Raw genomic sequence first — 72,089 nt, 5'->3', positions numbered from 1 at the left:
CATCAGTTAACTAAATCAAAAGAAATATTATTTTAGGTATGCCTGACCTAATCAGGCAAAGAACTCAATGCAGCATATTCCCTCTCTCTCTCTCTCACTCTTTCTCTCTCCCTCCCTCCCTCTCCTTCTGTCCTTCCTCCTCTCTCCATGCCACCTACCTCTAACCTTTGGACAAGCAGAGAAATTCATTTAACAGCACCAAATAAATTACTTCTGACTCCAACCTAAGGAAACATACCAGATCCTTCTAGTTCAGCCCTTGATGAAAATATCGACCTGGTCAAAACCTGATTTTAGTCTTGTGAGAGATACTGATCAGAGTACTGAATTAAATTGTTTCCTAACTTCTGACCTGTGAGATAATAAATGTATATTGATGTTTAGCAGATACATTTGGGGTAACTCGTTGCACAGCAACAGATAACAGATACACATGCAAAACCCTGAGAGTTACAAAGCTGAAGATATGTAATTAGTCTTCATATTACCAGATATTTTTAGAAGCTCCCTTTTTATCCTGCATTATCAATAACCACCAATCCCTCTCTTTCTCTTGACCTCAAAGTTGCCATAAAAGGTATGTTCTACTCATTTTTGTCTCCTGTTTTCTCACCTATTCACTCCAGCTAAGCAAACTATTCATTGCCACTATTCTACATAAGTAGTCAATATTCTAAGATTATCATATTTGACTTAATTGTCAAAACTAAGTGATGGCTTTAAATAATTAATGTAGTATTTTATGAAGAAGCAGAAATTTAAAAGTTCAGGTCACTAAAATATAAGTTCTTACTTCCAATGGCCTTACTGCACCTTACTTAAAAGTACTTTATATAATGATTTATTATTTTAAAATGCAAAGCAATCTGATATCATGATATTTTGATATTTAGAAACTAGAGTATAAACAAATACAGTCCTTATGTCACATCCTATTTGGTCGCATAAGGTTATTTATGTTTCTTTGCAAATAGGTACAATGCCTAGCTTCAAATTCTGTGACTATCAACTGATTTTGATGACTCTTGATGATTAACTCTTACAAAGTAACAATACCTAAGCTAAAAGTTACATTTAATACTTACAACACTGTTATGAGATAGATGCTATTATTTCTTATCTCTTATTTTTAAAAACACAGTTTCATAATGAAAGCAAATTTCCCAAGATGAGTAATCAAGGAACAGAGAGCAGGCTAGATCTTCAAAATCAGAAATTTTCCTACTAGATTCTGGTAGCTCAATCGTTATATGACAAACAAGTTTAGGCTTAGAAATGTCCATTTGTAAGAAACTAAGATAATTATTCTCATAAAAGGAGATTTTAATGGTGATCCATGTTTTCTCATGGAGAATACAAAGAGATTTCCATGAATCAAAGTATCACAAATACCACATTATTATGAGTGTTGTTCCTCTGTTATATCCTCCATGATCTCCATAGAATCTTATCTAATCCACATCAAAATGTATTTAATTTACGTAATTCTTTCATGAATCTTACTAAATAAGAATAAAAGTTTTTCAAATTCCCTTCCTTGAGTGTCACTTCTTAGAAATAACTACAGTTAAAACATTGGTGTGATTAATTCTAGACCTCTCAGAAAAGGACTAGAGAGAATTCTTCAGCAAGAAATAAATGGTTCTAACTCCTCTGTAGACTGTTTTATTTTGGGTAGAATGAAATAAGGTTCCACAAGCATAACCAGGATGCTGGCCATAAGGAGAACTAAATTACTCTGCATATTAAAATAGGGAAAGAAATTTGGAGATTGGAGATGATACAGTGATGGTAGTTAAGGAAGATGGTGGAATATTTGATAGGCCTTTCACTGCAAGACTGTGTGCGTGCAGAAATGTACCACCCTGAAGCATTCTGCTCAACCATGTTCAGAGTGTTAGTGTGATTAACCACCATCCAGGTCAAGAATTAAAACCTGGTGTTCCCGGATATTCTTCCCCTCCCTCCTCCTAGTTGTCTTTCCAAAAGAGAAACACCAAGAGTGGAGTCAAGGTCATGACTTTTAACACCACAACTTAGTTTTCCCTGTTTTTAATCTCTAAATAAATGGGGTCATGCCCATATAGCACTTTGTGTCTAACTTCTTTTGTTCACTGTATTTGTTCAATTCATTCCCATTTTGCATATATACAGTTAATGTGTCCTTTTTATTTTTTCATAGAGTAGAACTTTATGGAAGTATTACAATTTAGCTATGCATTTAACTGTTGATGAACATTTGAACTCTTTTAGATTTTGATCATTAAAAATAATGTTACTGGGAATATGTTTGTACATATTTTGGTAACCATATATATGCAGTTCTTTTAAGAGTAATCTAAGAGAAGACATTCAACACTTGACTTTCTGAGTCTGGCTATTTCACTTACTATGATGTTCTCCAGTTCCATCCATTTACCAGCAAATGCCCTAGTCTCATTGTTTTTTATGGTTGAGCAAAACTCCATTGTGTTCATGTACCACAATTTCTTTATCCATTCACCTGTTGAGAGGTATGTGGGCTGGTTCCATAACTTGACCATTGTGAATTTTGCTGCTGTAAACATTGATGAGACTGTATTCCTATGGTATGTTGATTTTACTAGTATCATATGTGGTATGCATACACTGATTTTAAAAGATACTGCCAAGCAAGCAGTTTCCAAAATTGCTCTACCAGTATAAATTTCCTCTGGCAGTAGGTTCCATTCATCCACATCTTTAATAGCCCCTCTGATTGTCTGTCTTTTACACTTTTGTCATTCCATGAATGTGATAGATCACATGATAGCTCCCATTTGCTGGTGGTTAGTGGAGATAAAGGACTTTATGAATGTTTATGTGCTGTTTGAATATCCTCTTTGTTGATCTGTCTAGTCAAGTCTTTTGTTCACTTTTCTACTAGGTCTTTTTATTCCTCGTGAATTTATAATCTTGATTAAATGAAAGCTCTCAGTTCTAATATGGTCTGGTGTGTTAATTTCTCTTTGATGTTTTGTATTCATTGTGTCTGTGATCTTTGCCTATCCTGATATCCTGAAGATATTCTCCTATTTTTGTTAAAACCTCTATTTGTTCATTTTTACCCTTCATGTTTAGGTCTATTATTAATTTAACAGAATTTTGTGTCTGGTGTAAAATACGAGCAAATTTCCTTTTAGAAAATATAGATATTCAATGACCATCATCATTTATTAAAACAAAATATCTTTAAAGCATTGCATACTGAATCATTTTTTGGCACAAAACAGAAAGCCACATATGTATGTGCAAGCTTGTTGCTGAATTCTTTTTTCTATCATTTGTCTATTTTTTATGAACAAGCCAATTTCTCACAGTCTTAATTTCTGTCATTTTTTAGGTCTTGATATCGCCAATGGTATAAATCCTCCAGGTTTTCTTGTTCCAAATTGCTTTTGTACTGAATATCATTTCCATGTCTTCTTCCAAAACTGCTATATATTCCATAGTATCCTTGAAGATAAAAGAAATTTGCTGTTCCAAGTTTAGGTAATATTTCTACGCTATTCCAAAAATTTCATGTTTCTTCTTCTTTATATCCATTCTACTCAGTCATTGACAAATTAAATTTCCCTGCTTGTGTACAAACATACTAATATGGCATTTAAAAATCCCCATGCATTTCTGAAGATGAGTGTACCCTGATGAATATTTAGATTGAGCTCACTGAAAACTTAAGATCTACCTATTATTTTTGTTGCAAGAAGCTCATGAAGTCCCAAAAAATATTCAAAAAATATAAATCAACTGAATATACAAAGAAACATATTATTTAGAAAAGGGGGTGATTTTCTTGAAGCAGAGAGAGTTCATAATACAGAAACAGAAAATACAAAGAGACTACATTTCCTTTTGAAAAATAATCTAAGTTTCATATTCAGTCTTCAGTTTTTGTAGGACTACTGACCACTCAGACGCCACTGGGACAAGTCTAAAGTGTGTTCAAGCCGGTGGTGACCTGGTTGTAAGTTGGTCATAGTCCTGTGAAGTGAGGGTCCCAAAGTAGATTTGATCTTGGAAGTAACACTTCAGGGGCAATGGTTGAACTTTTGGAGCAGCAATAGGAATATTTTTTGGAGCAAAATGGACCAGAGTCATAGTTGTTACTGTACATACATCTCTGCTTGGATCCAAATTCAGACCCATAGCCACAGCCATCTCTGGAACCACATCCATAGTTCAGCCCTCTGTGATTTTTTACAGCCATTACTGAGCTCATATCCACAGCCCAAGGTATCAGAATTAACAGGCTGCAGAGGGAAGTTTCTGAAGTCAATGTCACCCACTACCGATTAGAACTGATTTTTCTTCTAATCTACAAAGTAATTTGCAAAACTGAGTGCTTTATTTTGTTAACTCCACATTTGTGGTACAGCTTCTGTTTAATTTGCTGCTACTGAGGAAGTATATCAAGCCAATTACCAACCTTCAAGAAAATCAGCATCGCTCAAGTACATGCTATTAAGACATATATTCAACAATTGGTTTTAACCCCCCTTTTCCCTCTATTAACCTTTTTCCATAATCCTTTCAGATATATTGAAAGTGACATTCAACATTTCCCATATGATATTTCAAAAGCCTAACACATACCCCTACCAGAGTCCTGTCTGGCAAAACCCAACAATTAATCATTGGAGATTCAACAGAGGCATCCCCTCCTCCCAAGATCCCCCCAAGTCCACAATTTCCCCTTTCAGGAGCTGTGATCATAAACTCTATCATGATCCTTGCCATAGTGCACTGTGATTTTCTGTTTCCCCATCTTCCTCACTGAATTTCATTTTCTTGCTAATAATACCTTTATATTTTATTAATCACTAAGACCTAGTCCAATGTCTGATTCAAATGATGTTTTAATAAATGAAAGAATGAATGTGTAAGCAAACAAATTCATTGATTAATGAATGACTAATTCTAACACTCCATTTTTATCACCTTAATATAGAGAAAAATTAATTTTAACAAAAATAGTTTAAACAAATTAAATTAAAAGTTGTGCTTGGTTATAAAGGTCTCTTGCACTTGTCAGAAGTGTCTGATGAGAAATGTCATGTCATTTATTCTTCTCATTTTATAAATGAACAATTGAAACATTAAGGTTGTTATTTACTAGGTCACTCATCTCTTTAGCATCAGAATTAGAGTCAGTTTTTATTAATACTATGTCCATAGTTTTTGTTTCTTCAAACAAACAAACAAAAGAAATGATTGGTGAGATTTTCTTTCCCTGTAACTTATATTCACTGTATCCTCTAAAACTTTAGGACTCTTTCCTTTAATAAATTTCAGTATTATTGATTGAAACCTGTGGCACTATCCATTGGGCTACATCCCAAATTCTTTTTATATATTTTTTTTTTAATTTTGAGACAGGGTCTCACTAAGTTGTTGCTGGGCTCACTAAGTTGCTGAGACTGGCCTCAAACTTGAGATGTCCTGCCTCCAGGAGTCTCTGGGATTACAGGTGTGTGCCACCAGATCAGGCTCTGCTTTTCTTCCTTTTCCTTTAGTTTCCTCTTTGACATCTATGACTGTGGTTGAACCAGTAATTCTCCCTAACTAGACCACAAAAATTAGTCCTTACATTCATTGCAAATCTCACTTCAAGCTCAAGGCGCTGTTTTCTTGTAGTAACATTTTTATTCTCTGGTATGGGAGGGAGGGGTACAGAATTTCTCACTATTTACATGACAAGAAGCTATATAAAATTAGAATTAGATGCAGAGAGAAGTTACAATAATTTTCCAGTAGTTCAAATTTTGAATTTTATGTAATAAATGCCATAAATTACAACCTGCATATTAAAGATGTGTCTCTTATTCAAACCTTCCTCAGTCATGTTTAATTTCCTTCTCAAAATAATCTTCTTAAGTGTAAATCTTTCCAGACTCCAGGATTTATTGTAAGTGTATTTTCCACTATCATTACCACAAAGTACTTTTTTAATGATAATCTTTATTTGCATTATTTTTTGCTTGCTTCTCTGTCATCATTAGACAACCAGTAAGCATTTATTAATTAAAGCACATGCAGTGATTTAGATAATAAGTTTTTTTTTTAACTTTCCTAGGTTTAAATTTGTATTTCAGGGCCTCCACCATGACCCTGCACACAAACTGTTTGTGATCCAATGGCACATCTTTTTCCAGGTTCTCAGGTGGCATTTCTCCGTGACTGAACTCCAACCGTAACATTCGTTGCAACTGCTCATAAATAGAACACCAAAAATAACCCTTGTCCCAAGTGTCAGCCCTCTTTTATTTTCCAGTTTTCTAGCAGAGTGAACTGTGCTTTTTTTTTTTATTATTCCTTGATGATATCTTCAGCACTTCTTACTCATTTGCTACATCTACTACTGAGTTACCTCTCCTCTCCTCTTTGCTTTAACTGCTTATAATTTCAAACACATTGATCCCGCCTGCAACAGAAAATTTCTCAGAGATATTGCTCAAATACTACAAAACCCATGTCCTTTATTTTACCCTTGTTCTCCCTAGGACCTTAAGTTATGTCTTGTATTTTTGTCAGGTTCAATAAGAATTTCTTATACAGATGAATGAGTAAATCATAAAACATATAATAATCTCATTCATCCTTACATATCCTCTTCTTCCTATGTTCCAATTCTCAGCAATCGCCACCATTTCAATCAAGCCACAAACTGGGGGGTTGTGTTTCACACGACCGCCCACCCACACCATGATCAGCCCTGATTCTACCTCTTACATGTATGTCTGGAATCTGTACCATCCCTCAGCCTATCCTCTATTTATATATCATCGTCATCATCATCATCATCATCATCATCATCATCATCATCATGATTTTCTTCTTCATTCTTTCATTACTGTCATAACTTATTTGACCTTTCTAATACCAAATTATTCCTACAAACAACTACTATATTTTTCAAAACTACAAACATTACTGTATGTCTTTGCAAATTCAGTTTAATGCAGTAAAATACACATCCTCATCTCCAACATGACATACATACATTTGGCTCGGCAAAACTCACAATACGATAAATGAATCCTAGATTGCAGAAGGTTCCTAAAGAACATCTGTTGAATATAGTAAACAAAGAGGTGCCTGGGTTTTTCACACTCCTCTGCCTTCTCACACGCTACTTTATTCCTGCATGGAATTAATCTACCAGCTTGCTACCTGGCAAACCCAGATCATTTCTTTAGAACCTTCTCTTATACCAAGCAGTGTCCTGCATAGTACTCTATTTGTGACTCTGCAGACAAGTAAATTAAACACATGAATTCAGAAGAGTAATTACTTTTATCTCTTGTTTTATTATAACATTCATTTTGAAGCTTATATACAAAGTAAAGATTCACCAACAAATCTTAATTAAAAACAAAGAAGATCCTAGGTATAACTTTATTATATTCTTCACCTTGTGGTGTTTATGTTTGTTTTCTTATAATGATCAAGTACAACTTTAGGGCAACAATTTTTCCTTATACTCCCATTCTCTGTACATATGCATCCATTGGTACATAAAGGCTCTCATTAATTACCTGCTGAATTGATTCAGATCAAATCAAACAAAATCAGGTTGGAGACAAGAAGTTAATTCTTGCAGTAATGTTGAGTGCAGATTACACAAAACAAAAACCAACTCAGAGAATCTTTATGAGGTTATTGTACCAGATAAAAGACAAAGGATTTCTCACATAGAGCAATTGAAACGTCACTCCAAAGAAGGGGAAGCCATAAGAAACACAAACAATTTGGCAAGAGATTGAGTCTGTAGTGAAGGAAAAGGAGAAAGAATTTCAGATCTTTGCAACTGGGTAAATGTTTATAGTTAACATAACTTCTATTCTATCCATATGAGCTCGTGGGGACCAAGGAAAGATTCCCACAAAGAGTGGTGAGAAAATGACAGTTTACATTACTTGGCAAGATAGTGATTAAAATGAGTAATGAGAGCTCTGATTTTCCTCTCCGCTGGGTATTCCACACCCAGGAGATGCTCATAAAAGCAATGATCTAGTTATTAACTTTACACCTTTGGCTAATATTACAACCACCACAATGCTTTATTATAAACACAGTTTGCAGTTGCTACATCATTTATTTTGTCATCCTAATATAACAGCAAGTGGGGCAACAATAACAATTTTTATATGTGGTCTGCCTGACTCAGTGTTCCTTCTACCAGTTATACAGAAGACCATTTCTTTCTCAGTAGCTCTAGATCACCAACAAAGTGTAATTGGCTAAACGTCTGGGAGAACATAGATTTCAGTGGTAACTGGTCATTATTTCTTTAATTACAGGAGAATTCACAGGAAGCCAGTGTTGGTCTGTGCTTCTAATTCATGCTGAGCAGAAGCCTGAGAAAAGGCATGTCTATTGGCTTGAGTCCTGTTGGTGCTGATGTTAGAAAATCAAGTGATGCTTCTTTCATAAGTACTAAGCCTTTGTTTGCAACCATGGACACTCAAAACATTAGAATGAAATGACAAACCACGTGTAAGATTTTGTTGGGATATACTTGGCACTAATTACAAACTTGCTGGTCATTTCAAGAGAATGACAACATGATTTCTAAAAGGAAAAGAACTGTGCATAGGCCTGAATGTGAGATCCATGAAAAATTCTACAATAACTACACTTTAGAACAGGCACAAAGAAGATCCATGATGGTTCTGTCTGAACTATTTATGACACATAGTGAACTAGTCCAATCTTTTACTTAAGATAAAGTTATTAGAGGTTCACACTTGGTATGACCATCTCCAGTTTCAACAATGATATTCAAAATCAGGAGACTACTAATTCCCATTTAGATTAATTAGAGTGACCAGGGGTTTTCAGATCAAAATAGGGATGGTTCAAAAGATGAGTATGGAACAAAAAAATAAACAGACCATAGTCTACAAAACACAACAACTTTTGATATTTTCAACAGGCAAGTAAAATAATTCATTTGAAACCTACTTTTCTTTCTGCAAGATCCAGAAGTAAGAAAACACACAAAGAAATCACAGTGCTCCAACTTGATACATTTTGCAGGGTACAACTTCATTCATCTGGAATTTTCTTCTTACAGAGAACTGAAGACGCTCACAGGCAAGAATGCTTGGCTCAACAATAAAGACCCTGTGCATTTGTAGGATGCTTCTCCTTTATTTATTCATCTTCTGCATGATTCTTCTTTAGTATTTCTGTCTCAATAGATTACCCTTTATCTAGTATGGACTGAATACCAAATGTAGTTTTCTCCCCTGCAAAAGAAAAAAAAAAAAGATATAAGAGATTTAATGCTTTTAGATTCCCTCCTCAGCATTAAGTTGGAGTTCTTAAATTGCCAATAAAATCAGGGAGTACTTTATCAGATGTAATGGTCTGGCACTCAATTGATTGCATTAATCAATGGCCTGAGGGGTTCATTAGCAACAAGGAGTGCCCGGCTACTCCATCGCAGCACGTCTTCCCACTGGTTTTCTCTCTTTCTTTCTTTCTTTCTTTCTTTCTTTCTTTCTTTCTTTCTTTCTTTCTTTCTTTCTTTCTTTCTTTCTTTCTTTCTTCTTTCTTTCACCCTGACAAATACATTGAAATGGGAAATTTTAGCAAATGTAAAAACTTATGGGAGAACTAAGCACTTAACTCTTTTAAATAGCTGAATTACTGTCTAAACTTATTATTTTAGATCTCAGGGAATACCTATTATCTTGTGAAGATAAAATCTAGGTAATTTCCTAGCTAAATTGATGAAAAACACAATTCTGTGGGTCAGATTATATGAGGTGCCAAAGAGATGTGGTTTGGGATTTATTTCAAAGTATCTTAGATTTAATTAAGAACCTATATGGTTGATATTTATTACCTGAAGTAATAATTCAGAATTTTAAAAATATAGGGAGAGAGAGATTAAAGTCTTGTTCATGTCATAAAATGAAAAATAAAAACACTGCTGTTAAAATTAATTCATCTGCCAAACTAAATCCATTCATTTATAGGTACAGACATTTCATACGGAGATGACAAAATGAGCCAAGAGTTGGCAGGCACTTTCACTGGCTTATGACTTATTGTGTAAGTAGAAGAGTATAGAACTCCACAGAAATGAAAAAAAAAAAAAAACACATGATATTATAGTATCCTAATACAATTATTCATTATATTTCCTGTAATATGGAAAGTAATTTATGAGATATATATTTTTCTAATATTTGAGTCTGCCATTTTTCATTATTTCCTTTTTAAAGAAATCTGACCATCCTAAAACTATTTTGTTTTCATTTTCACAGCTTATTCTATTTTTCCTTCAAAGTAAGTGTTTTTTAAAAATAAGTAATAATCCCAACCTCTCTGCACCTCTTTTACTTTGTATCATCCAAACAATCTCTTTTTGAACTTTATAATTTCTTTCTAAAACTCTTCTTGGCAGGTTGGTACTTTCTTAATAATAATAGAGGAAAAACTTTGCACACATAATTTTCTCTGCTTTCCCTCATGAAACTTTTAAATATAAAGCCATCAGCTTGGTTCTCTTTAAGAATGAAAATTTAGAAAGAACCAAATCATTTCCTGCAAAATTTAGCAGGTTGCAACTTTGCAATTTCTTTGTGTGTTTTCTGAATTATGGATTTTGGGGATATAAAAGTCACTGGTAGCTACTGTAATGAATTCTCTACTCCTTGCAAATCTAGGAAAGCCATATTCTTTAATAATCTTTGTTGATTTCCTCTGTATCTCCTGTGGACATCCCCTACAAACTTTGCAGGAAACGTGAACTTCTGTGGGACACTGCCCGAGACCCAAGAAATACCCAACTATAGACAAAGAAAAAGAAGGATGCACCAAGAACTGAGGAGGGTGTGAAGCATTCCAGCCTTGAAATATGAAAAATTCAGCCCATAAAATGGAGATAAACGAAGATACTTTTTATCACAGATAAAAAAGTGTAGACGGGTTCACCGTGTGTCACAGATAGTAGAGAGGCCATCTCGAATTCTCTTGGTGCCTGTTTTTTTTTTTTTAAATTAAAAATCATAAATTTACATAGGGCAATGTTGTTTGATTCATTCTGTTATTTTTTCCCCTTCCCCCTCACCCCTCCCACCTCTCTTTTCCCTCTATACAGTCCTTCCTTCCTCCATTCTTACCACCCTCCTTATCCCTAACCCTAAACCTAACCCTAACCCTAACACTAACCCCTCCTACACCCCCTTATATGTACTCATCTGCTTATCAGTGAGATCATTCGTCCTTTAGTTTATTGAGATTGGCTTATCTCACTTAGCATGATATCCTCCAATTTCATCCATTTGCTGCAAATGCCATAATTTTATCATTCTTCATGGCGGAGTAATATTCCATTGTATATATATATATATATATATACCACAGTTTCTTTATCCATTCATCAACTGAAGGGCATCTAGGTTGGTTCCACAATCTGGCTATAGTGAATTGAGCAGCTATGAACATGGATGTGGCTGTATCTCTGTAGTATGCTGATTTTAAGTCCTTTGGGTATAGGCCAAGGAGTGGGATAGCTGGGTCAAATGGTGGTTCCATTCCAAGCTTTCTGAGGAATCTCCATATTGCTTTCCAGAGTGGCTGCACTAATTTGCAACCCCACCAGCAATGCATGAGTGTACCTTTTTCCCCACATCCTCACCAACACCTATTGTTGCTTGTGTTCTTGATAATCGCCATTCTAATTGGGGTGAGATGAAATCTTAGGGTAGTTTTGATTTGCATTTCTCTTATTACTAGAGATGTTGAACATTTTTTCATATATCTGTTGATTGCTTGTAGATGATCTTCTGTGAAGTGTCTGTTCATTTCCTTAGCCCATTTGTTGATTGGATTATTTGTATTCTTGGTGTAGAGTTTTTTGAGTTCTTTATAGATTCTGGAAATTAACGCTCTATCTAAAGTATGAGTGGCAAAGATATTCTCCCACTCTGTAGGCTCTCTCTTCGCATTACTGATAGATTCCTTTGCTGAGAGGAAGCTTTTTAGTTTGAATCTATCCCAGTGGTTGATTTTAGCTTTTATTTCTTGTGCTATGGGAGTCCTGTTAAGGAAGTCTGATCCTAAGCCAACAAGTTGAAGGTTTGGACCTACTTTTTCTTCTATAAGATGCAGGGTCTCTGGTCTGATTCCGAGGTCCTTGATCCATTTTGAGTTGAGTTTTGTGCAGGGTGAGAGATAGGGGTTTAATTTCATTCTGTTGCACATGGTTTTCCAGTTTTCCCAGCACCATTTGTTGAAGAGGTTATCTTTTCTCCATTGCATATTTTTGTCACCTTTGTCTAGTATGAGAAAATTGTATTTATTTGGGTTTGTGTCCATGTCCTCTATTCTGTACCATTGATCTACCTGTCTATTTTGGTACCAATACCATGCCGTTTTTGTTACTATTGCTTTGTAATAGTGTTGAAGATCTGGTATTGCGATACCCCCTGCTTTGCTCTTTCTACTGAGGATTGCTTTAGCTATTCTGGGTTTCTTATTCTTCCAGATGAATTTCATAATTGCTTGCTCTATTTCTGTAAGGTACACCATTGGGATTTTAATTGGAATTGCATTGAATCTGTATAGCATTTTTGGTAGTATGGCCATTTTGACAATATTAATTCTGCCTATCAAGAACATGGGAGATCTTTCCATCTTCTAAGGTTTTCTTTAATTTCTTTGGTGCCTGTTTTAATGTCTACTTTATCATGAATCTTTTTCATGACTTTCAATACTGTCACATGCCCAATGCTTCTTATGATCTATAGGGGCACAGTTAGACCTTCTTATATCAAAACTTCACTCCTTTTTGTTGCTAAGTCATATTCCACTGGGTAAATGTACAATGTTATTTAACTCATCCCTTAGCTGGTAGACTTTTGATTTGCTCCTGTCTGTTGGCTAATATGAATAATACTGCTCTGTGTGTTCATGTACATGATTTGGGACACGCAGATGTTTTCATCTTCTTGAATGCTTATCTAGGAGCCAGTATGTATCCTATTGGTCACAGGGTGACTTGGTGCTTACTCTTTTGGGAAGTGGCCAGATTGTATTCCAAAGCACCTGCACCGTTTTCACAGTCCATCAGAAGCACCATTCCTCCCATCTCCCCTACATTCCTTGTATCTGGAATTTTGACTGTAGTCATCCTTGGGGTTTGAAGTGAAATCTCATTGGAATTTTTATTTGCATTTCTCCAATGACCAAAAGACGTTGAGCATCTTTTCTTGTATCTATTGGTCATTTTTATGTCTTTGGAGAAATATCTACTTGGTTCCTAGTTCCACATTGGAATTAGGTTATTTATCTTTTGTTATTGGGATGGAAAGATTCTTTATATATTCTAGATAACGTCCTTCATAAGATTTGTGATGTGAATATTCTCCAATTCAATGAGTTTTCTTGATCCTGTTCATTAGAAACCAAAGGCTTTTAATATGATGAAGTCTAATTTACCTGTTTTTTTTTTTTCTTTTGTTACTCCTGTCTTTTCAATCATAACCAAGAAGTATTTGCCTAAAGGTCATAAGGACTTTCTGCTATATTTTTCTAGAGCTTTACAGATTTAGCTCTTAATAGATCAAATAGATCTATGATCTATTTGGAGCTAATATTTGTGTATGGTGAAAAGACAAGGTCTAACTTCATTCTTCTGTACATAAATATTCAGTCTTCCTCATACCACTTGCTGAATTGAATATTCTTCTCTAACTATGGAAAGTATTTGTTAGCATTCAACAAGTATTCAGTTTATACATATGTAAATATGTTTTATGAAGATTCAGTAATGTCTTATGATATTTTACAATTTTAATTTATTTGATTCTTCTCTTTTATTTCTTTAATGAATTTTTAATTTTAACCAGAGGACTAAAGATAAAATACACAATTCTTTAAAATTAAAATGGGGATGGAAATCACCACAAAGAATTACTATCATCCTATTTTAAAAATGCATTAAAGCAATGTCCTAGAATCCCATGGTAATTAAAAAATATAGTGAAATAAGCATGGAATTGGAAATCAGAAAGCTCTGTTGAAACTCCAGTCATCCTTATAGGATATAAACTCACTGATATGCCATTTCTTCATTTTTAAAATGAGATGCTAAAGTCTATCTTGCACAAAACATTAGGTTATGAAGATAGAATAAAACAGTTTTCGCAAAAGTGCTCTGTAGTAAAATAGCAGAGAAAATATAGTTTGCATCATTACATTAAAAACTATTCACACATGAATGTATTTCACAAAAGAAGATATTGTGTTTGTACATGCTGGACAGTGTCCTGGGAGCAGCAATACCATGGTGAACAGGAGATAAGATCACAATCTTTGCTGCTGAAGAGTTTTTAGTTAGGAAAGGGATTTTTTAGGCTCTATATGAGCACAAATTTAGACTTTGTATCTTTTTAATTTTCAAATTTACGTATGTAATAATTATTCCAGAATTTGTAACAAAGATGTGCCTAAAGAGATAATAAGACAGTGAACAATGATTTTTTTTTAAAGCCCTAGTGTTTGACATCACATGATCATGGGTACAAACTGTTGGCTACTGAGGAAACTTCTGCTGTGATATATTTTGCTTATTGAAACCTGATGGTTTTTAAAACCTTAAATTTTACTTTTAATTAGTTAACTTCTTCTTCCATATGCAAAAGCTCCATTTCATTGTTTTCCAGTATCTGGGCTAATTTGTCCAAAGAGTTTCCTGTCTAGGCTTCATGAAGTATAAGCTGTATTGTAAAAGTGAACATTGAACATGATCTACAAAAGAAGTAAAAATAGACTTTGTAATAAGAAAGGACACTGCGATTTATTTTATAAATTCTTCACTAAGATATATACCCATAGCTTAACAGATTGGTCAGTAGAAAGTGATGGGTCGGAAGAGAGAGAGTTATAAAAACCAAGAACCAAGCTGTACTTGTCTTATGCTCACGTCTGTAGATCTTTCAGGTCTCCATTTCCTCCCACCACCCCCACCCCCTGCCCCTGATAATCAGTGTTTTGTTCTCTATCTCTGTATATTTGGCGTAATTTTTTTAGATTTTACATATAAGCAAGATCATGCATTAATTTTCTTTCTGCATCTGACCTACCTCACTTAGCATAACATCATTCAGATTCATCCATGTTGTGACAAATGGCAAGATCTCACTACTGAGAGGCACAACAATCACAGTGTGGTCACAGATGGAACATACTGCCACCCTTTACTCTTGAGTGTATCAATCCGGATAACAAATTATATCAGCATCCTATGATCATTGTCTCAAGGTCTGACCTGCCTCGGTTGAAATCCCAACTTTGTCATTTACCATTTGTGGAACATGGAAAAGTTTAAGAGCTCTGTCCCTCGATTTCCTCAGTCATTGGATTTTGAGAGTACTAATAGCAAGTAAATGTCAAGCATTAAATGAGTTAAGATATGGAAAGTACTGAGAGCATTGCATGGAAATGAAAATTATTGCTTTATTATTAGATGCAGGCTTTGGCTACTCTTGCATATATTAAAACCAATAACACATTCAGAATACAAAAGAAAAAGAAAAGAGCAATACACCCTTCTGGCCTATGGTGCTGCAGAAGAAAAACAAACATGAGCTAAAAAAACCAACTTAAAAGAATATCAATTGGATATGCATAGCATTGACACAGAATGTTAATAGGGACCTGTGGGATTGTGAAATTTTTAGAAGGAAATAGTTATTAACTTTGCTACACATTACCTGAGGCAAAATGTATGCTAATATTTCATTGATATTTAACAGTTGGATTTGAATATTAGTTTTAGCTTATTAATCATGGAATAGAAATAGGATCATTTAGAAAAGTTTGTGGATTAAACAGATATAAATAAAAAGAACTGTTATGAGAATAAGGTAATTTTAATTAAACACTTTATGTATTATTTTAGTTTTGAAAGAAAAAAGTAGAACACCAAAAACTACTTTTCTCCAGGTTTCTGAAAACCTTATGGACAGTGAGAAATAAATGAATTCACTTTGCCTCACAGAACGGTAACTATGGGTCCTGCTAATGTTTCTAGAATCTGAAATACAGAAATTAAAAAGATATAATTTAGGAATTCCATAGTAAGTTTTAAAAGGGTTTATTTAAATCAATTAGCATATACATGATTTTCCTTTCTATAAGAAATACAGAAGTAAACAATTAGTAAAACACGTATTTTTAGCAATTATTTCTAAAAGTAATGGAGGATTTGAAATGATTCATTGACTTTTTTTTCCCCCACAGAAATGCTACAGGCAGATAAAAGGTCATTAACCTGTATTAGAAGTCAAGCCATGGTTATAAAATATATTGTACTCAAATACCCCAAAGAAGAATCATGCTCATGATTATTGAAAGAGTCACAGACAAGAACCTCAGAATGGATAGAAGCTTTTTATTTCTCATGTTTTTCCAAATTCTTAGTTCTCTCCATCAGACATCTCAGCAACACCAGGAAATAAAGCAAAGAAAAAATGCTCATTCAATCAGAAGTTTCAGAAAACTACGTCATCTACAACCAGAAGAATGAGAAATTATACTCCATCTATGTACGATGTGTCACTGTGCATTCTACTTATATAACTTATTAGAGCAAATAAAAATAAATTTTAAAAAATTGAAAAACAATTTTTTCAGGAAATTCCAAAAACCTCCTAAGTTCATTTGCATAAAAAGTGTGAATAAAGTATCAACTTTCTGCTTCCAATTAGCATTAAAAAATCAACAGAGATCTTTCCTCTTATCACCTCCACAAATGTTTGAACAAAAGAAAATCAAACTTCTCTATGGAACTAACAAGGAGCAATACATTGAAAGGATCTGCGCTGAGTTGATCTGAGAGATAAATGAGCCATAAAAGAGCTGGAATCCATGAGAGCTTTCATTGCTGAAAACAGATGTCCACTTTGAGTGTAGGCAGCCCAGACAAAAAGGCTAATCCTTATGGATTGCCAATATGAAAGAGAAACCAGGCCCCTGATTTCACCCCAATTCTATAAAGCACTTGTGTTCTGATTTCCAACAGAGGACCCACAGATGTGTACTGGTAAATCACATGGGAGAAAAATACGTTCCAATGTAAGCATCCAACTCATGAACATAACAATCTCTTTAATTGAAAGCCAGCACCACTTTCTTTTAATCTACATCTGACATCACTGTGGTACTTTGCTCTGAAGGCTGTAACTGACAACACATAAAATGTAATAGCAGCCAGGTAGAGCATTACAGTTCCCGAAATGAAAGGATATTTGCCATAATTGAAACACAATTGCCATATGTGCATCAGCTATAAGTGGCATGTTGGAACAGGGCATGCTCTGATCTTAAACACACCTTATCTTAACACTCAGCACCTGGAGCAAAGGCAGATTCACAGTGTGCCTTTCCAGATAGACAAATAATAACAGTATTTTAAGTTTTATAGTGTTCTGCAGTTTACAAAGTGCTTTCGTATATATAATCTAGCAGCAATAAAAATTATGAATTCTGTTTTACAGAAAAGAAAAGCAAGGCTTGGAGATATTAAACTACTTGCAGAGGGTTAATCAACCAGTAAATAGGTGGGGAAACGGCAGCTAAAGTTCCCATTTTCTACATATAGGTCTCTTTACACAGTCACACTAGACAATGTTCTTTTACAAAGTTATCACAGAAACAACTAACTGGGTTACAGAATCAAATCTGTTCCAGTTCTCATTACAACTGCTTGATAAGCAGATGCATTGAATGAACTAATGTCTACACCCACTTATGCAACAAATATTAATTGAATGTCTTTCGTGTATTAAGTCCTGGGAATGCAAAATAGTCCCTGTCCCCAAGAATAATGATACATAAGTAATGAATTCTGTGTTTGTCCGCTTTCCATTGCTGTGACAACATATTTGAGATAATCAACTTAAAAGAAGGGAAGATTCATGTTGGCTCATGGGTTCAGAAGTTTCAATCCAGAGTGGCTAGACAGGTTGCTTTGGGCCTTTTCCAAGACAGAACATTATGGTAGGGATCACATTGTAGGGCAAGTTTGCTAACTTTATAGCAACTGCAAAGAATGGGGATAAGAAACAGAAACAGATGGGGGGTCCTCATATCTCCTTCAAGTACACATCTCCAGCGACCTTACTTTCTCCAGTGTGGCCCCACCTCCCAGGGTCCACCACCTCAACCCATAACAAACTCCAAGATAATATGACAAAGCAACCATAGAGATGGGTGCTAAGTCAAGCTAGAAGGTTCCAGAAAGCTCCAAAATGAGTAAAACTTCACGACACAAAGAATCAAGGAAAATATTCCCAAGAGAAAGAAAAAGTATAAAAAGGTAAATAAAAGGGAGAGTCATGATGTAGTTAGGATGCTGCGGACATTTTGACATCAAGAGCCCATGATTCTTTGGATCTCTTTCCCTTTTCTACCTCACTCCCTTAGTGATCTCATCTAGTCTTGTAGTTTTAAATGCTCGTCTATATGCTGACAGCTGCCACATTTATAACTCTGACCTAGATCACTTCCTTGACTCATGTCCACTTGCTAAATAACCTCTCAACTTGGATATCTGATGAGCATTTCAAACAGAAAAAGGCCAAAATTGACCTCCTGGTCCTACCTGACAGACACATACCTCTTACAGTCCCTTTTATCTCAGTTTCAGACCGTTCTATTCTCTGTCCCATTCAACATAATCCTTGGAATCACACTTATTATTTACCCCTCACATTCAATTACAAAGCAAAAACAATAAATTATACCTTTGAAATAAGTTGCCATTGCTAAAATTTAAGTCAGGTTGTGTCACTACTCTACTCTAAACCCTGCAATGAGTCCCATCTTAGAATAAAAACTAAGACCTTCCACTTAGGTCCTTTGGCCTAATTCCCTTCTACCCACCCACCAACTTCACTGCTAGCCTCACTGGAAGCTTTTCAATGCATATAGTCCAGCCTCTGCACTCACTGTTGACTCTGCCTCAGATGTTTTCTCCAGATAAACACCAGTCATTTCAACCCCCTTCAAGATTTTCTTGAATGATATCGTCTCAAGGAAAACTTCACAGACCACCTTATTTAAAATTTCAACTTCTCCCTGGTACTCTCAGTAACAATCCCTATTTTTCTCCAAAGACTTTTTCTACCACCTGAGATTCTATCTTTTACTTAATTATTGTAAATCCCCCAATGCTAAAAGGTAAATTCTACAGGTACGGTGAGTTTTGAATGGAATAATAATTACAAAAGAATAGGTTTCCAAAATTCATTTATTAAGCAAATGACTAGTGGGAACACAGGATGTATGACAGAATTTCATAAGGGATGAAGCTTGAAAGCTAAGCTATTTTTACAAAATGATGTTAATTATATGTAGGAGGCCCAAGAATGTAATAATCAGTTTTCTAGAGACAGTCTCTGTGGTTTTTGAGTCACTGTCCAAAACATTCCATTTTGAATGAAACACCATTAACCTATTTCTGTGATATGATAGGAAATTGGAACTTCCTCAGTTAGATACTGGACGCTGCCAGAAAACTCATAACAAATGTGTGGCAAATGCAGATATGTGTCTTAAAATGTTAATTGAATAGCAACAAAAAGACCAAAATTGAAAAAAAAAAAAAAAAAAGAGGAACTGGAGATTGGGAAAAGAGGAAGCCAATACAAACTTTCTAAAATGGAGATTATCCTAAACTATGGGAGGAGATGTGATGCTTAGGATGAAGAGGATATTTGATGAGGTGGAGATGGGAAACTGTCAGCAATATTTGGGAATTAATTACATTAAGGAAAGAGCAGAAGTCAAAGTCAGTTGCAAAATTTTTAGCCTGGTCAAGGGTGCAGGGTAAGAGGGTGTGGTGGACACCAGAGAATGATCAAGATTGAGAGGTGAAGTATTAAACTGAGATCAGGCACAACTTGATGACATATCTGCGTACATCTAGAAAACATTTCATTCAAATATAGGAAAAAATGTTCAACATCTCTAGCAATTAGAGAAATGCAAATCAAAACTACTCTAAGACTTCATCTCACTCCTGTCAGAATGGCAATTATCAAGAATACCAGCAACAATAAGTGAAGGAGCACTCATACACTTCTGATGGGAATGCAAATTTGTGCAATCATTATGGAAACCAGTGTGGAGATTCCTCAGAAAACTTGGAATGGAACCACGATTTGACCCACCTATCCCACTCCTTTGTTTATAACGAAGGATTTTAAATCAGCATACTACCATGATGCAGCCACATCAGAGGGTATAACAGCTCAACTCAACTCACAATAGCCAAGCTATGGAATCAACCTAGATGCTCTTCAACAGACAAATGGATAAAGAAAGTATGATATATGTACACAATGGAATATTACTCATCCTTAAGGAATGAAATTATGGCATTTGCCAGTTAATGGATGGAGCTGGAGAATATCAAGCAAGATAAGTCAATCCCAAAGAACCAAAGGCCAAATGTTTTCTCTGATATACAGATACTAATCCATAATAAGGCGGTGGGGGTTAAGGAAGAATAGAGGTACTTCAGATTAGACCAAGGGGAGAGGAGGGAAGGGAGGTGGTATTAGGGTATGAAGGATAGTAAAATGAATCGAACAATATTACTTTATGTGCATATATGATTACATAACCATTGTGATTCTACACCATGTACAACCAGAAGAATGAGAAGTTATACTCCATTTACATATTATGTGTCAAAATGCATTATATTATCATGTATAACTAATTAGAAGCAAAAACAACAATAATCTAAAAAGTTTTATTTAAAATAAAGACTTCCTATCTGCCAAGGGGAAAAAAATGAAAGCCAAAAAAAAAGGAAAACATCTCATCCAATTGGGAAGAAAAACAACTGGATACACATGAGAAATTTAAGATCAGAGAAGAGATTTAGGATATATCCATGTATATTTTGGGAGTTTAAAACATCTTGGGCTATGGCTCATTGCATATTTTGAGTGATACTAAAGAGGAGGAAAAATCTCTTTCTCGTTTATTTCCAGTAAATAACTATTATATCTTCAAGTAAAAGGATCATATACTAAAGGATGATAGTGTTATACATTTTCTTGAATATGTATCCAGACTTGTATGAGAAATATCTTCAATAATTTTTTCCAGACTCATTCTTTTTAAATTCTGTTGCTTTTTTATTGTAAATATTTAAGTTTTGCAACTTCATGATTTGATATCCATGTACATTTTGAAATAATCATGATTTTTCAAATTAATCAACTATCCATCATCTCATTTAGTTAACTCTCTGGGAAATGGGGGGCATGAGAAGAAATACTGTCGCCCCCTTAGCAAATGTTAAATATACAGCACAGCATTGTAATTGTGCTAAAAGTCACCATACTGAAAGTCTCTGGAACCAAATGGTCTTGCATGACTGATACTCTGTACCCTTGATCGACACCTCCCGATCCCCTCTCTCCTACCCTTGGTAACCACCTTTCTGCTCTCTGCTTCTATGTGTTTTACAATTTTAATTTTCCATTTGTAGGTGAAGTCATAGTGTATTTTTCTAGTCATTTCACTCTTATTTTGCTTAGTATAATGTTGTCCAGGTTCATCCCTGTTGCCATTGACAGCAGGATTTGTTCCATTTTATTTAAGCAATATTCTATTGTATGCACATACCACATTTTCTTTTTCCATTCACCTGCCACTGAATGCAGAGACATTTCTGTGTCTTGTCTATTGTGAATTACACTGCAATGAACATAGCAATACAGGCATCCCTCCAAGATCCTGATTTCAGTTCCTTAGGGTAAATACCCAGACGTGGTATATCTAGGGTGGCAACTCCGTTTTTAATGCATCTAGGACCCTCCACCCTGTTTCCATAACGTCTGTTCCAAGTCACATTTCCACCTACAGCATGAAAGAGTTCTCATTTCTCAGCCTCCTCAATTACATTTGTTATCATTTGATGTTTTAATACTATCATCCCAACAGGTGGAAGGTGAGGTCCCACTGGGGTTTTAATATGTATTTCCCTAACAATTAGTAATGTTGAGCATTTTTCATTCACCCATTAGCCACTTGTTCATCTTCTTTGGAGAAATACATATTCAGGTCATTTACCATTTTTAACTGGATTATTGGGTTTCTCCTTGAGAGGTATTTAAGTTCCTTACATGTTTTGATTATTAATCCTTATTAGAGATGTGCTTTACAATTATTTTCTCTCATTCTGCATGTTGCTTTTTATTTTGTTGATTGTTTTCTCTACTGTGTAAAAGTTTTTGATTGGTTTGGTTTGGTTTGGTGTGTTTGGTTTGTTTGGTTTGGTTTGGTTTAGTTTGGTGTGTTTTGTTTGGTTTGGTTTGGTTTTGGTTTGGTTACTGGGGATTTAACCCAGGGTCAATTTACCACTAAACTACATCTCCAATCCTTTTTTATTTTTTATTTTGAGACTGGGTCTCACTAAGTTGCTTAGGGCCTCGCTAAGTTGTTGAGGCTGGCTTTGAACTTGTGATCCTGTGCCTCAGCCTTGTGAGTTACTGGGATTACAGGCGTGCACTACCTCATCCAGCAAGACTTTTGATTTGATGTAGTTGTTTATTTTTGTTTTTGATGCCTGTGCTTTTGATGCTATGTTCAAAATATCATTGCTAAACCCAATATCAGGGAAATTTGTCCCCATGTTTACTTTTCGGAATGTAATTGGCTTCAGGTTTTACATTTCAGTTTTCAATTCATTTGGAGGTGACCTGAGTTGATTTCATATACGATAAGATACTGATCCAATTTTATTTTTTGCTTGTAGATACTCAGTTTTCCCAACATCATTGTTGACTATCTTTTTCCCATTGTGTATCTGTGGCATCCTTGTTGGAGACTGGTTGGCCATATAGGTGTAAGCTTATTTCTGAACTTTTTCATTAATCTACGTGTCTATGAGTAAATTGAAGTTGTTCTTCTTAACCTCTTCATTGTATCTCTTCTTGGGTTTCCCTGAAACTGCTTGTCTGCATTCCCAGGTATTTCTGTCCATGAATGTGTCAAAACTGATTTTTTTTTTTTTTTTTTTTTTTTGGTGAGGGGACATACACGAAGGCTAGAATGTTCTATTATGCCATCATACTGAAGTTCTGAAAACTTAATTTTTATTTGGGCACACATTTCTTCCTGGTGACACTTGCATAGCCCTTTTTAGCTCCCTTATCATCCTAAACATGATTGAGTTCGATTTGAATTCATCTAATGGCACACAGTAAGATCTACTCTAAAACATGTAAGAAAGATTGCTGATACAGTCACCAATTGTAAAATTAAGAACATGTTCTCTCCCAATCCATTTTTGTGAGAAGCAAGGTATTGTCTTGCTGGCTCTGATGCAGTGATGTGCTGGGGATTATGTTCTACCACCAAGTTATTAAGGGACTATCCCTCTCCATAAGATGCTAGGAGGAGGTATTTCCTCTTCAAGTCAGGAGCTGAAGATACAGTCTTGGGTCTACATGTATTTTCACTGAACTGATCTTATACATAAGCTTAAGTTGACACTTTCTGGTTGGATGTTGTAGCACACGCCTGTAATAATGGCTTGAGAGGCTGAGACAGGAGGATCGTGACTTCAAAGTCAGTCTCAAAATTAGTGAGTCCCTGAGCAACTTTGTAAGACCCTGTCTCAAAATTAAAAAATAAATAAAATACAAAATGGCTACGGGGTGTGGCTTAGTGATTAAGTGCTCCTGGGTTCAATCCCTGATACAAAAAAGAGAAAGAGAGATGCTTTCTGAAAATTTTCATAAGTGGAATTAACATCTCCTGTCCTCATGCTCATATTAAAACAATTCCTAACATCTTTGCTATATTAAAATATAGGCTTTATTATTATTTAGATATGATGAAGCCAACAGGTCAGGAGCTAACTGCCGTTGAAAAGGTAGTTTGTCACATAGGTCCCAAGAGGAAAAGGCACATCGCACCACAGGGAGCCATGCATAAAAGCAGTGGGCTGATTCACAAGGCTGGGAGATAGGGGACATGGAGGAAAGAGCCTTCACTGTGGTTCCTGTGGGGAAAAGCAGGCAAGGCAGGGTAAACAGGTTTAAATTTGGCTAATTTGAATAATGTTGGTGGTCTTTGGGGTGCAGAAGGGGTCCCTAGTTGTCTGGTGCTTGGTTCTGGGATTATTTGGACAGGTAGGTAGTGGCCCAGAATGGGAGTAGATGGAAGTACAGGCTCTGGATTGGCTGGTTTATATTTGCAAGACACACTCATGAGTCACTTATCTACTCTCTCTAGGAACTGGTTAGCCCTGGAGGGGATCTGAGGTGGGGACCATCCCTCTAAGGTCAACAGGGCTCCAAAAGTCAAAGCATCAAAATACAGAATTACAAGATATGGTTAGTGATTTTGCCTGTACTTAATACTTCATTCAGTAACTTGAGAACATTTGTCTCTAGACACAGTGTGGTAGTGGAGCAACTTTATTTACTCTCAAGATGAACTGAACTATGCATACACAATCTACACCTCAAATCCCAGTGCATGCGCCGCAAGCTCAATATCTCCTCTAGAATAGGACAACAGGAAGTGAATAGAATGGAAGAATGCGTTTACGACCTTGGTTGCTTCAGTGGTTGCAGCAAGTGGATTAAATATCTGCAAGTGATCAGCTATCCTAATTTATTGGTGTTATCTGTCAAGAACACTATTAATGTTTTTAAGCACCATTTAGTATGTGATAAATGCTATTCCATCTCATTTGAAACACCATACACAAGCATGGCAAAGAAGTTCCAAAATTCTCTGTATGTCATGTAGTTTGTCCTTGGCTAAAGAATGATGATTTAATTAGCTTGCTCTCTCACTCTGATCATGGACAATAATCCTGTTATTCTACCATGTGTTGTAATTATACCCTGAACAAAAAACTGAAGGGTGAGAACAGAAATCACAATGCACATAATTATCAAATCACTCAGCCTTTGTCATGTCTGCTACAATGTCACTTTTTGTGATTGCTTCCCATTACTGTTCCCTCTCTACAAATATATTTTTTCCAACAAATTCACAATGTCGTTTATTATGTGAGTTCCAGAAATCTCTCAGCAGAAGAGTAAAGTAGAATCACAGTAGGTTTCATCAACAACTCAACATTTTCTCCACCTTAAAATTTTTTTCATCACTTCTACATGTCCAAATGTCTTATGTCCACAACTCAGGAATAACATTTAATTTTATATCACAAATTCTTTGGCAATCAAAAGAATATAATTTAGGGGAAAATCTTTTCATGAAGTTAAAATTTAAATATCTTCCAGAAAAAAATCTATACCTCAGGGTCTACATTAAAGCATAACAGGGCCACTTAGGATTGATTATATCTTGGGAAACTTACTGAGTACCTATTAGGAATGAGGAGTGTCTGACCCCAATCCAGACCAGTTGAACCCAAGGTGCTACAGTTTGGATCTGGAATGTCCCCCAAAAGCTCATGTGTTGAAGACTTAGTCCCCAGTGCAGCAATGTCCATAGGTGGGGCTCTTGGGACGTGACGATATCATGAGGGCTGTAAGCTCATTGGTGAAGTAATCCATTTGATGGATTAATAATTTTAATGGATGACTGGAAAAAGATGGAACCTAGAACGAGGAGGAGCAAGGTGGAGTAAGTAGGTCATTCGGTGTGTGCCCTGGGGGACTCTATTTTTGTTCCTGATCTTTACAGTCAATCAATCAATATGTCCCCCTCCTCTCTCTTTCTCCTTCTCCCCCTCCAGTACCCCTGCTTCCTGGTTCCACCACACCCTTCTGCCATGTTTTTCTTCCTTACCCCAGGCCAAGAGCAATGGAGTTGAACAACCGTGTACCAAACCTCTGAAAATGTGAGCCAAAATGTGTCTTTCCTCCTCTAAGATGTTTTTCTCCAGTATTTGACAGAGCAATGGAAAGCTGACTAGCGTGCAATTTGGTTTGTCATAAAAAGTTAACATGATATGAATTTACCACCATTAAATTTTAGAAACATTGATCTAGATAGCAGATACTCTCAGAATATTTGGATGAAGTATCCATGCTCATCAGTTCTTAATAGTTTTGATCTAAAAATCAAAACTTTCTCATTAAAGTCATTAGTAATGACTGGCATATTTCTGTTATGATCATGAATACTTCAATTAGCAGACACCATTTCGATATACAAAAAAAATAAGCCGCTTAATTTACTTCTAGACTACCTGCCTATATTTGAAAGTTAATGCTCAGTTAATAGCTGTAATTCTATATAGCTGACATTGTCACACTACTGGAAACATCACAAGCTCAGGAATGATGAAAAGTTCAAGATAGAAAGAATAACATTGGAGTGGGCGTTAGACTGAATATGAAGCCAAAATAAACTTATTCTATATATACCTGACCAATTCTCTTTTCCTTTTTATGCTAATTTTGTCTTAAAACAGCATATCAGTGCAGAATAGCATGTTTCTAAAGTGCAATCTAGAACATCCTGCCTCTTTCAGCCAGAATAAATTAAGCCCATCAGATAATGATACTCTTTCATTTCTGTGAAATTAATAAGTGTGTAAACTTAACAATGATCCACGATTAAATAAAATTACCAACATATCATCATTCTCAAATATACATCTTTCTTCCTGTCATGCCATTTGGGGGCATTATCAAGTGTGCCCTAGAGAACTAAGATGTTGTCCAAATGTGTCCTTTTACATAACTGTTGGTAAAAACTCTCTTAAAATGCACAGTTTCAAATTTTATGTAAAGAGAGGGAATTTCATGTTTTGTCTAATTTTGTCTCCTTCATCAGGGTATAAGATAAAGGTTAGCAGGGCTATTTAAGGTCATTTGTGAATCTTGAGAAAGTCAGTTTGGTGTCATCTTAGTCTGTTGGGACGACTGAAACAGTGTCCTAGCCTGGCTGGCTAGTGAGCTACAGAAGGTTATTTCTCACCTTCTGGAGCTAGAAGGACTGGCACAGGGCAGTTGTTGAAAGAGGGCAGGGAGCTTGCTGACCCCTCGCATAGGAGAACAAATCCTATTCATGAGGGGTCCTTTCTCAGGCCCCCACCTTCTCATGTCATCACACTGGGGTGTCAGAATTTCAACACGTGAATTTTGGGGAGACACAACACTTGGAAAACATTTAGATTTTCTGGCATGATTCTTTGAAATAGAGATAGTGACTGAATAACTAGGTGATGGATTCTTTTGTCAAATCTGTACTTTCAATTAAAAAAAAACTTGAATGATAATTTAATCGAGGTATCAATTGGAGGTTCATCTAAAATGATTTTGTTGTTGGACAATTATTTACTTTTGGCTGATAACTCAGAAGTCAATCAAATAATCCAGTGGAATTGCTATAACAAAACTTCCTACATTTCTGTGTATGTAAACAAGGCACTCAGTGTTTTGTTTTGTTTTGTTTTTAATCTAAAGGACTAAAACTAGGAATAGAAGATGCTGAAATTTATCTCATCCTATCAGAGAAGATAGTTATCCAAGAATCTGTGAAGCAAATAATTTTGAAGAAGAAGGGTTTTCATCATTATGAATTGAAGTTCTCCAAAAAGGCCACATCTGCATTACAGAGCTGGTACCACTGTTGGATCTTGGCTACCAAAACATTCCAATTGAGATGAGATGGGCTGTCTTTAGATTCTGGGCTTGGGGAGAGCCAGCACATGATGGTGGTTACACAAGACCAGGGTCCCACCCTGCTCTTCAAGAGCATGTCCTCCATGACCTAAATTCTCACATGACAGTCCGCCTCCAAAAGGCTCCACCACCTAGGCAGCGTCTTTAACCCTTTAGGAGATATTCAAAATCCAAACTGCAACACTCTTTAAATATTGATATAATATTTTAGATGTTATCTAAAGAAGCACAAGGAGGCCAACAATTTTTGTAAGGTTATAAGACACAATCTATTGACAAATTTCTGAATATGATCTTCATCTACATTAGCATGTGCTTCTTTGCTCTTTCACCCAGTCCTGTCTATTGTGAAGTCAGTGAAAAAATATTTATTGCTGCTGGTTTCCCTTGACAGGTATTTAACCCATATATCATGTTACTCTGAGTGGTGGCCTCACTCTTTTACTGAATGTCAAAACAGTATTGAAGTCAGCCAGCCAGTCAACTTAGGGGAAAAAAGATCACTCCACTTGTTACCTCCTCTTCTAAGTTCGTTGGCAATGGTACCATCTGTTTTCCTTCAGTTGAGCTCATAAAGGCCATGAGGAATGGCAAGAGTCTTCTAAGAGAAACAATGTTTTATATAAATTTATTATCAGAATGTGCAATACTTAAGAGTACACAAATATATTCATAAATGTGATTTCTAGAAGAAAGATCACAAAAATCTACTCTCAGTGCTCTACCAAATGTTAAAATTTTTTCTTAAAAAGTATTCCCCAACAAAGACCTATTTGAAAAGAATCTTAAAAGTTTCCACTGGTATGGGGTGCCGACTGCTATGGACATACAGGTCTAGGGTTAGGATGATATTAATTATCTCAAAAGTAAACATGAGAGTCAGAAGAAAATAAAGCAAGATATTCCATAAAGAGAAAGAAAATTATTTCTAATCAAGAAAAGCATACATAAATTATTTGTTGGAGTAAAATAAAACTACTTCAGATGTGTAGGATTTCAGAAAATTCACCTAAAGACGTACCAGCTCAGAAATCTTCAGGATAGGCTCCAGAAAAACCAGAAATGCAAATACAAACTCAGGCTATGGATGATGTCATGTAGAGAGAGCTGAAGGCAGTTGAGCCACAAACTAGCCTAGACAGAAGGAGTTCAGACTGTTCAGGAAACAGAACAGAGCTCCAAGAATTTGTACAAGGGGAAAACTTAATTGATGGGTTTTTTGATATCTGCAACCCTGAACTAAGGAGTTTCACCATTCTGTCAATAAGTTTGAAGAGAGCCACATTGTGGAAAGTTTAGGCAGTTGCTAATTCCTGGAAAGGAAATGTAATTCTAACATATCATGAACTTACAGTAAATATTAGGCATACTAATGGTAATTACCTCCATGATATAAGACTGTGGGAAGGGTGAAAGAGGGTGACCACAAGTCTTTTGGGTGAAGGATATATGGAAGAAATACATCCTCATCTCACATAACAGAAAATTCATAGATTATATATAAAATTGAGAAAACAACATGAAGAGCAAAATTATTATGGAGAAGTGATTAAGTATGAAAAAGTACCCTAAGTACTTGAAGGTGGTTATCAGTGTATAGAAGAAATTAATGGCAGTAACACTCTATATTTTCATCTGTTATTTCATACTATTTACTTTTGAATCACCCATTTAATGGTTCTATCATTTTTAAAGTTAACTAATAATTATGGAGAATAATTCTAATTAGCAATAAATATTACAAACTAGAGTAAGTGAGGTGGGGTATTATGAAAGGTATCTCCTGGGTCTTAAATGATATAGCAAGGAATAAGCAGTTTAATTTTATTTAATGGCCTGACCTTGGAGCATAACATGTATTCTAAACCTGACAAATATTTCTGACATCTAATGTAATATTTTGGCTCCATTTGCAATCTAAAACAGAAATAATCAAATATGAGAACAGTAGCTATTCAGTTCAAGTCCTTGAATCACTATTTTAAATAGTGAGTGATTGAAAATCGCTAAATAAGTCCTAAATAAGTAAAAACTGAGAATAAACAAGTAAAAATGACTATATTTAATTAGAATAATATGATGCAGTTATTTAGAAATTATGTTTTTAAATAATGAATAATTTAATAGGACAGTAATAAAAACAATCACAGTGCAATAAATATAAAAACTTCTTTTATATTTTTAAGATTATCTCACTAATAGAATAATACTAGTTATTCCTCAGGAGGGAATAATTTTTTATTCTTCCCAAATTTCTTTATTTTCCAGACTGTTTACAACAAGCAAATATGGATAGGAAAAGTAGAATATTTTTGTAGAAAAGTAAATCACAATCCAAATTCCTGTGATCTTTTCCAGGAATTAAATTCCTTTTCTTTCATAACTTTTAATGTTTTTTCCTAGACTGTTCCTCAATTTCCTACAGTCTGAGTAAAATTCAGATGATAAAATGGAACTAGTATTCTATATAAGTTTTGGACTGCAGTACCATGTCACAGAAGGATTAATACATACCTACCCTATATTCTACTTCCACCGATACATATTTGTATCAGAGTTCTGTTTACATACGCATTGGGTTGCTGATTCATTCCTTTGTGTAACTAGCTTAGTTTCTGCAATATTCTTCCAAGTCAGTGTTTCTCCATCCTTTTCCTGGCATTTCCTGGTCTTCTCCCTCTACTTCAAAGTTTCATGTTTTCTGGTTACTTTAAGTTGCATTTAAAACCCTGCCTTAAAAAACATTCAAGATGTGACAATGCCATTAAATTTTCACTGAACAAATATGATTAGCTTCTCCAATTTTTTATCAAGATCTGTGTTTCTCAAAAGATGACTTGGATACCATCCCTTGGAAATCATTTCATGCTGGTGAAAGATGCAGCTGAATAGGTACATCCCCAACTACTGAATTGAATCTACAAAGGCAGAACTCTGAAATATGCGTTCTTTAAAAACTGAGCTAGAAACCGTAAGCATACTCAGACTTATGGAATCCAGGTTTTATAAAATAAATTCAAATATTTTAAATATCTGTCACAGTTAATAATGTATTTTTAGAAACTTCCAGATTCCCTATCCTTGCATTTCTTCTCTTTCAACGACTGGACCAATCAACCTGGAAATTCATACCTACCCAGATTATGGAAGGAATTCTGTGCTTAGCCTGATTTTACACAAAGGTTGATTCAAGAAGTTTAGCAAACTCTGTATAGAACAAATCCAGAGAAATCTGTTTCCCACAGTGCATGCTGTCATTCCATTTATGTTCATTTTCATTTACGTCTCTTTGTCAAAGAGACAAAGCAGCATTGCTGGAGAATATATCAGCAGTTGCCAGAACTTAGTGTAAAGAATATGAGTAAAAAGGACTATCTCAAGAGAACTTTTTGGTGAGAGTCCTGTTCTGTATCCTGATTGTTGCAAAGGTTACACAGACATAAGCCTGTTTTGGAAAATGTTAAACAACACAATTTTACTGTGTAAAGCTGATTTTTTTGAATAAAAAAATGTTTTTACTCAACTTGATAGTAGCTTTCCTTATAAATATAAAACTCCCCATTCATTTAGATGCTCCAGATTATACCCTCGGGTAAAGTTACATTTTTCAAACAGCTTTAGATCCAAATTGCATTGCTTTACTATGTACACAAGTGCTTTATACTGCATCGTGTTTCAGTACTGCCCCATAGGCTGGCATTGAAAGTGGTTATTAGAAATAAACCTTGGAGAGTCATTGTTAGGTTAACTGCAATAGTGTCCTTAAAGTGATATTAAGCAATAACAATGATGATGGTCTTTAAAAAGAAAGTTTCTTTGTTTGAGCAGCTAGTCTGAACAAAGTCCAGGAGAGGACAAAGTTAGGGACTCAGCGGAGTGTTACTATTCTGGGGATGAGTTTCAACTGTGGTTTGACCCTCTAACGAAGTGAGTTCCTTTGTCATTTGTCTTCCAAGTCTGTTTTTAAGATTTTATATTTGGTGATTTGGGAATAAACCAGAGCGTGCGGTACAACTCCCTATAACAAAATTCGCCTTTCTAGATTCTGTAGTTAAAGGACATTAAAATGCAGTTGTCATTTTCCTTTACATAGTTGAAAACACTCAAGAAAGTAACTTTTTCTTAGCTTGTTGTGTGAGGCAAATACCAGCCTAACATCATTGGGATTTATTTTAACTCATGACTTTCTTCCTTTATTGATAATGGTTGATCATTAAATTCACATAGAAAACTCAAGAAATCAGCAACATTAAAAAAAAAAGCATACTAAAAACAGAATGTGGTGGTCATAGAGGATTATCTTTTTAAATTTATGTTTATTTTATTGTATACATTTAAAGCATACAGCATATTACTTTGCTATGTATTTGCATAGCAATATGAATACCACAGTCAAGCCACTGAACATACCCACCATTGTATATAGTTACCTTTTACACACCTTTGTGGTAAGGGCACTTAAATTCTACTCAGCAAAGTTTTCAGTATACAATATAATATTATGAATATAGTCCTCATGCTATACATTAGATCTCTAGAATTATTCACTCTATATAACTGCAACTTTGTGCTTTGTGTCCTTCCACTTCCAATTCCCCATTTCCACCCTCTGCCTTCCATGCATCTCTCTATTCCTTGTAGTTCAACTTTGTTTAGAGCCGTAAATAAGTGCAAGCATGCAACATTTGTCTTTTTGTCTCTGGCTTATTTCACTTAGCATGATGTCTTCCATGTTCATCCATGTTGTTACAAATGGCAGCATGAAAAGTGTTATAAATCTTAACATGGCTTCTATACACTGGTTCTAGTTGGCTCTGTAAAAATCAAGCCAGGATACAGACAATGAGAATCTGAAAAGTGTTCTCCAAAAGCTGAATTTCTTTATTGATGCACATAATACACATAATTAGAGAAGTTGGGATTTTTCATCCCAAGATTTCTTACTGAAGGGTATATGATGTGAATAAAAAAGAGTGAAAGAATGAATATCCCATGAGTAGAAATAATACTGAGAGTAGAAAACCATTACCTCACTGAAAACTGTAGTAGGAAAATACCTCAACAAAGAGAAAAGAACAAAAAGCAAAAGGTCACATTTATAAGCATATATATTGGAATGTGAAAGCCAATGAGAAACACCCTGAGTTTTGGGAAAAACATGAAAATTAAATGTACTGGGAGAATTTAAAGCAGGCACAGGATTCTCATAAGAGAAACAGACTTCCATTAAAGTTCAACCCACAAAGGTCACGAGTCCTCTACTTTGCAGAGTTCAATATATAGAGAATATGAAATTCTACGTGAAAGATGTGGAAAAATGTTACTTCAAGTTTGATTCCAAGATAGATTATGTTATAGTTCACTTGGTTAAAAATTAATAGATTTTGGATATCCAATATTGCCTGTAGACAAATAACCAGAAGCCACCATATCCATTCAAAGCCAAAACCCACTGGGAAGTAGGTGCTGCCATATCCAGAGTCAACACTGTATTCAGGGTATCACCACAACTACCCTGGTAACACCTAGGGTAGATGCTCTGACTGAGGAAAACAAAGGACGGTTTGTTTGGAGTAGAACATTTAGTAGCAAAGACCACATCTCCTGAGAATGATTTGCACCATCAGTCCAAAGTCTTTTATATACTCCCACTTGAGGGGATGGTGACAAATAGCCCCCTTGTTCCTTGGCATCTTCATTACTCTTTAAAATTGTTTTCAGTTGGCTGACTGTCCAATGTCCCTTTAATGAGTTACTCCCTGCAATGAAAAGCTACTGGAAATGTTATCAAAGTCTTTGTTAAGCCGGATCCCAAGTTTTAACATCAAACGTCATGCTTCTAAATAAGCAGAAACATTCTTACTATATTACCTACCAATGCTTGTGAGACATTTTCTGGACACATGGAAGGGATTACTGATACTATCTAAAACATGAGGCTAAATATATGTAAAGTTTCTCAGAAATTTTTGGTAGATGATTTAGCTCACCACAGATGTTTTCAAAAATAATTAAAATCTTCTATTTAATTATATCCCATGAAATTCAGAAGTGTTTATTACTCATTAAGAATGTACTCCATAAATTAGTTGTGGTTATTTACTGTTTAGGGATCATTTGATATTTATCAATAATGAGGAACTCTATTTTATAATTGAGTATATCATCAGTTTTTGAGGATGGCCAATACTTTCACAAACCTTTTAATTGTTCTTCAATTTTCCTGCTTTGAATGGAATTATAAACTATGTTTAGGCTCCAAATTTATTAAAAAGACACTGATGTTAAGAAAGCTCTACCAAGTATGAGAAAATAAGTAAAAAGAATAATGGAATGTTTGGCAGGGCAACAAAACTCAGTTTCCCTCAAGAATCCACCCTCCAGGGGGCTGGGGAGATAGCTCAGTCGGTAGAGTGCTTGCCTCGTAAGCACAAGGCTCTGGGTTCGATCCCCAGCAACCCCCCCCCAAAAAAAAAAAAATCAAGAATTCACCCTCCAAACGACTGTGATGGTCTCGTACTTGCCCAGGCTCTGTTCTGCTCCCAAGTGCAGGCCAACACCCAAGAAGGGTAAGAGCCCTTCAGAATGGCGCTTCAACCTTTGAACAGAGAGCTAAAGATTTGTGAACACGGTCCACATGTTGCAGGTATCCCTGAGCCACCTGTGTCTTGCTTATATGACTGTTCCCTAGGATACAGTCAAAATTAATGGGAAAAGGCCCAGTGAGATGATTTAGATAGGAAAATCATGGATTAAAGCATCAAAATCAAATTGAAAAAAAATTCTTCATATTTTTTACTTAACTCTAAAATGCTCTGTTGTTTAAAAAGGGACAGTAGAAGACAGCATGTAACTTAATATATCTTTCAGAAGGGTAATGAAACTAATATATTAAAATTTTTACTATACCCTAGATTTATCATGTTTAAGTCCACTATTACACAGGGACTCAAATCACACAAAGAGACTATGTCTAACATTAGGTGGAAAACAAAATGCTGGCCTTAAACATTAAGAATATTCTAATGTATTTCTTTATATTCTTCAATAAAATGTATAAATTGTTTTTAAAAGTATGCAAAGTTTACACGGACTTCCTCATATTTCTGCTTTTTATCACTTATTAGAGTGTAATTCGGTTAATGTGTAATGTAATAAAGGACCACACTAGTAAAATCAGATTGGAAATGTGGTCTGAGTTAGCCTTGTTGTTTGTCCTGACCATTGGCCATAATACCACATTCTGCCTCAGTGGCAAAGTTATAAAGAGGTCACTGCCTTGTCTAAGTCATGAGGTTTTGTGAAGCTCATAAGGTACAATTTAAATGCACATTAAGGTTCTCTTTTGTTTGTCCTGAATGCAACTCTTAAAAGTGATTAACTATAACTATTCTATATTGATTCAAAGAATCAATTCACTTAATATCTTAATCACAATTTCACAGACTTAGCACACATCAGAATCTCCTGGAAAATTTTTAGAACCCATTGCTGACTCCATAGGTCTTGGAGGAAGAGGGTAAGAGGGCAGGAAGTTGGCTTGAGAATTTGCCTTTCTAAAAAGTTCCCAGTTGATGCTAATGCTGCTATTCTAGAGACCACACATCGGAAAACATGACTTTAGAGATGAGATAAATTAAAAGAGAAGAGAGAAATAGGGAAATTTATGTGTGCAGCCAAACATATTAATATATTCAATTAATTTTAATTGAATTTCAAATTGAGCTTGCAGGTGATTTATACCTCACTATATACAGTCACTCGGTATTATTCAAGATCTAAAGTAAATTGGTTTGATTTTATTATTGGATTTGGATAGTAATATGCAAACAAAATTAACTTGAACATCACCCTTTTAGTTAACATAAGCATTAGGGATAACATCTTTGGGTAATATGTAAAAATCAGTCTTCATTTTACTGGATTTAAAAATATCGTTTTGGTTGTACAATGTAACTGAAAATACTGAAAATCTGCAAGCATATTTAAACCAATAAACAGATATTCAAACCACTTGTCTTATGTCAGCTCAGATAAGGTTTGGAGGAAATAACAGAAGTCTTATACGAATGGCATGAATCTACATCGTGCACAACCATAGAAACGAAAAGATGTGCCCCATTTGTGAACAATGGATCAAAATGCAGTCTGTAAAAGTAAAAAAAAAAAAAAAAAAAAAAAAAATTTAAAGATGAAAAACACTAATAAATGTGTTAGAGCAGAACCCATTTTGAATGAATCACAAACCTGATGAACTTCCAAAATTTCAGACTTATAGGCTAAACATGACACATCTCCAGGAGGGTCTGATCCACTCCATGCTGAAGATGGCTTTTATAAAGTACCCTCTTGGGACTCAAAGACTAAAATCAGACTGGAAGCAAACAAAATGTCACAGACGTGAATAAGTTTGTTATACTGATCAATCCAAAGACTCCTGTCGCCCAGGATCTTTGACAATGGCAGCCTTAGGCAAGAAGGTGCTGCCCACCCACAGTCAGCACTGTGGCCCAGGGAGAATCCATAACATCCCCAGTAGCCATTTAGAAGGCAGTTCTCAGGGAAGAAGTGACAACATAGTATCTGGGAGTCAGGATTAGAGTCAGACATCAGGTAGAAGGTGACAGTCTATGGTCACATCCTTCCCCCCATGTGACCCTCATGACCTCAACAGATGTACCTCCCTTACCTATGTTTGACACTCAACAATTATATACATTTGCAGAGTACCATGTAATGTTTTGATGCATGTATACATTTTGTCATACACAAATCAGGGTAAGCATCTCTCTCTCCTCATTTATCATTTCTTTCTGGTGAGAACATTCAAAATCTTTTTTCTAGATTCTTAATCTTAGAAATATACAATATACGCTCATGTTCTTTAGCTACTTTACTGTATAATAAACCAACAGAAATTTTTTTCTCCTAGTTGTAACTTAGTACCCATTGACAAACTTTTTACTCCCTCTGTCCCACACCCAGTCTCTAGTCTCCAGCATTCTTTTCTCTATTTCTCTGAGGTCACCATTTTTAGATTCCAAATATGAGTGAAATCATGTGGTATCTCTCTTTCTGCCTCTGGCTTATTTCATTTAAAATAATGTCTTCCAAGTCCAGTTCCAGTTCCATCCATGTTGCTACCGATGTAAGGATTTCAACTTTTTAATGCAGAATATTATTCCTTTGTGTATATATACCTTTCACCAATCCATTCATCCACTGATGAACACTTAGATTAATTCTATTTCTTTGCTATAGTGATTAGTGCCACAATAAACATGGGCATACAAATGTCTCCTTGACGTATTTATTTTGTTTCTTCTAGATATATACCATTCATTCTTTAGATTGAAAGAAACAATACTCTTAATCATTTTCTAGATGTCATTGAAAAATATAAGAAATTCCCATTATACTTTAAAGAAGTTTGAGTTTGACTAATTGCCAAAGTCAAAGAAAAAAATAAGGTCCTTTATGGATTTGATCCCTGTAATGAGCAGTGAGAAGTTACTACAGTGTCTTCAAAGTCTTTGGTTGAATTGGACTCCAAATGTGATCCTCCAATTATCAGGCTTCTCAGAAAAAAAAAAAAAAAAAAAAAAAACATGCCAGTTGAAGTCCTAAACAATGTTTTCAGTCCACAGGAATTTACTGAACCTCCTTGTGCTTCATAAAGCTCTAGACCAGGAGTTGAGGTTCAGATATTAAAGAGCTTGTAGACCTAACAAACCTTTCAAAGTAGAAGCCAAACCAAAGCCAAGAACCTGCAATCAACCTAAATATATGAAGCCACCTGCCATAGTTATAAACTGGTGAGTGGATGCAGTGGTGCAGGGGAGTGAGCAGTGGCTTGGGTATACACTAATGGAACAGGAGAATTATACCCCAAGTTCTGAGTAGGCCAGTGAGGGTGTAGCCTAGCACTCAGGTGGCAAAGAGTCTTTCTCTTTATGTTAATCTGAAACCTGATGAGAAAGCACTGAGAGGTAAGGAGGCTCTGCTCCCTCTTCTTCATCCTTCATTGCTGTCTTCTTCTGCATTTGGATAGCCGACTTGTTCTATCAGTCCAAGGCAGCGTAACTCCAGTTTTGATGTTTATGAAGAATTCTACTGGAAACACTATTTGGTGTTTCTAAAATTCTAAGGTTCATTTGAATGAATGTCTCTGAGATAGCTGGGGGAATTGCTACACATGTTGTTTCTCCACCCTCTCAGAAGACCCTGGAGAAATGGCACCTTTAGTCCACCCCTTCTATTCAGGAGGACTCTTATGGCTCAAAGTCTACATATTCAGGGAATCTGCCTTGAGACTAACAACAACAAAAAAAATGAAAGAAAGACCAAGTCAAATACTACACTTTCCAGTTTTGAGTAAATGAGTTTCAAAGGATCTTATGGCCAAGATGGAGTGATTTTAATTTGGAAAGAAAATAGCATCCTCTCTTTTTATTCATAAAACTTTTATGGGAGACCCAATACTGTCCATGAAATCCATGTTTTGCTCTATTTTGGGGACATAGTGGTAAAGAAGATAGGTAAGTTCCCTCCATGGAGAATACAACGTTCAGCTCTCAGTGTAGATAGGACTTGACCCTGGTTAGCAGGGGGTCAGGCTGCATAGTTTCCACTTTAAATACTGGGATCAAAGCCCTGCTGTGCCACTTGCTAGCTCTGAGCTAATGAACGTAGTATTTGGACATTCTGAATTCCGGCTTCCTCAAGTTTAAATGAGAGCAGTAGAACCTGTAATCAAACCAACCTCATAGGGCTGTTAAGGGAAATGCTGGCCTGCTACAAGCCTAGGAATATATTAGCTATTAGTCCTTTTTTCACTCTTCCCTAATTATTTTTCTCCTTGAAATTACTGAAAATACATAGTACAGTGTGCTCAAAATGATGGCCTGAACTGAAGTCTCAAATAAGCCCAGTTTACAAGATTTTTAGTGTTAAGAGATCAATGAGATAAAAACTTACACTTCCCAAACATTTAGCTCAAAAGAAATTATTCTGTTCTAAAGATATACACAAAAGTCTATTGGTGGTCTCACTGGTTGGTTGGCTGGCTGGTTTGTTGGTTGGTTGGTTGGTTGACTGGCTGACTGGCTGACTAGTTAATTGAATGGTGATGGTTAGCTGGTTGGTTAGTTGGCTGGTTGATTGATCAGTGGGTTAGCTGGTAGTTGATTGGTTGGTTATTTAGTGTAATATACTTCTACATGTACCCCTGGAAAGCCACAGGTTAAGCACATCCACCTGGAAAAAGCTCTAACACTTTGGGAAGTTCTGAGAAAGGCCGTCCTTTGGCTGAAGGAGATTCGTGGGAAACCAGATACCACATTCACATGCGCATTAAATATTTTCAGTTACTGTTTTACTTCCTGTGTCTCAAGTTATTGTCAAAAGGGCAAGGAAAAAAACTTTTTTAGAATTACATTTTAGATAAAATTTATCAAATGTCAGTATCGCGCATTTATTCTTTAGCATTTGTCATTTATGGTCCATTCTCATTGTTATTAAGTAAAGAAAAAGTTTGATCTGTAAGATATTGGATCATCTTGCTTACGTGTCCATTATTAATGAAGGTTTTTTCTGGGTCCAGACAGCAAGTCTGGTGTGAACCTTAGGGAAAGGAGGACTCTTATGGCTGTGAAATTTCTCTGTGCTAGGAAAGGTCTGCTTTGGTTCTGCTGAGAAACTTGCACATCCACTTCAGAACTGATTAACAAGATTTTGGGATAGAAGAGAATCCTGTGGTCAGTCCTTAAGAAGAAAGGAACTTGAGAGCAAACCTAAAGAATCAGAAGGGAAGAAAATGTAGGCCAAGGGAAAAATGGGAAGGAGGGAAGGAGGCAAATTTATTTGGTCATTTCTTATATGCAAAAACAGTGTAAAATGGCACAGGATCCCCTGCATTGATCAAGTTCACCACAGCTCTGCTACCTTCATATTCTCAATTATCATAGTGACACCTTCACGGATATTATCAGCTACACTGGCCACATAAGGAATGCCGTTTGGAGAGTGTTTAACCCGCCTTATGACTGAGGACAGGTGTTAGATGTCCTCAAAAGAAACTTTAGAGATCACTTGGGGAATATTTTAGAAGATATCAATGTTACTCTTGGAAAATTCTTTGGGACTTAAGATCTCCCCTGTGAACTTAATGGGTAAATAGAAATTAACATCATCTATTTTGTTGTCTCGGGTGAATTGCTTCAGCCTGTCTAATGTTTAGAGCAGCAACTCTGACTGGGGTGGATAGAAAAACTGAAACCAGGAGGCAGATGTCAAAAAAAGACCTGAGACTTCCTTCTTGACACATAGAATGTGAAAATGATAAATAAATTGAAAGCACCTGCAGCATTCCCAATCTGTCTTTATGGGGACAAGTAGTTATGAAAACAAGTCACTATGAAAATGGTAGAGTGGAATGACATTGCGCTCTGGATTCAAGCCAGGGTTGTGTACGGTGATTCTGTCAGCACCACACCCAGTCCTAGACCCAGAAAGCACTGAAGTGTCACAAACCATTCCTTTCTTCCATGAAGATGTTCTAGGAACCTTCTTAAGATGTAGGTGGAACCTTTCCTGCCCCTCAGATTCTTGTGCAGATAAGAAGTCTTTGATATTCAAATCACGTTCCTCAGTTCTTCTGGCTATCTCCAGCAGGGAAATCTTAAATAAACATACCATGGTTTTGCAATTAGGAGAAATAATTAAGGGCAAAGAAGGAAAGAAAAACAGTACCACATGTGTGACTTTGTGAGATGACCCCAAGTCATCAAATGCACAGGCAGCAGACTTCCAATCTGCAAAGGACTATGAATTAGAGATTAGTTACCTGATGTCACCCAATGGATGTTTAATATCTTTTCATGTATATTGAGGAAATTTGCCCGATAACCTGGCACTAAACTTGGCTCAGCCCAATATCAAAACTGGTCTACAATTAGAAAGATAAAGTAACACCTCATGCAGATTCCAGCTGGGCCCACAAGCAACACCAAAATATTCTTCTACTCTTTCTTTAAATTTACCTATAAAATATTATTTATTATTTTCATCTTTATGAATTTGGTATAAACATGGGTGAATCATCTTAGTTCCTAAATTCAAAATAAGTAAAGGGAACTAAAAGGGCAAGAAATAAAAAGTTATGAATAAAGAACCCTGTCATCATTCCAAACTGACAGCACAAAGGCAAATTATTTAAAGAGATCTTTTGAAAATGAAAATTTGCAGACCCCATAAAAGATTTTTTTCATTAGAATTTCCATCTGGGTATATGCATTTTTAAAAAGTCCACAGGTGATAGAAGTAAATTTCAGTTTTAAAAGAAAATCACCTAATGACCATTAGTAATGTAGAATATATTCTAATTGCATAAGAAAATGCAGATTTATGAAATTCTTCCAATAACACACTTTCACCTTTTACCAGATAATGACATCTGGAACTTCAGCACCATTCTACTGAATATAGACTTAACAGATTGTTTTTCTTTTTAACAATAGTGGACTCTGTTACAACCAATAAACTCTCCAGTTTGAAACATTCTTGCAGCCACCTTAGGCTGAGAGACACTTCCACGTATGTCCTGTATTTATCCAGGAAGTAAAGGACATGACTTCCTCCTCCCTTGTCATGTTCAGATATGCCAGACGCTTATAAGTGAATGATTTCCTTTTTCGAGACTCACTTTCGTAGACAGAAGCCTAGATAGATATAGTTGATATAGATTGTGTGTGTGTGTGTGTGTGTGTGTGTGTGTGTGTGTGTGTGTGTGTGTGTGAGAGAGAGAGAGAGAGAGAAGGAGGAACGGAGGGAGGGAGGGAGAGAGGGAGAGATAGCTTGACCACCTTCACTGGAATCCCTCAGGTGCTTCTAAAAAATTTAAACCTCTGGACCCTACCTTATGTGTACCAAGTCAAACTTCCAGAGCGGGGCATAAGAATTTACATTTTGCATCAGGTATGGAGGTCTTTCTGCATACCACTGCTTTGGAAACCCCAGATTCTCTCCAGGTCTCTTTAAGTTTTTATATTAGTCAGACAACACCAGCACAGCGTGATACCTCATTTCTCAGTTGCCCTTATTCCTGAAAAAATCCTGTTTCTCTTTCCCAATTCTATACTAACCTGCATGTTCGACTAATTCAAAATTCTCAGCATGAGTTAACATGTGATGCTAGAATGTTTCAAACTGGTAATTTTATTCATTGCAATAATGTCTTCTCTCATTAAAAAGAAAAAGGACATGTTAATTAGAAATCCTTGAACTACATGTTCTCTGAACTTCTAAGAAAGATATTGACTGGATGAAATATGATATATTAAACACTCTCTTCTGAAGCAATCACTCCAAACAGCCTTTATAGTTTCAGCTACAAGGTGAATCACATGCAGTATAACCACTTGCGAATATTCAATAAAAAAGCAGTACTCAGCCAAATCCTCCATCACTAAGAATAGCTGTAGCACCCATAAAATATTTTCAGCATGAGGATTGAGACATTTTTGGCTTGGCTTATAAAAGGGCTATTACTCTTTTCTCCAAAAGCTGATATTTCTTCAGAAATACTCATTCCCTATAGCTCAAGGTTTTTTGAGAGTGAAACTCACATCCTGGGGTTGATTCTACAAAGATGAGAAGTTTCCCATCGTTGTTTCTGAACCTGGGAACCTCTGAGCTATATAAGATAGACATCTTAGGTGATAGGAGAGAGGGAATTTATCACTTACTTAGGGGACTGTCAGACTCCCAAAGGATTTGAGTAGCTAATACCTGATGCTCCAGAGTCCTCGAATAGAAGACATGGTACTGTATTCCACAGTCATCAGTTCCTGGGAGAGAGATCACTGGTTCTCTGTACCAACAGTGGAATAACTAAAAAATTCCCTCCCACGCTGGGTTTTCTTGGGGATGGACAGGAGTCCTGAGATGACAAGGGAAAACCATGCGTTGACTGGCACACCACTGGCACAGGGTTAGAAGTTCTATCAGATGCTCAGATCCTGGAAAACCCCTCTTTACTGTCCCTATTCTATTCTAGCCTGCATGTTTAATTAATTCACAATTCAGGTAAAATTCAGATTTTGTTGTTTTGGTGTTTTTTTTTTTTTTTTAGGTGTGTATTTGTTTCTGTTTTATTTTCGTTTTTATCGCCGGCAACCCACCCCCTTGCTAGCTCCTCCTATAGGATCCAGGAGGATCCTCTTCTGCGCTGCTCCTAATACCAGCATGAGAAGAACGAATCCATCTCCCTCTCGACTCAGAAAATACGCACACACCAAGCAAGGAAACCCAACTCTAGACTAGTATGCAAGTTGAGACAAATTTATTGAGAATTTGACAGATGCGACCACAACTCCATCATGACAAGAGGCACAGTGTCATGAAGAATTCAAAGGTAATACACGTCCAGTCGCTGTCAAGCTTCTGGAAGTGTCCCAACCCACACTGTCCATGGAAGGAAGGCAGCTTGAGGTATCCTGTGGTTTTTCAGCTTCTTCCTTTAGGACTCTGGTGCTAGGTCTGCAAAGCAGTCACTTGGAGGAGGATGACCAAATGAGGACGAAAGTAGTAGGTAAAGGAGGAACGTGGAGGTGTGCCACTCTGCCTTCGGGAGAGAGGAGGTTCTGCCTCGGGGATTTCAGCAGATTAGTAGAGATCGTAGGGCCAGTATCTTCTGTAGCTGAAAGCCCCACAGCCATTATAGCCATAGCCTAAGCCATAGCCCGCTGGAGAGTAGGTGCTGCCGAAGCCACAGCCCACGCTGTATCCCAGGGGGTAGCCGTAGCTGCCCCAGTAACATCCTGGGAAGACAGAACCAGAGAAGTCGTTGCAGAACATGGTGTTGGGAGTGGAAGGCTTAGGTAGCAGGGGAATGCGGTGTGATGGAGTTCCTGATCTCAGAACCCGGCTTATATACCCTGGTGATGGGGCGTGGCCAAAAAATGCAAAGCGTTCCTTTTCATTCTTGACACCAATTTGCACTACCAAAAAAGCTCATTAATTTGCTTTGCTCTTGCTTAAGAGTCTTTACGGTTGCTTAAGAAAGCTCTCGTGTGATATAATGCAGGGAGAAGATTCCTTCAAACAAATTACGTGCCTTCCTAAAAAAAAATTATTGCAGTAACTTCAAAGCACTTGTCTTGGAGCCCCTGCATATAATTCTCTGTCAGCAGGTTTTATAACGCTAAGAAAATTCTGACGCTGTTAGCTGTTAGCTGTCCTCTTGCTTTCTGAATTTCCACAACACAGAGCTGGAATTCAATAAATAGGTGTGGGATACATTAATAAATGAAATAATAAATAGATAATGAGTCTATCTCAAAAATCAAAGTAGTTCTTAGCATTTGCTTACTTGAAGAATTCTCTTTTTTGACATACACAAGACAATGCCATAGGACTTCTCAGAACCATTCCTTTTTTATTTTATGTTTCTATCTACAGATACTCTGTTTAGGACACTGTTCAAAAGTGAATCTTAATTAAGGTCCCCCACGTGAATGATAACTAATACCATGTTTCTGGATCACTGCTTGAGTTAATCTTTAAATATAAAAGAATAGAGTTTGTGGATTAATCCTAATACTGAATGTCAAACAAGTGAATGTTGGTCCGATACACTTTCTAAAGCAAATATTGAAAACAGAAACAAGGTAAAAACAGAAAAATGAATGGAAATTTTATCCTATAGACTCTGTTTTCCATTAGAGCTAAGAAACCAGATTATCTAATAAATGTGATGATCTTGTGAAGAGCCAGGTGACAACATTGAATCACTGTCATTTTATTTTTTAGAATGATCATTCGGCCCAGGATAGGGAAGAACAGTGGTTTCTCTTTAAGTAGACCTTGAGTTCTCAAATCTGGAAAAAGGAGGGATAAGATTGATCAAAACTGTCTTGGATCGTATAAGACCGGATAAGTTCTCCCCAGGTTCCTAGGGTGGGGCTCCTCACAATGGCACTTAGGGTAGAACTTATAGAAATCACGCATGGCAAACAAGAACACAAAACAGAAACAGAAGGACTCAACGGGCTCTTTCCAAAAGGCCCCCAAACATATTAGTATCACATACTAGTCCCCAAATTTTACTTAACATCCCAGAGGCAACTTTGTTCCCTTCTATCAGCTTCTGGGGGAGCATGGGTTGAATCCAAAGGCAAGGTGAGACTCTTGGGGAAATACAAAACCGAGCCAGCATTCTAACCACTAATTGGCTAATTACAGTAGAGGCATTTTTTTTAGAAAAAAACACCTACGGTGCTGCCCCACCACCCACCACTCTGCTTCATGAGCAAAGCTGTGTCGCGCCTGTGGTGATTCAGTATTTAAAATTCAAACACTTCATATGATGTATAGCTAAGTAAGGCTGGGGAACTCAAATTAGCTTCATTCCCAAACATAAAGATTCAACAGCAGATCAGTCCCTAAAAATAGTGGAATCATTTAAATTTCTACTATCATCGCACTGCTGTTTTGCAGTAAAACACAAGCAACATTCGGGTAGGAAAATTAATCAAACTATGGTGTCTCCTTATGAAAAAGAAAAAAGGAATTGAATCCATGCCAAAGTTCAATTATGGCAACCTGGTTAAATGAATTACTCTCCCACCTACCTACAAAACCTGGCAGGTTGCTTTGCCTTCTATAATGCATAATGCAAACTCTGAACCTGAGTAGTAATGATGAAGAAAATGAAAATATACCATCTTTTATAAAATATAAGCCCTATTTACAGGTAACAGCGTGAATTTTGTCTAGAAATTCTACAGAAAATCCTAACAAGAGGATTGTGGAGGAATACTCTATCAAGTCATTTAAGAACACAATTGCACTTATATAATCCCAGCTATATGGGAGGTTGAAGCAGGAGGATAATAAAGTTCAAAGCCAGCCTGGGCAACTTAGTGAGACCTTGTCTCAAAAAAAAAAAAAAAAAAAAAAAAAAGTAGAAAAAAGGAAGGGAATAGGGAATGTAGGGCAGTTGCCAATCACACCTGGGTTTAATTGACATTATTGGAAAAAACTCAATAGCTAGCTTAACCCTATATGGGTCTATGAAACATTTATTCTGACATATGTTCATCAAAAGAAGAACTAGGTTTCATAAAACTTGGACTTTATGAATATAAGTGATCTAAATGATACTATAAATACAATATTGATAGCCCTGTTTCTGCAAAAGAACATAACGTAAATATAAAATTAAATGTTTAGAAAGTAAATTATGTTAGAATGTAAAAAGAAATCCCAGAAAAAAATTAAACTAATAAAAATCACATGTATTACAGATTTCAGGGGGAAAATATTGCCTGTACTACTAAATTGTCTGACAAACTTGTATAAACTTTTCTGTCCCATAGACTACTTCTGGCTCCATTACTTCACATTTTTCTCCTCTACTCATCCTGGGCTGGATGCCCTGAGACAAGTTCATCCTAGGACGTAACCTCTGGCTTTGCACCCTCATGACACATATTCTGAATGAATATGCAGAGTAGTTGGTAGAATTCCAAAAAAGCCGTTCCCACATGAGGACGCCTAGAAATAGCTTTATTACATTCAGAAGTGGTGGCAAACCACATAAGTCTATCCTTCCATTCCCAAGTGTATCTCCAACTCAACTTCTCCTTACTCAGATTCTAAAAATCTCCAGGAACTGCCCCATGCCACCCAATATGAAGGACACTGTAAATGTAGAGATCCCTGGGTGGAAACAACGCCCATCACAATCAATTGCAGGTAAAATGCCTTCTCTTGCAAATCTTCTCCCCAAAATAGATTTGCATGATATGGAGGTTTAAAAAGAGAAAAACACATTCTCACATATGAAATGACATATTGCACCAATGCTTCCTGGGTATTCATTGATTTGGATGACACTTTTCTCTTTTAATTCCAAAATTTTATTTACAAGTAATTCAATTTCTCCTTTCATATTTCATTGATTTCAGATAAGTCTGACATGAGTAAAGGTGGGAGAAGGGATCCTGCTCCTGGATTTTCCACAAATGAGCAAGACTGGCGTCAAAAATTTTTAAATAGAGTCAATTTCAATATACACAATAAAATATTTCCTGTCTGATCAGCTTCGAATATAGTGTTTTCAGAGTTGAAGTATTATAGATCATTAGAAAGGAGAAAAAAAAATAAAATAGAATGTTTCAAACGAGTTTTAAAATATGTGTAGTCGCTCTACCATACAAATGTTGTCTTCTGTTCATCTTTTTGAACATCTATTTTTAAATACATTAATTGAACATCTATTTTTAAATACATTAATTGAGCATCTATTATATTCCAGACATTTTGTTAAATTCTGGAGATTCATAGTTGAATGAGAATTAAAATTATATGAAAATGATAACTAAATGAGACACAAGTCATATTTGCTACTCTAAAAGTCCTACAGCCCCTTGTAGACCTCAGGGATAAGGAAGAATGGACAGTTCTACCTGAAATCTGAGACAGTGAAAGCTCCGGAATGAAAGGAATAGATATGTGAGCTTGACCTTGAAAGTGGGTCATTTATTGAAGGACATTGGTTAGGGAGATAGCTGGATTTAGGGGGTAAAGGAGACGATTTAAAGCAAATTCTCATAGGTGGTAAATACTCAAGTCTCTTCCCAGATTCACGAAGAATGCCATAAGGTCATAACCTTGGATTTAAAAAGAAATTAATGGAAGATGGGCCTCGAAATAATAATGAGGCTGCAGTCAGTGGGTATATGAGACTGTGCTGTGGAGGCTAAGGGAGCTGGAGGCTGCCTTCACTTTAGAAAGATCACTATTCTGACAATGAGAAGGATTAATTAGAATCAAGAAACTCCAGAGGTAGGAATACCACGTATAAAATTATGCTATCAGGAATGCTTACAGCTGCAGGCAGCAAAAATCATGGCTTAATGTTGTTAAGGGAGGCTGTGAGTGAGGCTCAGAGCTCTTGTCTGGCATGCATGAGGTACTGAGTTTGGTCCCTCAGGACCACAAAAACAAAAACGAAGCAAAAGTTCCTCAAGTAGAGTTTATTTTTCACAAATTGTAGGACATGAGAACATAAGCAATTTCAAGAAGTGTAAGAAGTTGTCCAGGTTCTGGACTATGGTCCTGCTGGTCCCAATCACTACAGACGGAGCACGCTTCCATTCTTATATGTGGACATCCAAGACCAGAAAGAGGAAGAGTCTCTTCTCACACAGCTCCTTTTCATTTCTCACACAGTTTATTTCCATTTTCTATCAGGATGGAATACATTTTGCATTTGCCTTCCAAAAGATTTCCTTCAACTCCCACTGCCCAGAAACAAGTTACAGCTCATGGTTGAGACACAGGGGAAGGTGGAAAAGCAGGTCTCTGGCATTTTCTGCTTGCACAGCATGAAATAGAATCTGCCAGCATGGATAAAGGGGGTCAGGCTTGGTCACTGGACTGATAACCAATAGAGTCACCACCATCACACTCATTTAGGAAAAGAGGGTAGAGGCCTTAACACAGGAGGCAGCATTAGCAGTGGGTTAAAATCAAGAATTATTAGGGAGGTGGATTCGGTGAGTGTGTGTTACTACTTAGGATCATCACCCACTGTCATCACAAGGGATACGCAGGTATTCCTTCTGCAGGTGCTGAGGTAGAATTCCCTTCCGTGACTTTTTCAGCATCAAGAAAGCATCTATGTCCTTTGATCTGTGGCCACTTCCTGGCATCAACTCAATCACTTGTTTCTGTTGCCATTTGTCCCACCAATCCTCCTGTCTTCCTCTTATAAAGACCCTTACATACTAATCCGGAATAACCTCCCTGTGTTGGTATCTTTAGCATAATCACATTAATCAGGTCCCTTTCACCATGAAAGGTAACGTACTCACTGGTTCCAGGGACTCAGTCATGGACAGCTTTGGAAGACCATTATTCTAACTATCACACTACCTAATTCAAGTTCCCAACTTATGTATCTAAATTGTGACAGTGATCTAAAAAATTAATCAAATGACATTTTTTTCTCCTTTGAATCTGCTTCCAAAGCATTTACTCAATGAAAATCTGGTTATGTTAGACACACATACACACTAATATGAACACATAGGTTAAAAATATTCCAGTAGAGTGACATCGGCAAGAAGGCAGAATAAAAGATAGCAACTTTTATCTCAACACACACACACACACACAAAATAGCTCTCCACAAATGGCATTGGCTCAAGAGTCCATTTAAGAAGCTGTCATCAAAGTGGAACAAAAAACCTAAGAACAGCCACGCAAAAAGGGTAACAACAATATTTTCATTTTGCTTACATCATCTCATCCCCCAGGACAGTGTAACTTAGGAATGAGAGTGAACTCCACAGCCAGTGGGTTACCCTCACAGAAAAAGGAGAACAGAGTGAAGAACCAGCTTCTCTAGCCTTTTGGCACACCTCCTAAAGGACTCACTGTGACTTCAGCTCACCCAAGTCACTGCGAAGACTGACAGAACTGTGACATCTAAAGACACCTGGGAACAAGAAGAACAGTGGTGGTGGTGTCAGTCACGGGGCAGGATCCACTGTGGTCCCCAGTGGCCTACTCTGCCAAGGACCCCAGCAACCTTTGCTGATGGGATAATTTCAAACAACTTGTTATCAAGAGTAAGCTTCCAGTAACAAGGCCCAAAGAAATGGAGATCCAAAAATTGCCTGGAAAAATAGTTCCAAATAATCATCGTAGTAAATCTCAGCATTTTACAAGAATACAGAGAACACAGATAAACAACTTAATAATTTTCTTAATTCCCAGAAAAATTTTTAAAAATTCAAGAACAAAAATGTAAGTACAACAAAAAGATAGAAAACATTAAAACAACAACAATAACAACAAAAAAAAAACTATGAAATGATTTGGAGCTGAAGAGTATAATGAAAGAACTAAAAAGATGCACTGGAGAGCTTCGAAGGAAGTCTTATTATAACAAGAGCAAATTGACTGTTTACTTGAAGTTATTCAATCAGAGAGGAAAAAAGGTGAAGAAAATGGAAAAAGTCTCCAGGGTTTATGTGACACCATCCAAGAGAGCTAACTTTGTTACTATTGAAATTCTGGAAGAAAAAAATAGAATGGAGCGAAAGTCACTTTTTTAAATTATTTTTTTAATTTTTTACAGACTGCGTTTTGATTCATTGTACACAAATGGGATACATCACTTAGTTTCTATGGTCGTGCATGATATAGATTCATACCATTTGTGTAATCATACAAGTACATAGGGTAATGATGTCTGTCTCATTCCACCATTTTTCATACCCCCCTCCCTCTCATTTCCTTCTACTTAATCTAAAGTTCCTCCATTCTTCTCTCACTCCCCACCCCCCCCACCCCCTCACCCTCATTATATATCATCATCCACTTACCAGGAAAAGTCATTTTTAAAAGAAAGAAATGCCTGAAACCTTCTCAGATCTGAGGGAAAACAATAATACCCAGTCACAAGAAACTCAAAGGTTTCTAATCAGATTCAAACTAGCTAAGTCTTCACTGAGACACAGGACAATCAAATTGAAAGAAATCAAACACAAAGAGAAATTTGAAAGTAATAAGAAGAGATAGTTATCACATACAAAGGAAAATCACAGATTTTAAGTGGATTTTTCAGCCAGGCTAGGAGAAAGTAAAATTATATATACAAACTACTGAAATTTAAAAAAAATAAATAAATAAGACCTGCCAGCCAAGAACACATTATCTGGCAAAGTCAAAGTGAGGACGAAATAAAGACTTTCTCAGACAAATAAGAGTTGAGATCACCAGGCACGGTGTGTCACACCTGTTATCTCAGTGGCTCGGGAGACTGAGGCAGGAGTCACAAGTTCAAAGTCAGACTCAGAAAAAGCAAGGCACTAAGCAATTCAGTGAAATTCTGTCTCTAAATAAAATACAAAAATAGGACTGAAGATGTGGTTCAGTGGTCGAGAGCCCCTGAGTTCAATCCCTGGTACTCAAAAAAAAAAAAAAAAAAAAAAAAAAAAAGTTGAGAAACTTTATCACAAATAGATCTCCCTTACAAAAATGCTACAAGGATTTCCTCAAGCTGAAATCAAAGGATGTTAGTTAGTATTATGAAAACATGAAAGTATAATACTCACTGGTAAAGCTAAGTACATAGTTAAATTCAGTACACCCTGATATTGTAGTGAGGGTATATAAATCACTTCTAACTATAATATAAAGATTAAAGGCAAAAGCCCTAAAAAGAACTTTAGCTACAAAAATTTCTTAATGGATACACAATATAAAAAGGTATAAATATTTACATAAAAAAACATAAAATATCAAAGAGAGGGAGATATTGTATAAAATCAAAGTTGAATTGCCACCCTTTAAAATAGAATGTTTTATTTGGGCCTTATGGTAACAACAAAGCAAAACCTATAGTGCTTATACGAAAAAGGAAGAGAAAAGAATCAAAACATACCACTAAGCAAGTCTTTACCTATGGATAATTGGGATAAATGCAAAGGACTAAAACTCCAATTAAAATACCTAGAGCAACTGAATGAACAAGAAACAAGACCCTACTAATTGCTGTCTACAAGAGACTCTTTACACTTTCAAGGACACATGTACATTGAAAAAATGAAGAGCTGGAGATATTCTACAAATGGAAAACCAAAGAGATCAGAGGTAGCTACATTCATGTCAGACAAAGCTTTCTTTAAAGTCCAAACTTGTAAGAGAAGATATTATGGTTTAGATATTAGGTATCCCCCAAACTCTCATGTGTGAGAGACAATGCAAGAATATTCAGAGGTGAAATGATTAGATTATAAGAGTCTTAACGCAATCAGTGAATTAATCCCCTGGTGGCGGGGATTGAAGGCAGGCAGGGTATAGCTAGAGGGGGTGGGCACTGAGGGCATGCCTTTGTGGTATCTATTTTGTATCTGGCCAGTGGAGTCTCTCTCTGCTCCCCGTCTATGTCCTGAGCCACTTTCCTACACCACACCCTTCCACCATGATGTTCTGACTTACTTCCACCCCTGAGAATGAAGCCACCGTCTAGACTGAGATCTCTGAAAACATGAACCCCCAGATAAACTCTTCCTCTTCCAAAATTGATTTTATCAGGTCTTTTGGTCACAGCAGCAAAAGAGAGAACTAAAACAGAAGACAAAGACAGTTATATATTGATAATGGGGTCATTCATCAATAAATAAAGCAATTCTAAATACATGTTATCCAACATCAGAGCTACTAAATATACAAGACTATTATTATGAATCGGTCTGAAGGGAGAAAGAGTTTATGGTATCATTACAGCAGGACATATCGATAACCCATTTTCAATAATAAACAGGTTATCCAGATGTAAAAGCTATAAGGAATCATTGGATTTGAACCACCATTTGAACTAAATGGTTGTAACAGACACATACAGATCATTCCGTTCAGCAGCAGCAGAATGTACATTTTTCTCATTCACACATAGAACATTCTCCAGGATAGACCATCTATGAGACCACAAAGAAGTCTGAATAAATTTAAGAAGACTGAAATTATATCAAGCATTTGTTCTAACTATAATGATATAAAATTAAAAGTTGATGACTATTGGAAAGCTGAAAATTCACAAATATGTGGAAATTACACACCATCCTCCTCCACGGACTCAAAAGGGGAGATCAAAAGCTATCTTGAGAAGAACTGGCTCTGGAAACAAACACTGAAATTTACACAATGCAGCCTGAGGAGTTCTAAGATACAAGTTTGTAGAAATAACTCCACTTTAAGGAAAAAGAAGATTTCAAATAAGCAACCTAACTTTACACTTCAAGGAACTAGAAAAGGAAACTGACCCCAAAGGTAGAAGACAGGAAGTAAAGATTAGAGCACAATAGATAAAATAGTCTAGAGAAATAATAGAAAAGATCAACAAAATCAAGAGTTGGCTTTTATAGGATGAAACTGACAAATTTTTATGTGGGTAAAGAAAAAAGGGAGAAGACTCAAATAAAATGAGAAATAAGAGGAGAAATTATAACTGATAGCAAAGAAACATAAGGAATCATGAGTCTACAGTGAACATATGCCAAAAAGTTGGACAGCCTAGGAGAAATGGATAAATTCCCAGAAACATGCAACCTACAAAAAGTGAATCATGGGGACATAGAACACATAAACAGTCCAGAAATGAAAAATGAGATGGAACCAATAATACAATATCTCCCAACAAAGAGAAACCCAGCACTGGAAGACTTCCCTGCTGAATTCTACAAAATATTTAAAGAAGAATTAATAGCAATCCTTCCCAAACTCTCCCCCCAAACTGAAGCAGTAGGAACACTTACAAACTCATTTTTCAAGGCTAACATTAATCTAATATCTAAGGCAAACAAGGACCCTATAGGAAAAAACTATGGAGCACTATCCCTGCTGAACAAAGATACAAAATTTTTCAACAAAATGGTAGCACAGCAAATTCAACAACACAGTAAAAGGATCCTGCGCCATGCTCAAGTGGAATTTATTTCTCATATTCAAGAAATGGGTCAACATACACAAATCAATAAATGTGATACACTTCATGAGAACGAAGAGTAAAAATTATGTGATCATCTCAATGGATGTAGAAAAATTGACAAAATTAAACATTCTTTAGTGATAAAAATCCCAACAAATTAAGTAGAGAAGGACTGTACCCCAACATAAAAAAAAATAATAATAAGTAAAGAGCATGTTAGACAGAAAACAAAAAAAATATTTCAATAACTTCCAATGTTTTTAGGCTTTTTTTCCCTCATTTTTAGAATGGTCTAAAAGTGCCCAAGTCTCCCTAATTAGGATTCAGTCTTTTATTTCTTCTCGTTTATTGTATACACTTCTCCACCTTTGATACAGCTGCTTGCTCCTCGTTAAATTATTTTTCTTCCTCTCATCTCCTCCTCAACTCCTTTACACCAGACACACCACATCCATCTCTTCCTTCCCGAAGCCTCTCTACCCTCCCTGGTTAGCTAGAGTTCATCTATAATGTCATAGTAGGCAACCATTTTTTCATACTCCTAGAACATACCAAGTCGCCATTTAATCTTTGTGTGACTGATATCTGTCTGCCACACCAACATGTTTATTCCCGGAAGACCAGAAGTAATATTTATGTCATCTTTTATTCCTCACTGCCTACCTCACTACTGGGCACAATGTAGATTTTCAATCAATATTAAATGAGGGAATTAATGAAAGAATGTTCTAAACCAAAATCAGCCACTGACTTGCTGTGAGAATTTAAGCAAATCACTTTTCTGGGCTCAAGTCATTCAACTGTAAAATGAGAATACTGACTTCCTGGGACTTATTGCCCTACACATTATATGATTCTACCACCAAAATCTCTGAGAAGCCAAGATTACGATTCAGTCCTCTTTTATTAGAATTTGGTCAATTAAATATGTGACTATGGACAGTGCTTCTGCTCACATTATTACACATCCTGCTAAGACAAACTATTGAGCTCCCAGCTGCCATCACTTTAAATATGCAATGTAGTGGTGGGAATCACAGAAAAGAATTGCTGAAACCTCTGAACCAGTACTAATAGTTCTAAAACGTTAGTCTGTCCAAGACCCTCCCAAGATACTTGTTTAAAATGCATACTTTCAAGTTCCATTCTTATAGATTCTGATTCCATGAGTCTGGAGGGTGGGAAGGCCAAGGAAAACTTATTTATAATAAGACACCAGGTGAGTCCAATAAACATGGTGCTTTGGTCATACTTCAAGAAATTTTAAGTGGTCTATGGTCCAAAAAAGGTGTCCTCTTCAACAAAATACACCACTTAAAGTGGTTGAATGTAAAATGGCAAAGGATTAGAAAGAGACTCTCTCTCAGTCAGGATTAATAACCAGAGTTAATGTGAGTTATCATTATAGGCAACTTTGCTCTCCAGTGATGTTTGGCAATGTCCATGTTTGTCATGACTTGAAGTAGAGAGTGTTGCTACTTAGCATCTAATGGGTAGGTGCTTCCAAACAGTCCGCATTGCACAGAACTACCCACTTCAGCAAACATGACCTGGCTCAAAATAACAATACAGCTGAGGTCAAGAAGTACCAGTTAGTGTAAAGTCAAAAATCACATCAAGTCAAATGAAGTTGCCAGGCAATATGTTTAAAAAAAAAAAAAAAAAAAAAATCTAACCCTCACCCTAACCCTATCCCTGATAAGTGAATGATGATATATAATGGAAGTGGGGTTGGGGAGTGAGAGAAGAATGGAAGAACTTTAGATTATGTAGAAGGAAATGAGAGGGAGGGAGAGTATGAAAAATCATGGAATGAGACAGACACCATTACCCTATATACATGTATGATTACATGAATGGTATGAACCTATATTGTGCCCAACCATAGACACGAAATGATGTGCCCCATTTGTGTACAATGAATCAAAATGCAGTCTGTAAAACATAAAAAAATAGGGCTAGGGATATAGCTCAGTTGGTAGAGTGCTTGCCTCACAAGTACAAGGCCCTGGGTTCAAATCCCTGGCACCACAAAAAAAAAAAAAAAAAAAAAAAAAAAACATAAAAAAATTTTTTAAAAGGTCACATGACAGAATCAGAAATTGCTGACTGAGTCTATGAGCTAATTTAAGACACAATGTCACCTTTGCACTTTGGGGGTCAAACCACATTAGCAGGTCTTCTTAGTTAAACACGGAGCGAGAGCTTCCGGGAAGTTTACTATTTGTTGTGGAATCCTCATGGTTTTCTCAAGAACCAGCAGGACACCACAGCAATGCTTTGGTGCATTTAATAGGCTCAGGGACACTTGTCGAAAACTCTCCACATGTGATGCGATCCACAGGAAAAAGTAAACCAAAATAGGGTTTTTTGTTTGTGCTGGTATTATGTGAAGGTCATTTTTGGCATCTACCGTCTGTTACTAGGGTTGCAAGATGGAGGAATGAGGATCCACTTTTATCAAACACAGGCAACATTTAGAGCCAGATACTGAAAACGTGCATAAATTTAAAGCTGCAAGCTGAGACAGACTCACGGAGGAGTGAAGCTTGACACCCAACTTACTCACCCGTTGGCCTCTGGGAGGCCTGAGGGCCTGCCCTTCTCATGACCTATAAACTAATGCTTCTCTTACTGTCCAATAACAAGTGGAATGGTGAGTTCAATCCATTAAAAGCATCATTTCTTCAAAGTCTTTTCTGACCAAAGCCAAATATAAAGCAAAAATAAATGCAAATTTATTTAAAGATAACTACCATGCTAAAGTTTATCTTAAAATTTCAGGCTTTTTTTATTCATCAGAAAAAAAAAAATCTGAAGTTGCACCCCAGTGCATTAGACCTAGAAACTTCAAAATGGAAATAATAAGGCATGTTTATAAAGCAGATTACTAAGGGGGAAACACAATTGAAAAGGGAAGGAAAAAGAGCAGGACACAGTACTGCAAAGACCATTGTCAAAGATAATGTCGGAAGCCTTGGAGGTAAGTCACTAAAAAGAAATTTGGTATCTAAGAAATAACCATGTATTTTTAGAGGCAACAATATGTAATACATTTAGGAGTTTTACAGAATACCCAAAAGAGCTCCCTGCCTGGCAAATCTTACCATCAAGAAATATTTCCCTTTATCTAATAGACAGCTCTAAGTGCCTTTCCTCTGTTCTCAATGGAAATGAAAAATATAATCTGGTTTTCCTGTAAACAGCAATAAAAATAGAACAAAAGTATAAGAAAAATAATTTTGAAAAAGAAAACTTAGTATCATTTCAATAGCACTTTAAGAAGCAGCAATGAAATATCTCTCCCTCTCTTCTTCCTTTGGGGTGAGAATCAACAGGTGTGGGTCAGTACTCAAATTGTATGTGCACACAGATCCCCTCAAAGTCGTGTTAACTAGTGGAGGCTAATTTAATAGAGGAAAACCTGAGGATTGTGCATTTTGCAAAAGTTTCCAGCTGACACCAATGTTTCTTGTCAGCAGACCATACTTTAGGTGGCAAGGGATTAGGCTTTATCCCTATGGTTTTAAATAATTATGTTAATTCAACAAATAGTTATCAAAAGCATGAAATAATATTGAATAACACTTGGTGCTTGATCTCAAGGAACTTAGAGAATACACGGTATGGCGAGGAAATCAGAGCTGTTGGCTCATGAAGGCTCCTGTAGGAAAGATGGTCTCAGCCCTAACAGCACTATGGTAAACCAAAGAGCTCCCTTCTTGCCAGAGGTTTCCTGAGCACAGAATCAGATGAGGTCGCTCTGGGACCAGGAGAGAGTGAGACAAAAGCAAGACCATTGTGTAATCATGGCAGAGAACAGGAAAACAAAAACACGTTGCTAATCACAGCCACAACTACACATCCCCTCTGCTGACTCCCATTTCTTTACCAATTCCAATTTTAGTCCCCCCTGTTCCACCTCCAGGAGGAAAATTCTTACAACACCCAATGGTGGAATTAGGCCTGCTTCTGCACTGTACCTGCAATAGGTAGAAAAATGGTCTCTCAAGAGAGCAATGATTCCCTGGAAACCAGGAATGTGTTTATTACGTGACCAGGTGGGGATTAAGGTTGCCAATCAACTGAACTTGAGATAGGGAGATTATCCTGAACTATCCAAGTGGACCCAGAAGTAATCACAAGGATCCTTATAAGTGAAAGAGGAAGATGAGGGAGTCAGTGGTAGAATCTTGTAAGGGAGGATGCAATGCTGTTGTCCTTGAAGAGAGAAGGAGCCACAGACCAAGGAACTGGACAGCCTCTGGAAACCCACTCTTCTCAAGGGTCTACAGAATGAGTGCAGTCCTACCAATACCTCAACTGAGCCCAGTAAGGCACATTTTGAATTTCTGACCTCTGAAATTATAATAGAATACATTTTTGCTGTTTTACATCACAAATTTCAGTGATTAGTTGTAGCAGTAAAAGGAAACTAATGCAGCACACAACCCAGAAGGAACCTCTACCTCCTTTAATCCTCTCCAGAACACCTAATTCAAGTTCACATCTTGAAACAAGGATTCCTAATACCCTCTTATTTAGACACTCTGCAACTTTACATGTTACAAGGTCTCCTTCACAGCAACAAGTTAATAGATTCAATTTTGTTTGACTCTACCTCTATTCCTGTGTCTTAGATGGTAAGCTGCAACAGAGCAGTTTGAACAATATGTTACTAAAGTAAACAGAGGTAACCTTCTTAATTAAAACAGGGAAGGTATCCCAGGGTTGAGGAGGATTTTTTGAAGGATCTGCAACTAGATGGATCTTCACTAGATGAAGGAAAGGGCACAAGGGAACAAAGAACTATGCAGGCGCCATTGTGGGAGAAAGGGAAGCATGTTAACAAGAGGTAAGAAATGAGACTAGAGAACATGGCAGGCTTGTGAACCTGTGAGCCCCTGATTGATCTTTTTTTCCTGAAAACTGTAAGAATTTTAAAAACCATCAAAGGATTAATGAAGGAAAGTTACATGATTCAACTTACATTTTGAGAGATTAGTATGTCCATTGTATGAAAGAGGAATTAGGCACTGCCAGGAATACCTGGCGGACAGCTGGTGTGGTGCTCTATACAAGAAATGATTAAGGTGTGAACTGAGGCAAAAATGTTAGGAACAAAGACCTATCACCAGTTCATAGAGATAATAAGGAAGGAGATCCAAAGACTTGGTACTGAGATTAAAAATGGACCCTAAAAATGATTAAGGATAGCTTTGGTAAGCTTGTGGAAACACTGAAGGATCTTGATAAACTCAATTAGGATCAAATTGGCAGATACATAATTAATGTTCTGCCTGTTATTAGTGGCAGAACAGTGACCAGGGAAGGCATCAACAGACTTCAGTTTGAGGCACTGGCTCAAGTCTGTTTTCCACTTGGTGAATATTTGCCCACTTGGATAAATTTTTTAATGTCCATCAATTTCCTCATGATATCAGTCTCCCAAGATAGTTGTTAGAATTAAATAATAAGATTATATTTACATATTTTATAAACTGAAATAACTATTTGAATACACGGTGCAATTATTAATGACACAAGAGGAAGCATTAAAAGGGGACATTTCTTGAGAAAACTTCTATAACTCTAAAAGGGATGTCTCATTTGAGTCAAAGAATAGATTTGGAGTCACACTCTCCCTGGTTATATCTTGGCATTTTTTCTTTACAAATGAAGGATACAACATCAAGAAATTTGTCTAACTATTTAATTTTGGTTTTCTCTTCAATGATTTGGTAAACATCAAAATGTACTTCCAAAAAATATTATGTAAACAGTGAAATTGTCTATTGTTTTATCTGTCACATAGTTACTGCAGGAGAGGACAAGTTGTTGTTTTATCTTAATAGCCCCCCTTTTGTTCCTAATTAAGGGATTTATATGTTTTAGGTTCCAGATAGCAGGCTGACCCCAAGATTTCTTCCCTCTATTTTTCCCGAACACTTTGAATTATAGTAAGTGAGTGAACAAGGTTAAAGTCAACAATGACAGAAAGAATTGTAAGGATGATATCAATTGAGGCATGATTGACTAAATTTCTGGGTGATGGAAAGGAGAAGAAGGGAAAACAGGAGAATCCAGAAACCACAAGAAGATGGAGCTGCAAGCAAAAAGAAAACCATTCTTCCTGCAAATTCCCAGAGAAAATTGGGACTTACAACACTAAGAAAAATTCTAGGACTGGGGCTGAAACCGAGACAAGGTGGTTAAGTGAAAATCGACCTGAGGGATGGGGATGGGGTTATCAGGGCTCCTGGGTGATTGCTTGCACTTCACTCGCTGACATTCACAGGCCTTTGGAACCGCCCCCTCCAGACTGAAGGGCATTCTCTCTCATACCTTAAAGTAAATCCCTCCTGTCTGTGAATTTTGAAACCATACATAGAGCTCCAATGTGGCTTTTCACTGTGCCATTCTTAAATCTGAAAAGACAATTATCAATCATGACAGGTATAGCATGTGATAGGATATATCACAGGTGGATATACAGCAAGGACACCATTGCAATGAGCACACTAACACCCATATCTTGTTTTCTACATTCATCCTCCACTCAAAGAACCTAGATCTCCAGGGTTAAATCACTGATTCCATAATTAGAGCAGAAAAATTCAAGATGAACTTCTGGAATATCAGCTTAAGACAGAAAGTAAATAAATGGCCAAATAGTGATGGGGCCATTTCTAAAAGACCTGGGAGCCAGTATTAAGCTGCTACCACTAGAACAAATCTAGAACAAGATGGACATCAAAATTAACAGTATCGGGCTGGGGACATAGCGCAGTTGATAGAGTGCTTGCCTTGCAAGCACAAGGCCCTGGGTTCAATCCCCAGCACCGCCAAAAAAAAAAAAATTAACAATATCATTAATGAAATACAACATGTTGAGTAAGGTAAAAATCCATGAGATCATACAGATATAAATATTGAAACAAATAGGTGATCAAAAATAAATAAATAAATGGAGAGAAAATTTTTTTCTTACAGTAAAATTCCAACTAATTAATGTATACATATTTATAAATGAGAAAATCATATGTGTGTCCTAAAATTAGGGTATAAAATCTCAATAAGAATTAAGGTATTTACAGAGTATCAACATATCTATGCACAAATCAATTATCAGTTACAAAGGGGAAAATAACCACTTTATAGTAAAGGAACCTGAAGGACACCAGCTTCCCAGGTGATGAAAGTTAATATCAACCAAGTTTACAAAAAGCAACATGATGTGTCTTCTGGCACGATGATGCACTGAGGGCAGTCTCACTTCTATGGCATTTCTACCAACATGCATTGTATGAGTTTTATTATGAGAAAAGTTGAAAAAACCCAAATCAAGGAAGTTCCGTAAAATAATTTAATATTCTTTAAACTGAGGTCAAGAAATAAAGGCTAAGAAACTGATCCAGTTTGAAGAACACGAAAAAGACATGCATAATACTGGATTGAATTCTGGACCAGGCGAAAATGTAACTTCCTGGGACATTATTGCAACAATTGAGTAAATCTGAGTATGCATTAAGGGTTAGATAATAGTATTACATTCATATAAAATTTTCTACTTTTTATAATTATATTGTCCTTATTCTTAGGGTAAATGGCAATGATACCTTCATATGTGCATTATATATATATATGTATACCTATATATGCATTATATATACATATACCACATACATGTGTGTATATATATATAAAGAGAAAAAAACAATAGTATATGCATAAATAGTATTGCATACATACTTTATATATTATATAATATCATGATAAAATAAATGGTATGAAATATAAAAATTTGATAAATGCAGGATTTCTTTGCACTTTTATGGTAGTTTTGCCATAATCTTGAAAGTGTGAACATTAAAAAACATTTAATTGACAAAATACAAAACATCTATGAACTTTAAAGATAAATATTGGCCATGATGATAGAATCTAGATACCCTGGTTGGTAGAGACCCTGAATTACCCATTCAGTATTCAACACTGGAATTTCTCCACCAGTATGTCATCCTACCTATGTGTTGGAGCTTTGCCAGTAATAACCTATTTCATTCTTTACTCTTTGTACAGCCATATCTTCCTTTGTATACAACCCTTTCCCCTTCCCATGGTCATATCTATATAGGCAAGCGTATCTTCCACACAAACGTACAGCACTCTGTGTGTGTGAATGGGTGTGTGTGTGTGTGTGTTGTCTGATCATAGGCTGTCCCTTACTTTGAGTACTGGAAAGTAAATGGGTAAAAATATCTATCTTTTGATAAATACAGTGTATTTAACTCTTAAGGACAAGGACTATGTATTATTGATCTCAATGCCCAGATCTTAGAATGATGCTTCATGTTATAGCCATGTGGTGAATACATTTGAAAAATTGAATTCCCTCTTGAATATAATCAGCTTCTCATGTCAACTTATACCTGTTTGTGTCTTTTCATGACCTCAATTTTTTTAACACAGTGACTAGAGTCCAATATTTCTTGATACATGAAGAAGCAAAATTTACAATATTTTGTTTCCATATGTCAGTGATTTAACAAGTCAAGTCAAAGAACAATTAATAGAGCAACTTCTCAGAGACAAGAGTGCAATAGATATTTGACTCATGAATGAATGGACTTTAATTCAAAACATATTTTACATCAGTAAAAGAGAGGTTACTCTGTAAGCAAGACAAGAAGCATTTAGTAAGTGCAGAGCACATATCATTTCAAGTGCTTCGGATGACAAATACCATTCCAAAAAAATAAAAGCTTCATAAAGATGAAGAAGTTAGGGAAAATAAAGCCCAGTGATTGAAAGAGGAAAAAATATGGTGTGATTTTAGCAGTTGGCTTCCCTTTAGTGACCAATCTTAGGAGATCCTAAAGATAGAGTTTTATAGCTAGCTCCATTTAGTTATAATTCTTCCAACAATCTGTGAGTCTGAATCTCACTAGAGCTGATATCGTAAACAGTAGGAAAGGAAAAATGAACCAAAATAGATCATGTTACTAAGAAAAGAAAGTTAATTTTTAGCTTTCAGCAGCTAAGAAATGTCCCAGTTTAAAGTCAGTATAGAGAGACACCAAAATCTATAGTACATTTAGATGAAAAACTTATAAGGAATGTTTAAAATTGAAATCTCAATATAAAAAATTTGGTTAGCAATCATTCTTTCTTGGTTGTACAGCCTGAAATCAGAATAAAATTTGGTTAAAGTCAACCATTATCAGTTGAAACTGATTGATGAATTCAAGAGCATAAAAACACAGGAAAATAAATGACCAGAACAAAACTATGTGTGCTGAATGAAATAGATTTATTAGGAGACTAACAGTAAAACCCCTTCCTACCCACACCCAATTTCAAATACACTGATGTTGATGTCGAAGTTACTAATATATGAGCAGAGCAACCCTGGGAGGAAAACTGCTTGCTTAACTGCTAAATTTCAGGTATGTCTGAAAAATCATCTTGCTTTCTTTGGCTGTAGATGAGTACCAGTTTGGCATTTGGGTTCAGGGTGACGTGTTCAGCATCAGAAGAGCGAGACCGCAGTAAGAAGTCAGTCTCTCCCCGAGCGCATCTGCAGGCAGGAAGACAGTCATTGCTCTTCAGCTTGTTCTTTGCAGAGAATCGATCGGGAGTCCTGTAGTCGCCAGAGCCACTGGTCCATCAGTAGGTGCTGTAGCCGAAGCCAGAGCCGGAGCCCCAAGGCCTGTAATAGCTGCTACCATAGCAACAGCCCAGGTTCTGGTAGTTACCGCCTCCGAAGCAGTGGTTGCGGGAGCTGTAGCAGTGGTTGAGGGGCGTGCCCAAAGGCACCACGCAGTTCAGGGGAGTGGCTCTGTAGGTCCCGTGGAAGTTGGTTCCAAAGCAAGGGTAGCCTGGGAAGTAGTTTCCGCAGCAGAAATAACGAGTCATGTTGGGCCTTGAGGAGGGTTTGGAGAGGAAGTGGAAGTACAAGCTACCCAAGAGTGAATGAAGTTGTCCTCCTGCACACCCCTTTTTATACCTCAAGTTGGTGGGCATGACGTGCCTGTCTACACATCTTCCCACCAATTTGCATAAGTAACCCCATTATTTTCTAATAAAACGCATATAAAGAAACCCACAGACTCCTTGTGCATATTTTGTTGGCATTTCTGTTTGCAAAGAGTGCGTCCTGTCTTCAAAGCCAGTGACCATCCATGACATGCAGTTGAATTCTTTTCAACAGTGACCGATAGTTTAACTACTGTTCTGATTATATCATGTGAGACTCTTTAAATACCCTGATTAAACCCTCCCAACCGTCAGCTAAGCTGAAAAACCTTTAGAAGGTTTTAGATGTAAACCCTTAAGATCAAGACAAAGCCTTACATGGAGGTCTTTGACACTTGGATAACAGCATTTTGAAACTTTTGACTGATGTTTTATAAACCTCTTGAAATTTGCTGTATATATCATTTCAAGACATTATTACACCAAGTAAATTATGGGTACAGAGTTTCCTTTTGGGATGAAGAAAATAATTTGTAACTAGGTAGACTGTGGTTGCAGAACATAACAAATATGCTAAATATGTTCAGTTTTAAATGGTTTGTTTTGTGTTATGTAAATTTATCTGTTTTTTTTTTTTTTTTAATTTTCAAAAACATTGCTACAAATATCCATCTGAACAAGTCCTTACAGAGAGACTGTAAGGGCACCAATAAGATGTCTAGGGAGTCTACCAGTAATTTTCATCTATTTCATTTATGAGCATCTTTCTTGTTAACATTTATTTTATTTTTTTTATGGGGAACATGCACTCTTCAGTTGTAAATCATCTTAAACGTTGCCAAACTGTCTTGTTGTGGAGTTACCACATTTTTGCTAAGTGGAATGATGCCCAATTTCAAAGTTATGTTATACCATGTTTGGTTCTCATGGACTCCTCGTAAAACAAGCCTGAATGCCATATCCATTGTGAAATTCAAGTTGTATTTGAGAGTACAGCACTTTTTTCTGCTCTCATTGTGCTTTGTGTGACAATTCCTCATGATGAAGGTAAACCAGGAAGAATTTGGGCTTCACAAAGCTAAAACTATTCCAATTTAACTGTTTAAAAGAGAATATTTTTTACATGTGAATAAGAGTTAGAATTCCTTGAAATCAAAGGAAGTAAGTTTCTGGGTAAATTTTTCTTTTTCTTGTCCCTCCCTTATTAGTCAATTATTGGATATAATATGTAAAATGAATGATTCCCACCTGACATCTGTGTATCAAGATTCTGCTTCCCACAGTGTCTTTGACAGAAGAGCTGCCTATGGAACATGTTAAAAGTACATAAGGATTCTTTTATTCTATAGACTTATAACAGGTTATGAGAGTTTACAGCTAGAGAAAATCTAAAGACAAGACTTATTTTTAAATTCTTTTTTTTTTATTTTTACAGACTGCATTTTGATTCATTGTACACAAATGGGATACAACTTTTCATTTCTATAGTTGTGCACGATTCATGTAGTTGTGAAGATTCACACCATTCATGTAATCATACATGTACATAGGTTGATGATGTCTGTCTCATTCCACCATCTCAAATTCAGTTTTTAAGAAAGGAAATGAACTAAAATGGTAAGACGTTGCATCCTCAATGATGTTATTAATATAGACTCTACATCAGATAATCCAGAAAATTCAAAAAGACACTTGTGAATAAAAAAATGGCAGCAGTGACTGAGAATTAAATATGACCGTGGGTAGTTATCTGAATATTTTAATATTGGTGATTCTATCCCATGTGAACATTGAGCCTGTAATTTGGATATGCTGCCACAAGGTGGCAGTGGTATTTCAGTCAGTCAGGCTGAACTCTAGGACTAGACTTGGAGATGGCAAATGTAAGCATATAGAAGAATCCCCCAACAAACCAGCTTAAAACTCAGAAGCTGCCCTGGAGCTCTTCAGAAGCTCTATTCCCCCACCACCACCATGAGATGATGAAAATCTTTATTTTTAATGAGTATCTCAGATGATGCTCATGAATAAACCATCCTGACAAATCCCAGGGCCAATCTTTCATAAGATTTCAAGAAAACTGTCTTTGCTCGACTGTGTGAAATTGCCCTGGGTTGCTTATCTCACACTGGCAGAAGTGTTCAGCTTCAGTCTCAGGTGGCCTATTTCCTTTAACTCTGGGTGATAGAGATAAGTAAAGAAAATGCCTTAGTTTGTCTTTTCCATTCCCCAATGCTCTCTGCTTCCTGTCTGATTACACAAAGAAAGCAACAGCTGAATGTCCAGTCATCTTCCCAGAGGTAAAACCCAACTGATTGGACTCTAATTTTGTTAGTCCAAATCAGAAGTAAAAAAAATACATTGTCTCCCCTTCTTGTTTTTATTTTCCTGCCCCCATTAGACTTTCCCAGAAAAACAATTATCAGCCAAGTATTTGATTGTTAATCAATAATGGCTTTTATTTTTAATTAGTAATACTGATAAACATTCATGAAGGGCTTACTCTGTGCTAGATCCTTTCTTAAAAACTTTACATATACAATTTATTTCTGTATTTTACTTGTATAAATTATAAGGGAACTTAACTATGCACTACGCTAAACATTTGACATATGTTAATTTATTTAATTTTTATAATGTTCTTATGATGTGGGTATTATGAAATTTTATAAGAACACTGGTTCCAAAGAGTTTAAGTAAATTGCCCAAGCTCACATGGTTAGTAGTCAGCAGAATCAAGCTCTAAACCCATGCCATCTAGCTCCAGATCACACTCTTAACTACTTTACTATGCTGCTATTGGCACGTCATTAGTGCTTTGAAAAGCTTCAGTGTATGAAGTGCTTCAGATATAGAATTCACTGTGCTGTTTTCTTGAAGAACATATCCATCAGGAAAGGCTAGTTTGGGCTGTTGAAGCAAACAACCCCAAATCTCCATGCATTGAAAGATCAGAAACTTATCTCATACGTACACAACACATCTTTCTTAGGCTGGTAGGTGCCTTGAGTTCACATAAGTCTCATTCCAGGATTTAAGGTGATGGAGATTTCATTACCTGAAATCACAATGAAAGAGCGTGTGGTAAATCACACACACTGGTTCCTACAGACACACCGCATGCCTTGCATTAGTTCCAAATCTTCTCATTTCCTAACGTAAGTTGAAGAGCCACATCTCACTTCCCAAGTCATGAAATACAACCCCCATCATGTAGCTGGAAACAGAAAATTCACATATTACAGAATAACATCAATGACTTAAACAGAGAACTTACATTCTTTACACCACAGACTAAAACAAATTTAACAAAATGTAAAAGCAGTCAGAACCAGATGACTGCATAGAGAAACCCAATGCCTATGCCTCCCACCACCACAGACAAAGGACCAAAACAGTGGATAAGCAAGTGCATTCTGACTGGAGTTTCTAGGGGAGAGTGCTGGAGTACAGCAGAGTGGAGGAGACTCTCAGGAGCTCACAGATGGCTACACAGAACAAATTTTCCCAGCTCTGTTAACCTGTCTTCAGAGTCAGGAACAGTTCAGAATCAAGATAGAATTTTCCTGGAAGGAAAAAAACAAGCAAAAGACACCCCACACTCTCCCCTCAAAGCTTGGACACATGGGGCATGGTCGCACACTTGTAATCCCAGTGACTCCGGAGGCTGAGGCAGAGGATGGCACATTCCAGGCCAACCTGGACAACTTGGGAGACCCTGTCTTAAAACAAAAAAATAAAAAGGGTTTAGTGTCAAAGTTTAATCCCAGTATCCAAAATTAATAATAATAATGGTAAGCTTGGAGACCTCCGATCTTAGCTGCTGGGCTGTTCTGCAATTGACATCACCTGAACCCAGGCTTAGGGGCTGCCCAGAGTGCACACAGTTGGGTCACTGCAAAGAAAGAGGCCACAGTGTGTCCCCACCCTCCTTGACCCAGGCTGCTGCTGCATGGAGCCATTTGACATTAGAGCCATTGCTAGAGTGTGTGCTACTCTGGACATAAGTGGTCCCTGCTTTATGCCACCCTTCAGGCTGTACCACAACTGTACTGTGCTAACGGAAGTAGTCATAGTGCCCTGACCCTGGCTGTGGAGAGTCTAGACCCCAGGGATCAGCTGTGACCTTGCACCAGAACCCAAATGGCACCCTAGCCGCAAGGGAATGAGGGGTCCTCAGTAGTAGTGAAAAACAGCATGACCTAAGAACCAGCTGACCCGTCACTTCCAGGTGCCTATGGCAACTTGTTTCAGTGCAGAGGAGACCACACACCACTCTACAGAGACTAGTCAGCCCCTGACGAGACTCCCCAGCAGGGAGATCACATTTGACCCAGGAGAGAGTAGCCTCTGCATCCTTGTGTTGCTCTGCAAGCCCACCCTAAGTGGAGAGGCAACACTTGACCCAGCAGAGCAGCTGAACAAAACCTGTATCCTTGACCACTGAGGCATTCACAAGTGCTGCCGACACAGGTATGGCTGAAGAACCTGAATGGAAACTGCAAAACCGCGTCTACCTGGAACCAAATCCACATAACCTACCCAACCAACACATCTCTAGGCAAAAATCTTTCCCTGTGAAAGCTTCTCTATTAAATGAGGGAGATAACTGCTCCACCAGATGCACAAACATCACCCGGAGGACAAGGGAAACTTAAAAAGGCATGGAAACATGGGACTTCTTTGGAGGACACAATAGTGCTGACCCCCAAAGAAAGGAAAATTTTTAATTACTTTATAAGAAATTCAAAAGAAGGATCCAATGGAAATGCAATGAGATCCAGGAAAATACATACAGGCAATTCACAAAATTCAGGAAAACAATCCATGATCTGAATGAGAACTTCAACAAGAAGCCAGATAACATTTTTTTTTAATTCTGGAGCTGAAGACTTCAATAAATGGAATAAAAAATATAATTGAGAGCTTCATAACAAACTAGATCAAGCAGAAGAAAATATTTGTGAATTTGAAGACAGGTATTTGAAATAAGCTAGAGGAAAAATAAAAAGCAAAGAAAGGCTACAAGATACATGGGAAATCATTAAAACAACAAGTGTTCACATTATTTCTGTTCTAGGGGCATAAAGGACAGAGAAAGGCATGGAAAGATGATTAATTGAAAAAAATACCTGAAATAATGCTTTCCAAGTCTTGGGAAAGATATGGACATCCAGAGCCATAAAAATTAAAGATTCAATTAGAATCTACCCAAATAGATCTTCTCCAACATACATTATAGGCAAGTTCTCAAAAATCAAAGATGAAGATAAAATACTAAAATTAGCAACAAAAGGAATTAGATCATAATTAAGGGAATCCCCAGAAGATGGAGAGCAGATTTCTCAACAGAAACCTTGCAGGTCAGGAAAGAAGGGGCTAACATATTCAGAGTGTTGAAAGAAGAAAATTGCCACCCAGGACTATTATCCATCCAGCAAAGCAATCTTTCAGAATTGAAAGAGAAAGCCCTTTCCAGACAAGCAAAAGCTAAGGGTATTTATCACTACTAGATCAGACTAGATCAAACCTACAAGAATACTCAAGGAATGCTTTAAGAGAACAGGAAAGAATAACAATTATATGACAAAAACATATAAAGACACAAAATTCACTGATAGAGGTAAATATGTAATCAAATTCTCCATTAATTTAGCAGGGATATACAAACTCTCAAATCTCCAATAGGAAGTCAAAATGTCAATGATAACCATAACTCTAACAAGATGTTAAGGAATATAAAATATTAAAGAATGGATGTTAAAGTAACAAAATGACAAATCTGTGGGGTATAAAAGTCTAAAGTATTTGAATGCAACTGCAGTTATCAGTTTAAAATAGTCTTTGACAGCTATAAGATTGTTTTATGAAAGACCCAGAGTAACCACAAAGGAAACAACTGTAGCATATAAACCAGTGATAAAGAAACCAGATCCAATCACTAAAAAAAAAAAAAAAAAAAAAAAAAAAAAAAAAAAATACAAGAAAAAGAACACAGCAAATCACAAACACAAACAAACAAGAGATGAAGAAAGTAATGAGTAATGAAAGATCTGGAAACTAAGGAAAAGGGTAACAAAATGTCAGGTAGAGGCACTGACCTTTCATTAAAGCACTGGATTGTAAATGGATTAAATTTTCTAATCAAATGACACAACAAACCCTAAACTACAAAAAGGGATAAAGAAAAGATTCAAATAAACAAAATCAGAGATGAAAAAGGAGACAATCCATCTGTACAGAAATACAAAGAGGGTCAGCGACTACTATAAGCAACTGTGTACCTACAAGCTAGAGAATCCACTTCTGATGAACCTGCTCCTATAGGAACCATCCAGAACACCTCGAGCTGGTTCAACAAGCTGATGGCCTCTCTTCCTCACCAGATCAATCTCACCTCCCACCCAACAATTTCACCTTTAATATCTATGTACAACAATAGGAGTCTACCTGATCCCATGCTGGTATGATTTGAAAAGTGAGGGAGACAAATGCCCTGGAGGTAAACCTTTAACCGAAGACAGATGGAGGTCTGTGGATATATTCTTTTCCTTTTCTCCATGGATGAACTTTCTTAGCCAGTCCTGAGAGAAGTAGACATCTTGGTCCCATGGACCAAGGCGCATAGCTGGGCCAGGCTCTGGTCCACTTAAAATGACATTTCTCTTGAGCTCTCCACCCTCCTGCCTAGCTTCCCTTTCCTTTATTCCTGTCCCTTAAGAAAAAGAAATTCATGAATTCTTTATCTAAAACTGCTTTCTGGAGAACCCCGACCCAAACAGCATCTCAAACATCATTTTAAATAATATTTTTTTGATACATAAAAATATTTATCTTTTTTGATACATAGAACAAAATATGCTTTGAAAGTGTACAGTTCAGTGGGTTTTAGTACATTTACAGTCATGCAACCATCACTATTATCCAAGGTGTGAATATTTTCATTACTCTGAAAGGAACCCTCAGGTCCAATAAAATTCATTCTCCATTCTCAACCACTAAACCTAGTTCTGTCTCTATGGATTTTCCCGTCTCGACATTTCACATAAATGGAATCATGCAGTGTGTGGTCTTTTGTGTCTGGCTTCTTTCCCTAGCCCAGTATTTTCAACATCTACCATCCTACAGTAGATAGCCTTACTTTGTTCCTTTTTATTAACAAACAGCATCCCACTGTATGAATATATCACATTTTGCTTATTTATTCATCAGTTGACAGACACTTAGATTGTTTCCAATTTTGAGCTATTATGAACAATGCTACTATGAACTTTCATGTACAAATGATTTTTAGCATGTCAAATTTTGATCTCCTAATTTTCTCTAGCCTTTTCCATCTCGGTAAATAACACTGTTATCTAATTGCCCAGAATGAAAACTTAATTTCTTTCTTCATTATGATTTCTTCATCCAATCTGTCACCAGGTCCAGTCAGCTCTGCCTCCAAAACATATCTCAAATCCACCAGCTTTCTGCATGTCTACTGCTGCCAGCAGTTGACACCCTCCTCTCCACCCTAGGCCACTGTCATAGCCACCTCCCCGGTGTCCTTTCTTCCACTTTGGCTGCTCCAAAGGATTATTCCTAAAAATCAGTAAGTGGCCTTTGCAAATTGTGCTTTGCTCTAGTTAAAAAGCCTTCAGGGACTTCATCTTGTCCTTGGGGTTGGGGAAGTCAAGCTTCTTACTTTAACTTGTTCCTGTCTGACTTTCCAGCATCAGCTCATATTACATGGTCCCTTCCCACCAGGACCGTTTCTTCCTCGCTGTCCCTGCCCTAACTAAAATGCCTGGAGAGGCAGCATTGTCTCTGCAGCATCTTGGGTGGTGTCTGACTGATACATCATTGGAACTCCGTAAGTACCTCTTCATATTTTGTCAGATGAGTAAGATGGTCATTTGGGTGTATCATGAAGGTTGGATATGGTTTCCACTGGTGGGGAAAAGATATTTGTAAAGAAGCAACACCAAAGGCAAAGACACAACAGTAATGCTGCATTTGTTTGGGGACTGGTGAGCTGATTTTTTAGATAAAGTACTAAGCATATGTGGGAATGTTAAGAGAGATTTCTGGCAAATGAGTGCCCATGTGAAAAAAGGGATCTGATGCATAAACATGTATATGGGACATAGATAGAGAGCAGTTACTAAAGAATTTAATTGAGTAAATGCTGTGATAAGCACGGGCTTAGCATAGTGAGTGTTACTAGGGAGCATCATCGATTAGTGCTCTATTACAATTATCAATTCAAAAATAGTCTAGAGCAGGTATAGTGGCACATGCTTGTAATCCCAGTGACTCAAGAGGCTGAGGCAGGAGGATGGAGAGTTGAAAGCCAGCCTCAGCATAAGTGAGATGCTAAGCAACTCTGTGAGACCCTGCCTCTAAACAAAATACGAAATAGGACTGGGGACGTGGCTTAGTGGTTGAGTGCTCCTGAGTTCAATCCTTGGTACCCCCCAAAAATAGTCTAGACTCTGAGTTACACAGGTGGCAATAAAATGTGAATAAGAAGACAGATTTTAGTAAAATTTTGGAAGAAAAATGTACAGGACTTATTTAGTAATGAATAGATAACAGCCATGAAGGAAAGAAAGAAATCTGATGAATTGCTTCTACTACCTGGGTAAAAAGTAGTTGTGTTAGTGGTAATAGAGAAGTTAGGAGTGGATTATAATGTGGAGAGGTCACCTCTGCCAAGAATATTATAAGTAAACATAATGAAATTAAAAAAAAAAACCCTCAGGGGTAAAAGTTAGATATAATGATCGGGATTTCCTCTCCTCGAGGTAAAGCTTCAGGCAAAGTTCGTAGGTAGGACCCACCAGATCAAGGAAAAGACTGGGAAAAGAGCGCTGGAGATGCCTGTTTTCCAAGGGTTTGGGGAACAAGGGACATCAGGGGAGCCAGGACAGAAGTCAGAGAAGGCA

The 72,089-nt window shown here is 36.6% G+C and overlaps 2 protein-coding genes across 2 annotated transcripts; both read right to left on the bottom strand.

The window, feature by feature from the left end:
* Positions 1-43,018: 43,018 nt before the first annotated feature.
* KRTAP8-1 (keratin associated protein 8-1) lies at positions 43,019-43,545 on the bottom strand. Its single transcript, XM_079155820.1, has one exon. It carries the CDS (start codon positions 43,530-43,532, stop codon positions 43,341-43,343), a length of 192 nt encoding a protein of 63 aa, XP_079011946.1. The 5' UTR covers positions 43,533-43,545; the 3' UTR covers positions 43,019-43,340.
* An 18,994-nt stretch (positions 43,546-62,539) lies between these two features.
* Positions 62,540-63,134, bottom strand: KRTAP7-1 (keratin associated protein 7-1). Its single transcript, XM_079155703.1, has one exon. It carries the CDS (start codon positions 63,097-63,099, stop codon positions 62,851-62,853), a length of 249 nt encoding a protein of 82 aa, XP_079011829.1. The 5' UTR covers positions 63,100-63,134; the 3' UTR covers positions 62,540-62,850.
* Positions 63,135-72,089: the final 8,955 nt, after the last annotated feature.

Source organism: Sciurus vulgaris, assembly GCF_902686455.1.
Source record: "Sciurus vulgaris genome assembly, chromosome: 10".
NCBI classification, from domain to species: domain Eukaryota; kingdom Metazoa; phylum Chordata; class Mammalia; order Rodentia; family Sciuridae; genus Sciurus; species Sciurus vulgaris.
This window is presented reverse-complemented; position numbering and strand designations above follow the sequence as displayed.

Excerpts from the sequence above, each read along its gene's own strand:
- KRTAP8-1 (XM_079155820.1), bottom strand. The coding sequence starts at position 43,532 with ATGTTCTGCAACGACTTCTCTGGTTCTGTCTTCCCAGGATGTTACTGG.
- KRTAP7-1 (XM_079155703.1), bottom strand. The coding sequence starts at position 63,099 with ATGACTCGTTATTTCTGCTGCGGAAACTACTTCCCAGGCTACCCTTGC.